Below are 72,089 nucleotides of genomic sequence, written 5' to 3' on the forward strand. Positions count from 1 at the left end.
CCTGTCATCCCACTGGCCGTATATCACCCATGATCTCACCAACCATCCTAGTGGTGTAAGTGTGGGGCCTATCACCCAGGCGGGTCATTAGTGTCCACCACCACCTCACTAGATGAGCTCGATATCTCAACACTCCCCCTCGAGCTCAACTCCATCTCATGTACACCAAGAGAAGCCTTGAATCTGCGGAGCTTCTCTATACCCAACGCTTTGGTGAAGATGTCAGCGACCTGATCCTGTGTGCTGACATAAACAAGGTCAACGTCTCTTGCCAAAACCTTCTCTCTGACAAAATGGTGGTGGACCTCTATATGCTTCGTGTGCGAGCATGAAAAACCGGGTTCCTGGCCAACTGTATACTGCTAATGTCGTCACAGAAAATGACAACTTGTCTATCCATTGATAGACCCAAATCTGCAAGTAGCTTTCTCAACCAAGCTACCTCACATGTTGCCATAGCAGCACCTCTGTACTCGGCCTCTGTATTGGATAGAGCAACCGTAGGCTGCTTCTTGTTGCTCCAAGTCACAGCAGCACTCCCCAAAGAAAACATGAAGCCACTAGTAGATCTTCTATCTGAGATACTACCAGCCCAATCAGCATATGTATACCCATGTACACATATCTCTGTCCCAATTTCATAAAATAGTCCACAATGCAAAGTAGACCTCACACACCTCAGTATGCATCTCAATGCATCCAAATGCGGCTTCCGAGGAACCTACATAAACTTACTCTCACAAACCCAACAGCATAGCTCGAATCTGGCCTGGTGATTGTCATGTAGATCAAGCTTCCTACTATGCCCCTATACATAGTAGGATCCTCCAAAATCTCTCCTGAATCTGCACTCAACTTGCCATTCTGATCCAATGGCACTGAGATAGGCTTATAGCCTGTCATACCATACTTGGACAACATGTCCAAGCCATACTGTCTCTGTAGTAATCCAATACCATGTGGTGACCTAATCACCTCAATGCCCAAAAAATATCTGAGCTCCCCCAGATCCTTCATCTCAAACTTCTGTCTAAGCAAGATCTTTACATCAAAGATCTCTGCATCATGGTCCCCCGTAATGATCAAGTCATCTACATAGATGACAACAAGCACAACCCCTCTATCACTGTGTTTCTCTCTTCTCCTGGGTCTGCCAAGTCTACTTCCTTGACCTCTATAGGCCCATCATAGACTTCTCCACTCTCACTTTTGGAGCTACATTTGGCATTATCAAAAACACTAACTTGCATTCCTCTATGGTGTATGACTTATAATGCTCACAGGTGCTGTGCACAAATCAAGCTCATTTTCCTTTCCTTCATTAGTTGCTTCAACTCTAGCCTTAGCCTCTCATTCCTTCTGTGCGAGTTCACAATTTTGTTTCCTTCTCGATGAGTGACTCAATTTTGGTTCATCAAATACTTCCACCTTAGCTATATCAATTGGGGGTGGCCTATGAAAAGACACAGGGGAGAAGAGAGCTTGAGCTCTTGCAAGCACACACACACTCACAAAACCCTAAAAGAGAACACACAAGGTGAGAGGCTGAAAATCTTCCTCTTCTTCACTCAACACTCAACACACCATATACAAAGATAAGAGTACACAATATGAAAAGGTACTCAACCAAATAAATACTAGGGTTCTCTATAGTGTGAACCCAACTAAATGAGTTGGCGCTATGACTATGCCAGTCTCTAGAATGGCTATCACACAGCCTGTCATCCCACTGGCCGTATATCACCCATGATCTCACCAACCATCCTAGTGGTGTAAGTGTGGGGCCTATCACCCAGGCGGGTCATTAGTGTCCACCACCACCTCACTAGATGAGCTCGATATCTCAACACTCCCCCTCGAGCTCAACTCCATCTCATGTACACCAAGAGAAGCCTTGAATCTGCGGAGCTTCTCTATACCCAACGCTTTGGTGAAGATGTCAGCGACCTGATCCTGTGTGCTGACATAAACAAGGTCAACGTCTCTTGCCAAAACCTTCTCTCTGACAAAATGGTGGTGGACCTCTATATGCTTCGTGTGCGAGCATGAAAAACCGGGTTCCTGGCCAACTGTATACTGCTAATGTCGTCACAGAAAATGACAACTTGTCTATCCATTGATAGACCCAAATCTGCAAGTAGCTTTCTCAACCAAGCTACCTCACATGTTGCCATAGCAGCACCTCTGTACTCGGCCTCTGTATTGGATAGAGCAACCGTAGGCTGCTTCTTGTTGCTCCAAGTCACAGCAGCACTCCCCAAAGAAAACATGAAGCCACTAGTAGATCTTCTATCTGAGATACTACCAGCCCAATCAGCATATGTATACCCATGTACACATATCTCTGTCCCAATTTCATAAAATAGTCCACAATGCAAAGTAGACCTCACACACCTCAGTATGCATCTCAATGCATCCAAATGCGGCTTCCGAGGAACCTACATAAACTTACTCTCACAAACCCAACAGCATAGCTCGAATCTGGCCTGGTGATTGTCATGTAGATCAAGCTTCCTACTATGCCCCTATACATAGTAGGATCCTCCAAAATCTCTCCTGAATCTGCACTCAACTTGCCATTCTGATCCAATGGCACTGAGATAGGCTTATAGCCTGTCATACCATACTTGGACAACATGTCCAAGCCATACTGTCTCTGTAGTAATCCAATACCATGTGGTGACCTAATCACCTCAATGCCCAAAAAATATCTGAGCTCCCCCAGATCCTTCATCTCAAACTTCTGTCTAAGCAAGATCTTTACATCAAAGATCTCTGCATCATGGTCCCCCGTAATGATCAAGTCATCTACATAGATGACAACAAGCACAACCCCTCTATCACTGTGTCTCACATACAGCGAGAAATCTGCATTGGCTACATGAAAGCCAATAGTGACAAGATATTCAGAAATCTTGTCAGACCATGCTCTTGGTGCTTGTTTTAAGCCATACAAGGCTTTCTTCAACCTGCACACATGCTCGGGGTGACTCACATCCTCATAACCACAGGTGGCTATATAACATATACACCTCTTCCTGCAAATCCCCATGCAAGAATGCATTCTTTACATCCATCTGATGTAAAGACCATTGCTTTGACGCAGCCACTGCTATCACAACTCTCACTGTTGCCATCTTGGCAACTGGGCTGAAAGTTTCCTCATAATCAATGCCATATGTCTGCGCATATCCTTTGGCTACCAATCTAGCCTTGTACCTGCTTATGCTTCCATCACTGTTATGTTTTACTTTGTATACCCACTTGCATCCAATGGCTTTCTTGCCTTAAGGCAATTGCACTAAATCCTAAGTCTCATTTCCATATAGTGCATCCATCTCCTCATCCATAGCTTTCTCCCAACACACATTTCCAAACAGCCTCATCAATGCATGTGGGCTCTACAACCTGTAGAACTTTTGCCATGTATGCATAGTGATGTGCCACATAACCATCATAGGTAAACCTCTACACGGTATTCTTCACTCTCCCAGATCTTTGTAGCTTTGCATTCATGGCTTCCATAGCCTTCTTTACACCAGGTGTTCTCATAGCTCGTATCCCAAGATCCTCATCAAGGCTTATCTCTAAGCCACTAGACTCTCCATCAACATGAGAATGCCTTGCAGAAATGTCAGGCATACTAAGGGGCTCAACCACTTTCTCTTTGCCTTTATGTGATGTACTAATCACATTTGCAAGACTGGTATTATGACGCAGCCTGCACTCCATGGTCTATCAACTGAACCACTAGATGAGGACTCTCTTGGTCCACTCAAAGACTGTGATTGCTGATTTGTATTCTGTGGTGCAACCACATTTCCACTCACATAAGCCCCAACAGCTTCTTTTTCAGCAGCATACCAGCTGCTCATCTCATAAAAAAACATCCCTGCTTACCCTCAACTCACGTGTAATAGGGTTATAACACCTGTATCCCTTTTGCTCAAGGGAATATCCAATAAACACACATTTTTCAGCTTTTAGATCTAGCTTAGTTCTCAGCTCATCTAGCACATGCACATATGCAATGCATCCAAAGACTTTCAGATGAGACAAATCAGGTTTTCTGTCCCATTAAACCTCTCCTCTGGAGTTACATCATGTATGGCTGCAGTTGGAGTCCTATTCATGATGTAAACTGTTGTAGAAACAGTCTCAGCCCAATAGCTATGCGGCATATTCTTCTCTCCCATCAATGCTCGCTCAATCTCAGCAATGTGCCTATTTTTCCGCTCAGCAACTCCATTTTGCTGCGGAGTGTATCTACATGTAAACTGTCTCCAAATACCATTCTTCTTCAAAAATTCAGAGAACTCATTGGAGAAGTACTCTCCCCCTCCATCTGACCTTAGGCACTTTACATATTTCCCTGTTTGCTTTCTAACCATAACTCTGAAATTCTGAAAATGAGTGAACACCTCACCCTTCTCCTTCATGAAGTATACACACACTTTCCTTGTGTGGTCATCAATAAATGTCACATAATACCTGCAGCCTCCCATAGACATGGTCTTCGTAGGACCCCATACATCTGAATGCACAACATCTAGTGCATTTCTACTCACATTTCTATCACCTAAAAATACATGCTGTGTTTGCTTTCCAAATTGGCATGCTTCACATATTTTCTGCATACTTTCAACTTTAAACTTTGGCAACCCTGTCACAATTCCCTTAGTCTGCATAGACTTTATTCTCTGCACATTCACATGTCCAATTCTTTTATGCCAAATTTTTGTGTCTGCAACAATTCCTAAACCATTTTTGCAAACATCGCAGCACTCACTTCAGGCATGTTTACATTCAATGTAAACATTCTGCCCACCCTGTTACCTTTTGCAACCAACCTGCACTTGTCTTTAAAGTCTTCAACATAACAACCATCAGGGTTAAACCGAACCTGCAAACCCTGCTCAATCATCTCGCCAACTGAAACCAGATTCTTTGTTATATTCGGAACATGAAGTATATCTGCAAGGTACTTCACTTTGCCATCCTGCTGCATAGACAATGGCACATCTCCAACATGGGCAATTGGATGAGCAGTGTCATCCCCTGTTTCCACAAAACCTGGTCTTTCAAGGTTTTTCATCTCCTTGAACCACTCCCCATGACTTGTCATGTGGTTCGAAGCACCTGAATCAACGTACCATACATCATCTTTATGTGCTGCTTCAACATTTTCAGACATGGCATTAACGACATGCTGCATAACAAACAACCTTTCATTATCCTCATTGTTTCTGCTTGTTGAGGATGCATAGTTGTTTTGCTGCAATTTCCCATTTTGCATGTCAGCCTGCTTCTTATAATAATTTGCCTGCACATGTCCAGGCTTACCGCAATAAAAGCATCCATGTGTATCATTATGCTGCCTTTGCCAATTTCCATGACCTCTTTGACTCCCCCTGCCTCTGAATTGGCCTCTTCCACCTGCGTGTTGTTGTTGTTGTGAATTTTGGGACTGTTGTTGTTGTTGCTGCTGGCTATAATTCTGATTACCTGTTCGGCCACCTCCTTGGCCGCGTCCACGGCCTCCTCTACCTCGTCCTCTTCCTGAACTTGTGTAGAAGGCCTGTTGCTCTGAACTGTTTTTGTTTTGTGAAGACTGTTGGTCTTCACCCAAGCTCTTCTCTTCTATAATCAGCATAGACACCAAATCTGTGAAATTGGGAATGTTTTCTTCCCGAGTCTGAATAGACATCTTGAACGCCTTGTATTGTGGCCCGAGACCACGTAGACAGACTTCCACCTTATCATCATCATCTACTGAAACGCCAATAGATGGAAGGGATTCCACAATACCCTTGATCTTCAATGCATAGTCAATCATAGACATACTCTTTTTCTCCACAGTATGAAGTTCATTCTTCAACTATATTTTTCGTACCTTGGTATTCGTTTCATAGAGTTTTACCAAGATGTCCCACACCTCCTTGGGGGACTTGGCATCCTATATGTGCCCAATCATGGTGTCCCACACCTCCTTGGGGGACTTGGCATCCTGTATGTGCCCAATCATGGTGTCCTGTATATTGATAGAGAGCCAATACATAACTTTTCTGGCTCCTTGGTTCTAATCCTTGAACTCTTTCACATCTACAGGCAGTCAGATTGATCTCCGATATCTCCGGTGCCTCTTCATGCTCACCTTCTATATAGTCCCAATAACCCTTTCCCATCAGGAAATTTGTCAGCCTGAACCTCCAAGCATGGAAGTTGTTCTTATCAAGCTTCTCAGCAACAATCTGGTTTATGCCATCATTTGACATCTTGTCAGACACACAAATTTACCAGAAACAACACTCTAGTTTGTCTTGCACAAACTGCTGTATTTTTTGCAGCGGTACTGTACTACACTCAAATGTCACAACCAGTGATCTCAATGTGCATACATACACCCAGTGGCAACTGTTGACCTCCTTGCAGCACACACAATGTCTACACAACTAATCTGTCTTCCTGCAGTTCTTAAAACAGAGTTCTGCAGAGAATCGATGACTTGCCCACAGTGCTTGAAATCGCATGCTTTCTGAAAAACGGAGGTCGTAACGTGCCCAAAACGCGTTTTCGGCTCGAAAAATGTTATCTAATAGGATAGTGTAGTTGCCCTACAGCTTTACTTCCGCGAAGAAAGCTCCATCAAAGATCGTTTGCTGGTGCCTCCCGTAGAGATCCCGACAAGGGTGTAGTTGCCAACACAAATAGGGAAGAGTAAATGAAGCTCTTACCCTCGTACCGCTTCCTGTGCTTCTCTTGCTTCTTACAGCTCAGCTCTTAGCATGAACCACGCTTTGATACCATGAAAAGATGCAAGGGAGAAGAGAGCTTGAGCTCTTGAAAGCACACACATACTCACAAAACCCTAAAAAAGCTTGAGCTCTTGAAAGCGCACACACTCACAAAACCCTAAAAGAAAACACACAAGGTGAGACGCTGAAAATCTTCTTCTTCTTCACTCAACACTCAACACACCATATACAAAGATAAGAGTACACAATATGAAAAGGTACTCAACCAAATAAATACTAGGGTTCTCTATAGTGTGAACCCAACTAAATGAGCTGGCGCTATAACTATGCCAGTCTCTAGAATGGCTATCACACAGCCTGTCATCCCACTGGCCACATATCACCCATGATCTCATCAACCATGCCAGTGGTGTAAGTGTGGGGCCTATCCCCCCCAGGTGGGTCATCAGTGTCCACCGCCTCACTAGATGAGCTCGATATCTCAACAGCCTACAATACTTGACCTTTTGTAACTCCTCTCCCTAATCGTCTATAAACTTTCCACTACACCCATGTACTGGAACCATTAGGCGGTATTTGTTCTTTCTTTCAGCCTTCTATGATGATTCGTTGCATAGTGTTTACGTCTCCACCATCTTTGGAGATGCTTCTTGGTGTTTTGAAGCACCTCATCCCTTTCTTTAGATTTGGAATCCGTATCAGATTCGAAGCTACTCCTTATAGTTTCTTTTGATATTGTGGGCTCTATTTTTCTTGTGGTGATTGAGGAGTTGGTGTTGCTTTCAATCTCTATTTCAGACTTCTCATCACTATTGGTGCTTGAGCTTGAGTCATCCCATGTGGACTCCAAGTTCACTATAACCAATCCCCTTGGTTTTAGAAGGTAGAGCACGAATCACTCGTAAGGGCATAGCCTTAGGGAGCTCCTCACCATCAGGTGTAACCCATGTAGATCCTCTAGCTCCCATGTAGATTCTCTAGTTTGCCAACTATCGATTGTGGCCATGTAGATCCTCTAGCTCCCATGTAGATTCTCTAGTTTGCCAACTATCGATTGTGGCCATGTAGATCCTCTAGCTCACCATCAGGTGTAACCCATGTAGATCCTCTAGCTCACCATAAGGTGTAACCCATGTAGATCCTCTAGCTCCCCAATTATCAATTGTGGCCATCATATGTATCTAGTTTAGATCATCTTCAAGCTTAATAGCTTGTTTTTTAGCATCTTTGTAGGGTGGGTCCTTCCCTACATCGGTCTCTTCTCTGTAAGTATAGCAATTTGCAAAGGGGTCAAATGGATGGTAGTATCAGATCTCTAGTCAAATAGTCCACCACACCACTACCCATTCGGTGTATGTGACCAGTCACGAGGTCGACTCTAAGGATTGGAGTCATCAAATTGTAGGTAAACATGGTTTTTGGACCAATCATGGACCATTTTAGCTTTCACGTATAAATGATCTTAGGAAGATCATTTCATAAGAATCAAGTTTCTTTGAAGAGTCCATCACAATGAACGTATACCTCACCCGATGTTTCAACACCTTTATCTTAAGATTACGTAACATTCTCATTGGTTTGATAACAGTACCATCAGCCATTTTAATGTCTCAGACTTCAAGCTTGGGTTTCGCCATTTTTCCCCAACATTTTTTGGTGATTATACTGACTCCTGCACCACCATCAAGGACTCCCATTACTGTGATGCCCTTAGTGGTGAGAATGGTAGTAATGCGTTGGATTCATCACCTTCAAAGTATTAACCCAATTTCTTCAATGGAATTTTGACCATTGATTTGGCGTACTCATCCTCTACTTGGGTTCTTGGATCTTCTATAACTTGAGTCGGCAAAATTCCATAGTAGGGTTGAGTCTTGTGGGTTCCTACAAATGGTGGTAGTTCTATATTGAGTTCTCCATTTAAAAAGAGGGTGTAGTCATTGCGATGTTTGTTTCAGAAGCCATGAACTCCAACAAATTAGGTATGTTCAAGCAAGTACCCGTCACCTCTCTACCATATGAAGCTGCTGGTGATATTGGAGTTTCCACCTCTTGAACGGGTTCAGGGTTCATATTCTTTTAAAAAGTTGAGAATCCATGTTTAGGATAGGTGAGTTCTCACTAAGCTCAAGGATGACACTAGGTATATCCAAGGCTTTGTGGGTTACGATCGACTTTAGGTTATTTGGATGCACAATGTCAGAGATGTTTATTTGTTTTGGTCTTGGTTCTAGCTCCTGAGTATGTGTGACCATATCCTTGAGCTCATGAAGTTGTTCCAATTCTTTTGCAGGGTCAAGGTATGAACCAGGTTTCTCTTTGTTTGGTTTCTTGAGGACCTGCATCCCTTTCTTTTTGGTCTCCTTAGTTTTTGTTTTAGTGTCTCTAGTTTTCTCAAAACCAGCGTGTGTGTCCATTAAATCGGAATCCTCATTAATATCATTCATGTAGACTGGTTTGTCAGGTGTTCCCAAGTTCACTCGTTCCGTTTTCTTTATTTTGCCTCCTTTTATGGATTTCTTTATTTTGCCTCCTTTTATGGATTTCTTTCTTCTATGGCCCCTCTTCTTTTTAGATCCTTCTACTAAAGTAGCTTGGTTTTCAACTTTCTTTTCCACAATAGGTGTGTTTTGAGCCATGAGTCTCGTTATTGCATTCATATATAGGTTAGGATTTCTCAGAATTGATCTCTGAGTTTGACCACCCACTCCAATCATGTTGAGAGGTATGATGGTAGAACCATTCTACTGATTTGCAACCACCACTTTCATTGGGCAATCTTTGATCTAATGATCTATGCCACAATGATTACATGTTGCAGGTGGCATGATGAAAGATGCAACTTGGGTGATTGGCTGGTTTCTGATGGAACACTCAGAGACTCAGTGTGGTCCTTAACAATGATAGCATTAAAGAGGCATTCTCTTGACATTAGAGTTGATGTCTCAACCTCTTCCTAATGCGGCTAGCTAGTATACTCGTTTGACTCCGCCTCTTGCATCAACTACATAGTAGTCAAGATAAAACTCTGTGGAATCCTTAGTGACATGTGAGGCACTGTCCAAGTCAACCTCATATTCTAGACACTCAAAAGGTTCCTTGAAATCTATTTGATTCAATGGCGTGATTCTCAGGGGTGGAGGTTGAGGTCCCAAAATTGGTGTAGATAACAACACTTTTTGTGCATTGCAAATCCCCCTTGCAATAGGTGGTTGTGCTTTTCTTAGCATTGGGTTAAGGTGTTGCAGTAGGAATGATGGCTTGTGATGACTATGATGGAGCTAGTAAAGGTAACTACTTAGATCTGGAAGCATTAGCAAGGGCTTGCAAATGTGTGTGGCATTGTGAAGCCTCATGACCATAACGTCCATAAATAGTACAATTTCCATTATAGTGTGCCCTTAGGACTGGACACTCACTGGTCAAATGTCCTTGTTGGCAGATTGAGCATCATTGAAGCTCTCTCCTTGGATATATATGCACGTTTTCTGGGGATCTATTGGCTTTCATTCTCTCTTGGAGTTCTTTCATGAAATCTGTGAAATTCATCAAGTGTTACCTTTAGCAAGGGGTTTAACTGTAGAAGTGCTATGTCCTATGACTTCGGAAGCAACATATTTAGAATCTGATGCTTTGGCTCCCTTGACCATCATATTATCTTTTAGTTGGATGGCATTTGTTGTGAATTCATCTCATGTAGTGATCCCTCTAATGACTAAGCCATTATAGATTGCTTCATGGGTTAAGCCCATATATGAATCTATCAAATCAAATAGCGTTTATGCGGAAGGCAACAAGAGTTCAAATGCTTGAGATGGCTAATGAAATCTCTAATCGAGTCCTCTTCTTCTCTCTTGGCTTTGTCCAGATATGAAGTTATACCTTGTAAGACTCCTTCACGCACAAATTTCTTCAAGAACAATTTCCTAAGAGGGGTGAAGTTCAAACATTCCTCAACCTTGAGAGTTCTATACCAATCACTAGCCTTACCATCTAATATTAGACTAAAGGCATAAATCTTGGAAATCTCATTTTGTTCTCCCAACGCCTCACACACTTGATTAAAAACTTCCAAATGTCTCCTAGGATCACCATCTCCAGTGAATTTATGAGTTAGCTTGGCTATTTGGGCCGCCTTTCCATGGCTATGTCGACCACCATCTCTCACAACAACATGCGCTATGCTCTCTGCTATACCGCTCTTGCCAGGGCCTATGCAAAAGCAACTGGGTTTGTGGGTAGAGCTGGTGCTAGCATAATAGGAGCAATGATAGGAGTAGGTGGAGGTACAACACATGGCACTACATGAGGATGTATTGGTCTAAACCCTAGTGGGGATAGACGTGCTGCATAAGGTATGTGTCATATATAGGTGCTTTAGTCATGTGGGCATTAAGTGCAGCCGGTCTTGTAAGAAGGAGTTGGTAGCACACTCACTCTAGGGAAGGGATGTTTCATGGGTGCACTAGAATGAGATGTGTCTCCTCTAGGAATGGCAATACTAGATATGCCAGGTGCAGGGGGGTCCATGTGTGAAGTGGTGGTGGCTACCATGGTAACCGTGGGCATGTGGCTCAAATGTAATAATACATCAGTCCACATAGGTGCCATACATGGTGGTGTGGTGCTTACCACCATTGGATGAAGCAGTGTACTAGCAGTGTCTTGGGTGGGGACAACTCTAGGATCTAAGAAGGTAAAGCTCATGCTAGTATGCTCTTGAGTCCCTGCATGGCCTTGTGGGTTAGAAGATGTGGATTGGTCCATGGTATAGTTGGGTGATACTACAAAAGTAGGATCCGCTAGGCTCACATGAGGTGTTACCATTTCGCTTATTGTGGACACCTTACTTTAGATGTCCCGACTTGCACCATAGGTCTTTGGATCCTTTCATGTTCAATGATCCTATATATGCAATTGCAGATACCTTACAATCATTCTTCCTCTGTTATGGCCCCAGATACTGATTGGACAATCCCTTCCCAACTAACACCATAAGCTTGGCATGTACCAAAATCTCTCTGTTCATGCGTCATACTCCCAATCATTTGTGAGAAGATGTTGATGCAAGATTTGCAAGCTTAGCTCTTTCCTCGAGGTAGACTCAATGCTATTGCTTGTATCGAGACTATTGGTGTGCAGTACTTGTGTAGTCCTGGCTTGGTTCTCGTTTTAGGCATAGTGGGCTGCTAATCGTTGTTGTGCCACTTGAAAAGTCTCTTCTTCCTTTGCTCTAGTAGCCTAGATTAGTGCCTCTACTGCCTACACTTCTTCTAATGTTCTACGATCAGGCATAAGCACTTGTTAGGGGGTGGTTCAATGGTCAGAGTTGCAGTAGGTGCAACAGAAGCTGTATGGACATGGGATATCAATGTGAATGCTCCGTGCTTGTAACGATGAGAGTACACCAAGTGTCTCTCTGGAGTTTACCTCAATGCCTTCATCATGTGTTATGTATGTAGTAAGATTTGGTTCAGAGGTAGCAGTTGAGGTCGAACCTCTGAGGTAGCTAGCTACGTGGTCAAAAAGACTGGTAGTTGGCTTGACTGGTGAGGCTTGGTTAGAGTTCTCACTTCTGGGGATCCTTCCATTGACTTGAAATCTGACGATGTATCACTGGCCCCTAGTGCAGGTCCTTGTACAATGCTAAACTAGGTTCTGATCGAAGGTCCTGAGCCTAGTGTAGGTGGGTATGCGCCTAGCTCGATAGATGCGCTATCATTTAAATAGGCCTCTAATACACGCTCAGATCGTAGGTGCATGTGAATATGGGGTGTTGGAAGGTCCTATAGATGCCATAGACAAGTTTGAGAAATTTTAAAAATTTTCATTTTATTTTTTAGGGAAAAAATTTGGGACTGTCCAAAGTTTTTCCGAAACACGTTTCTAGTGTTTCTTAACCCATCTGGCATAAAAAATAGTGTTTCTTAACCCATCTAGTGTTTCTTAACCCATCTGGCATAAAAAATAGTGTACCTTTTTTTGGGTCAGTTAAGCACTATAGGTCCTGGCTCCCATAGTTAAGCTGCTTAACTATGTAAAAATGTAAATTTTTGGGGTGTTACACAAGTTGCATTCAACACGATTGCAATAGCCTAAAACATATATTAGGCAAACTCGAAGTGGACACATTGGGGAGGGTCATTTGGGGGAGGTGATGGAGGGAAACATGGTTGGGCGCTTGACCTACTGTGAAAACTGGCTTTGCACCAGAAAGGGTCAACTAGCTAGCAAGGTTGTATTATCTCGACTCTATTATTTATTCACATTGTATCTCCTCTCTTGAACCATGTGGTAGAAGTGTAAGGGTGGGGCATACTATGCACAGGTGGGGGTAGTGCCGTAGCAGCACATGAGTGCAAAATTGGTCTAAATATAATTGCCAAATCGTCACATGACATAGCAAGGGCTTGGCCTTGTGGTAGCTCCCTGAGGTCGTACGCTCGAGTGTGAGGGGGAGCGGTTGATGAGACAAGACCGAGTTTTCAAAAATAAAGAAAAAGTGGGATACATAGTGCATATCCATGTGGGAACATCATATAGTACTATGTGGTGGTGAAACATGGCCCATAAGATGAGAGAGTTTTTTAGAATAAAGAAAAAGGGGGATACATGGCATATAGGCACTTGGAACATCATATAGTGTTAAGTGGTGGTGAAAAAAAAAAACAACTTATGACACAACCCGTCTTAAAAACGAGAAAAAAAACTTTTATTTTCTCATTTTTTCTACAATTGTGGGATTGCAATGTGTAAAATTGAATATCCTTTTAAATTTTCAAACTTTTATTTTGATAAAATTTTTCTATACTATGGGTTCGGCCACATGGATGCTCCCCAAGCTCTAGGGCGATACCATAGACAACTAAAATATACAACACACAAAGAGATTAAATATATGAATATTTTATGAATAATATATCTATCTATTAACCATGGACAACCAAGGAACAAGGAAAAGAGAAATCCTAGATTTTTAAAAAATAAGAGAAAAAATCCCTTCAATTAACCTGTATTCCGGCGCGTTTCACTTCTTAATGTCTTTTACATACCCACGCGTTGTTACATACCGCAGCAACGCGCGCGGGTTGAGTACTAGTATACGCTACTAATAAGGTAAACCTCTTAGTAAAGCATGTGGCAAGTTGTTTTTTTAAAATTAGTGTTTGAGTTAGTCTTTAAAAAAAATGTGGAAGTCCCAGGGTTTCTCACTTGTATACAGCGCTATAAAGTGAAGGATTCGTTTACACGAAAGCTTGGAACATTGCAGGGCGCTCGATCTCTTCGTGCGAGCAACCAAAGGGCCTTCGCAAGTTCACTGTGAGATTTTCCCGCAGCTATGGAGAGACTGCAGCGCATCTTCTCAGGCGTCGGAGGCGGGGCTGGAGGTGCTGGTGGTCCCCACCCCGACTCGCCTCTCGTGGACACCTCTGAGCAGGTCTACATCTCGTCGCTGGCGCTGCTCAAAATGCTCAAACATGGTATTCTCCTTTCCCTTTTCTCTTAGGGTTTTGGATTTTCTCTTAAATATTCTGGTAGGGTTTTGGATTTCTTCCCAAGTCTCCATCTATGAGTAGGATATGTATGAGTGTACTTTAAAATACACACATCTGTGAATTGATGAATGGCTGTGGATGTGGATGGATGGAGGGACATAGTCTTATCTGTTGCTGGGTTTATACACACATGTATGAATGGATAGATGGACGTGGATGCATGGAGGACTCTTATTTGCTGCTGGGTTTGAGTAACTTTGGTTGGCTTAAAAGCTTGCTTTGTCCAGTGCACCTTTCTCACTGGTGCTTGTGTCTGTTACCTCACAGGCAGAGCAGGAGTTCCCATGGAGGTGATGGGGCTAATGCTTGGAGAGTTTGTTGATGAATACACTGTAAGGGTTGTGGATGTGTTTGCCATGCCCCAGAGTGGGACAGGGGTTAGTGTTGAGGCTGTAGACGCTGTGTTCCAGGCCAAAATGCTTGATATGCTGAAGCAGACTGGCAGGTATGTTGTCCTCAGTTGTGTTGCAAGGTATGTCAAGTTCTTATCCAGTTAAAATAATGTTAGCTGGCAGTATGATTGAAATCCACACATCATCAAGGATTTAGGTCAGAATTAGCATATTGTATTTTTTTGCACAGAAAACCACATGATGTGCTTTTGTCAATCTTGTAGACCAGAGATGGTCGTGGGTTGGTATCATTCACATCCTGGTTTTGGCTGTTGGCTTTCTGGAGTGGACATAAACACACAGCAGGTTAGTTTTTTGGTTATCTGCAATTTTAAAAGTTCTTCATAATACATTTTGTTGGGTTGTCAGTGTTTTCTTTTGTATGGTTGTTGTACAACCCTGTACACTAGTCAAGGTGGGCTCGTGTGTATTTAGCTCACACTCAAAAGGCTGTGAGTCCGAACCCTTACAGGTGGTGGGCTTGTCCTTGTTAACACTTCTCAATCAAAAAAGAGGGGGGGGGGGGCGCAAAAAAAAAAGCCTTGTACATCGTCTCCTCTTTCTGGGGTTATGGACAGAAAATTAGAGAGTGGAGAAGGGGCCTGCCACCCTTGAGTGCATGATCAGTGTCCTTGGGGCATTTAAAGACTGCAAATTCATAAGCCTTGCCAAGCTAGGAAAGAACAGTAGTTTCTTCAATTGGAAGGATTTCGAGTCTCCCAAAAGAGTCTTGGTCTCATTTGCTGACAGAGAGAGGTGAACTGTAGGGGACCTATGCTTAATCTAGCCCCAGCGGGGGTGATGCCTTGCATTAGTATTTAGTTTAAGCCTGTACTAGCTTGTTCTGGGAAATAAATATGGAATTCGTAGAGTATCAATAAATTTGTGGTGGTGATATCTACTCTTTGGGATGTCTGCATTTTCTGTCGTGGATTAGATTAAACCTTGTCCCACATTGGTCGGTAAATGCTGTATAAGCTTTATAGACTTAATGATGCTAATAAAAGAGTTTCAGTATTCTGCATATTGCCGGTTTTTATGGTGGTTTCCCTTCACGGGTAGTCCAATGTATAGGGCTTCTTTTAGATGATAACGATTGCGAGTTAAAGAACAAAAAGAACAAAAAGAACAGAGACGTGTGGAGGAACAACGAGATAAGAAAGCCACACTCAAATATGAGGAAGAACAGTGCCGACGAGAAGCTGCTGACTGAGAGTTTTAGTAAAGACTTGACTGGGAGGTTGTGCAAATCCAGCATCAAGGTTGTGCAAATCTAGCATCAGCAGATGATGGCACAGATTTTGGTATCCCTCCCCAAGACGGCTTCGAATACCTTGTCCTCCATTGCCTCTACCACTACCGTCATATGAACCTCTCTAGATTTTAGTAAGTATGATGTTAAGTGTGATCATGCTGCAGTTACTCAATTTATTCATCAATTTGAAGCGCATTTTCCTTTAGCTAAAATTACAGATCCACAAGAAAAAGTCCATGTGGCAGCACCCCAACTCATTGGGGAAGCTGTTACTTGGTGGGGCTGCATTGGTCACTTCTTCACGGAGACCCCATCATAGGCCAATTCCAATTTGATTGGACTACCTTGGTGGCTGACCTCAAAGCCCGTTTTCTTCCACCACAGTATATGACTAATCTTAAGGACGAGTTTTACAAACTCACTTTGGGTGGTTCCCTTGTTTGACCTATTCCAACAAGGTCATTATAATGGCCCAACAGTTGTGCATATCGGAAGAAGATAAACTCAACTAGTTCATTCGAGGTTTAGACACTAACATTAGGTACCCAGTTAGGAATTTTCAGCCTCAGACTTATGTACAGGCACAGACCCTTGTTGAGAATTAGGAATTGATGCTGAATGGAGGTAAGCCCAAGCAGGTATAGTATACCCTTAAGTCCCAACAACAGTCATCTACCGAGGGTAAGGGGGCTCATAACAACAAAGACCAAAAGGACCAAAAGAAAACTTCTCAGGGTGAATCGAGCAATAGGAAGGGTACTACGCCTAAGAAGACTTTTGAGGAAAAATCTAAGGAGAGCATCATTGGAGGTTATCTCCAGTCGGATGAACAGACACAGTACAGGACGGAGAACCGTTGTTTCTTCTGTCACATTGTGGGACACGGGAAGAAAGATTGCACTAAGTTGCAAGTGGAAAAGTTTGCCAAGGCATCCACTTTCATAGTAGCAACCGTAGTAGTCCCATCCACACCTCTGCCATCAGCCTCTCAACAACAGTCATCTATCGAGGGTAAGGGGGCTCATAACAACAAAGACCAAAAGGACCAAAAGAAAACTTCTCAGGGTGAATCGGGCAATAGGAAGGGTACTACGTCCAAGAAGACTCCTGAGGAAAAAGCTAAGGAGAGCATCACTGGAGGTTATCTCCAGTCGGATGAACAGACACAGTACAGGACGGAAAATGGTTGTTTCTTCTGTCACATTGTGGGACACGGGAAGAAAGATTGCACTAAGTTGCAGGTGGAAAAGTCTGCCAAGGCATCCACTTCCATAATAGCAACCGTAGTAGTTCCATCCACACCTCTGCCATTAGCCTCTAATGCCGTTCGGCTTTTGCCCGCTTTGAATTTAGTCCCACTAGTGGTATTTGATGATAAGTAGGAGGGTGAGGCTGAGGGATAAGACGAAAGTTCTCATCCATGTCTATGGCATTGCAAGGGGACATTAGTTCATTGTCCTCTTTGACACATGTAGTTTTGAGGATGCCATCTCTGCGTAGTTGGCAAATAAGATGAGCTGTACATTGGTTCCTTATCATCTAGATGTGGATTGGTTTACTCCTAGTCTACGTACACACATTTCTCATAAAGCTCAGCAGTTTGAGTTTTAGGTTGAGGGGGCAACATTCCAATAGGATTTCATTGTCTCTCCTCTTTTAGGGTGTGACATGATTCTTGAGAAATAGTGGTTTAAATGGTATGCACTCCTTCCTGATGAGACAGGACACTTTCACTATCGTTAAAGGTTTTCCTGAGCCCATCATGATTTGCGGGGATCGGAGCATTCTTGGAATTCCACTCATTTTTCACATTCAAGTCCAATGAGCCATCAGAAAAGGATCAGAGTGTGCGTTACTATATGCTCACTCTCAGTTCAATGTAGTTTAGATAGCACCTACAGTGTAGCAAAGGATGGCTAGTCTTTTGTCTCAATACAGTAGCATCATGCTGCGAGACGACCTCCCACAATCTCCCATTCAGTAGATTGAGGACCATCGCATACAGTTGGTTCCTTGTTCAGAGCCTCTCAGCAAGTTTCCCTACCGCCTTTCTAAGGCATTGGAGAGTGAGCTAGAGCAACAGTTAGCCCAGCTACTCTGGTCTGGATTTATCTGACCGTGCTTCTCCCCATTTGCCGCTCCCATTCTGTTTGTCCAATAGAAGGATAAGTTTGCATGCTTATATGTGGATTACAGGGCGCTCAATAAGCTAACAGTTAAGAATAGATTTTCCATTTCGAGAATAGAGTTCATCCTAGAACGACTCTGATGCAAATTTTTCCTCTAAGAAAAGCTACCATTCGGTTCATATCTTTGTGGCTGACATTCCAAAAACTGCCTTTAGGATTGAGCGCGGCCATTATGAATTTGTGGTGATACCCTTTGGATTCACCAATACACCAACAACATTCAATAAAATGATGTCTAGGCGTCTTCATCTTCCTAATGACATCCTTATCTTCTCAGGGACCGCAGAGCAGCATGAGCGAGATGTGGCACAAGTTTTGCAACTCTTGCAGGACATGTTAGCAGTCATCTCCAGTTTGTACCATATTACACTTTAGGGGGTGAGGGCCAGTGATGTGGGTGTGCCTGCCCGTGAGGTTTTCTCCATTTTTTTCCATTGTTCATTTTCCCAGTTTTTCGAGTCGTGGGGGTGCTGATTTTCCCCTGTCGGTCTTTAGGTTTGGTTGCTCAGGTGGGGCCCATTATTTTTCTACTGGCCGACTTGCTATTTAGTGGCCGACCGGACTTTTTCCAGTTGTGGGCTGTCGGCCTGTTATGCACTGGCCGATTGGCTCCCAGTCCATATTTATTGTGGGCCTTGCCCCCCCCCCCCCCCACTCATTGTACTGGATATACTTGTGCATGTAGTAGAGTTCGACACCGTCTCTCCTCTCTTGCTGTTCTGCAGTTTTTTGCTCTCTTATTTTTACCTCTTTACCACTGCACATTTCGACATGGTATCAGAGTCCCAGGTGGCTTGAATCTTTGGAAACAGTGAGAGATCTAGTGGTTGCTGTTTTTGGTGCTGATTGGAGAATATTTGGGTGTACGGGACATGGAGAAGCGGCTTAAAGGTGGGCGTCATTGCTAGCCACCTTGCAGCAAAGTGTAGCCTCTTCTTCAAATTTTTTTCCCACCCACCCTTCCTTCACAAGACCATGTGAACCCTCGAGATGGCAGATTTGCTCGAGACGGCGGAGAAACATGTGAAGATTTCCCCTCTCTCGACGTTCCCGATGGACCGATAGTTAGACGGGAACAACCATGGCATTCGGAAGGTGATGATGGAGTCTGTTTTGGAATCTTTAGGCTGACTTCGTCACGGTTGGTGTTTTAGGGCCAGATCCGACAAAGGAGGACTCTTCACTATTAGTTAAAGAGCGGGAGGCTGAGGTACAGTTGTGGGATTGTGTTAATGCCTATGTGCGTTCTTTCATCTTTCTCAATTGCACACCCTAAGTGATGAATCATATCAAACACATGACATTGGTATCATGTGCACGCTAGGGACAGGCAAATTGGCGAGCTAGAGTATGATATGTGCAGTTCTTGCATTCGTGGGAAGCAACATAGGGACTTTTCCGAATCAGGCTACCAGGCGGGCTTCGAAACCTTTGGAGCTGGTTCACACTAACTTATGTGGGCCCATGCAGACCCTATCTTTGGGAGGAGCCTTGTATTTAATGCTGATTGTGGATAATTGTAGCAGGTTCACATGGGTTGTAATATGTGGAAGCTTCGGAGAAAGATCGGTAACTTCAAAACTCAGAAATCAGCACTCTTTTCGCGACGGAAATTAACGCACAAACTGAAAGGAGATGTGCAGAAAATAGAGAGAGAAGGGGGAGATGGAGAAGGACACAGTATTGGGTCCCAATTACCCTCTGTAGGGCCCCCACCACGGATGGTGTATTTGCTTTATTAGAATGATGTAAATCTGAAAACAAATACAAAATTCTTGACCTTTCTTGGCTGGGAAATCCCGGCCCTTGACCTTCAGAAGTCCACCCCTTTGCTTAGCAATCTCCTTGGCTTGTCTAGCCCTTGATTGGCTTGAGCTCTTGGTGAATACTGAGATGATTGATGGGATTGTGGACCTCTCCTATTTATACTACTCTTCAGCAGCAGCAATCGGCCAGTATAAGAGCAGGCGGCCAGCAGAAAAATCCCACGACTGAGTAAATTCAGCATTAAATGCTCCAAAAATCCTAATAAATGCTGCGTAAATTCCATAGCAAGCTGGGGAGGCAGGCACTTGCTTCTAGAAGGCTGGGCATAGCCTTTGCCCACAATCCATGGGCTGGGCAGCTTGTATGGGCTGCCCCATACTTGCCCTACAGCCCTATGAAGGCTGTAACCTCCTGAAAATAGCCTTATTCTTGCCTTAGGACTGTCCTACAGCCCTTCCATGGCTGGTGGGTCCAGCCTGGGCCTTATTGGCCCACATGGGGATGGTTTCACACCATTCCCATGCCCATACTAAGCTCCGGGGTAGCCCTATGGGTTGGCCCCTTGTCCTAAACATAATCTACTCAGTGATCTGGCATCCGGTGTCATACCAGATACACAGAACCACTGACATCATTCTAGAGGGAGACTCACAGCGCGGATTGGCACTGCTTCATGTGCAGGTCAGTGCACATCTGACCTTGGACTCATGTGCAGGACAATGCACACCTGACCTCGGACGATTGAGATGGATCCCTGGCTGACTCGTCCCGGACTGGGCTCACATGGGACCAGTTCACCATCCCAGGTCCTGCACCTTCTGTACAGAAATGTCTACGTGGCATCCAAGTGCGGGTTGCACGTGACATCCCCTTCCGCTTAACTCGACGGAAGCTGCATATCCTCCAAATAATCCGTCAATAACGCCGGATAGTCTTCGAAGAACTCTTTGTCGAGCCATACCGCTTCATGGGTTCCTCGGTCCTGAAACTTCGTGAGGAACTGTCGTAGTCTTCGGCCTGAGCCATGCTTGAAACGGTGCAGAAGGATTTGTTCTGGAACCATAACTTCTGCTTCATTCACAATGTCTGGTTCCGCTTCGTCTTTGACCTTTGAAGGAGGTGGACCTGCATATGGCTTTAACCAACTGACATGAAATACATCGTGCATAGTCCAACTCGGAGGTAGCTTTAACTGCATAGACACCTCATTAATCTTTTTCCGGATGGGAAAAGGTCTGAAGCTCCTGAAAGACAACTTTGGGCATCGCTTGCCCACTTGCTTCAATCTTTGCTTCATAATCCGAAGATACACCCAATCTCCTTCCGAAAACTTCATATCCCTTCGGTCTTTATTGGCCTGTCGAGTGTAGGCCTCTTGCGCTTTAGCCAATCTGTCCTTTACTGACTCTAAAATCTCCTGGTAAGACTCCGTCACTCTGTTCGCCTCTTGTACTGAAGACGAAGTCCTGGTTAACAACGATTGGAAAGGTCTTCCAAACGCTGCCTCATATGGAGTCCTGCCAATAGCTGAAGAAAAAGAGTCATTCAAAATAGCTTGAACTAATGGCAAAAACGATTTCCACTTACCTTGCTGATCGTGCAGCACATCAAAGGCCAACTGGTTGTATATCTTTGTCTGGCCATCTGTCTGTGGGTGGAATGCACTGGAAAAATTCAACTTAGTACCAAAATTATCAAACAATGTCCTCCAAAAATGACTGGTAAACTTGGCATCTCGGTCTGACACTATGGTCCTAGGAATCCCGCCAATCGGGTACCAATGCCGAATGAACAACTGGGCAACATCCTCGGCGGTCACATTGGCCCTGCAAGGAATAAGCATAACAAATTTGCTAAACCTATCAACAATAGTTAAGCACTGCGTATTACGCTTACTCGGACTGGGAGGCAGGTTTGTGACAAAGTCCATCGAAATGTCCTGGAAAGGATCCTCAGGAATTGGCAAGGGCTGTAACAATCCTATCTTCTTTCCACGAGGAGCTTTCACCTTTTGACAAATGTCACAGCGTTGTAAATATGTAAACACATCACGCCTCATCTTTGGCCAATAGTATTGCCGTTCTAATTTCTCCAGAGTCGAATTCATGCCCCTGTGACCACCTGTAATGGCGTCATGGGCATCATGGAGAAGAGCTACCCGGAATGACTTCATGACACATAGTCGGCCTTTGTAGAAAAGCCAACCATCGCGTATCAGAAAATGGCATGGTCCTGTGGCATCCAATGCCTGTTCCCACTGTGTACCGAATTCCTCGGAATCCGCGTACGTGTGCTTCATGTCTTCTAGTCCTGTACCAACAAGGTCAAGTCTAGTGGTCTGAATCGTAGACACTTGTCCATGTTGGGTTTTATGCTGTGTATGCACCCAGAGGAGTGCTAGTGATCATCAGTAGATTACTGGGGCACTTTTTACTTCAGTTAGTGGAGGTATTTTCCCCTAGTTTAGCTTAGTATCACTTATAAGCAGTTTATAAGTGTTTTGGTCCACCCGGCACATTTTATGGCCGGACATGTGAACACATCTTTTTAGGTCACTTTATTATGTGGCTATTGTACTTCACATCATTATCTGAATACACACAAAGAGTCGTGTTCTCTCTCTGCTTCTCCACGCCTGTGTTTGCAGCACCTCCAAACCCTAACCCTAACAGTCCAAGGCCTTCATTTGGTATCAGAGCATCGTTGGCCTGCCCTTGCCTTGCCCGTACACTGCAGCCTTCCGTACTGCACTGACCGTACAGCCTCGCCAGCAACAGCCCGTACACTGCAGTCTTCCGTACCAGTTAGCGCCGACAGCAGCTACTGTATTGTTTCCGTACACCTGTGCTTCCGTACAAGTCAGCGCCGCCTTCAGTACCGTATTGTACCTGCATACAGTCGACTGCAGACATGTACCTGTTGTGTATTTGGTCGCCCTGCTCCGTACAGTCTTCTGTACACACCTACGTAGACAGCCGTACAACTGTCAGTATAGGCGACCAGCAGCATTTGGTGTTCCGTACCTGTTTTGTACCAGTCAACAGTACCTGCAGTGCATTCGACTGCATTTTCTTCTCCTGTTCCGTAGTGTACTTGCTCGCCCAGCTTCAGTACTGCTTCCGTACAGTACCAGTCGACTGTACCTGCACAGTACAACTACCACAACCTACTCAGTACATTACAACTGTGGTAAGCATTACAAGTTTTGAATATTGGGCATTTTTATTTTCTCTGTGAAAATCTACACGCAGACTTTCTTGCAAAGAAATCTACAGGTTTTTTGCAAGGTTTTGGGTGCAGTAACTTTGGGCAATTTTTGGGCATTTTGGCATTGTGTAAGCCATTTTTGCTGCTCTACTCAGTCACTGGTGCATTGAGCTCCACATTTAGAGGATTGAGAGTGCAGGCATATTTGGGTGAACTGTATTCAGTGGAGTACAGTTGCTTTCAGGGTTCTTGCTATTGGGTTTTTTGATACACAGGTACAACATTGTGCATAGGCATAATGGCAAATCAACAGCAGAGTGATGTATTCACGTATTTGTCTAAGGAAGACAAATTGGACGGCACGAACTACTACTTGTGGAGTTTTATGCTGAAAAATGTGCTTGTGGCAAAAGGTCTTTGGGATTTTGTTAGTGGTGATGAACCACGTCTAGGTCCATTGGCTCCAGAGACTCCTCCCCAAGGGGGTGCTCGTGGGGACGAGGACAACAGGTACAGGCTCCAGGGCAGCCATTGCCTGTTCAAAGAACAAATGCTCAGAAGACATGGGATGCCAGGGATGCACAAGCCTTGTCACTCATTGCATTGTCAGTACAGAGGTCTATTATACCTCATATTCGTTCAGCTGGCTCTTCACAGAATGCATGGGTGACTTTGGAGCAGATGTATGCTGCTCGTAATGAGGCTCGGATCTCATTTTTGAAAAGAGAGCTGGAAAATCAGAAAATGCATGAAGGAGATGATATGTCTAGCCACTTAAACAAGCTGCAGGATTTGAGAGAGCAACTCATCAATGTGGATGAGATTATTCCTGAGACACAGCTTGTGTCCACCATCTTGCACTCTTTGCCAAGATCTTACTTGGCTTTTCATACCTCTTTGAACCTCAGCATGAGGAATGCTGCTGAACCCCTTAAGTATCAGGAACTTGTTGCTCTCTTGCTACAAGAAGAGCAAATGAGGAAGAATATGAATATGAACACAAGTGATGAACAAGCATTTACTACAGGTCAAAAGGGGAAAGGAAAAACTCAGCCAAAGAGTTCAAATCAGAATTCAGGTGATGGTGGTTCATCTCAGGATACCAAGAAAGGTGATGGACAGCCCAAGAAGAAGGGCAAATGTCATTACTGTGAGAAGCCAGGTCACTACATCACAGAGTGTAGAAAGAGGATTGCCAAAGAGAAGGCAAAAGAATCTGGGATGTCTGTAAATGATGCCTCTAAAGCTCCTCCAGAGACTGCTTCTTTTGTTGATGACAAGGATTACTGTTTCTATACATGCAGCTATGATGCCTCTTGGTCTTCAAAGGCACTCAGTATGACAGAGCATGCATGTACTTGGTATTTTGATAGTGGTGCCTCAAAGCATATCACATCTCGCAGGGATTTGTTTTGTCATGTTGGCCCTGCCCCTGTTGGCAAAACTGTTCAGTGTGCCAACAATGCTTCATATCCAGTTCGTGGCATTGGGGAGATTCAGCTCACAGCCATTGATGGCTCCATTCTCCGCCTTACAGATGCCTTATATGTACCAGGGATAAAGAAGAATTTGTTGTCCATTTCTTCTTTAGCACATTGTGGTATGCAAGTCCACTTTGATGATGATAAATGCATGGTCAGAGACAAAGCTAATGCTTTGACCTTGATGCTTACTGGTACATTATGTCATGGACTTTATCAGTTGGATGCATTTCAGCCAGTGGATCAGTCTGCTTATAATGCATTCACTCTTACTCCAGCTATGGTTGATGCGGAGTTATGGCATGCTCGCATGGGGCATGTAAATTTTGGTAGTCTTATGCTTATGCAGCGATATAACATGTTTACAGATCTACCTCTCATGGAGAAGCCTCCAGATCACATTTGTGAAGGATGTATTTTGGGAAAAATGCATAGGTTTTCCTTCCCACGTGAGCAGGCTCTACGAGCAACTGCAAAGTTGCAGCTTATACAGAGTGATCTTTGTGGTCCCATGCAGACGAACTCATTAGGTGGTTGCTTCTATTTTGCAACATTTATTGATGACTTCTCTCGTATATGCTGGGTCTATCCTTTGACACAAAAATCACAGGTATATGATGCATTTTTGGCCTTTGTAGCACTTGCTGAAACAGAGTCAGGATGCAAGGTTAAGACTCTCCGTTCTGACCGAGGGGGGGAATATATGTCACACATGTTGAATTCCTTTCTTGAGAGTAGAGGTATAAAACATTAGTATACTACTCCTTATACTCCACAGCAGAATGGGGTTGCAGAAAGGAAGAATCGGTCACTCATGGAGATGGCCAGATGTATGCTAAAGGCAAAGAGGCTACCACATATCTTTTGGGTGGAAGCTGTCATGTGTGCTTGTCATATTTTGAATTGATGTCCCACAAAGGCATTGGTTTCCATTACTCCTTTTGAGGCTTGGCATGGCCGCAAGCCTTCTGGATCACATTTTCGTATCTTTGGGTGTCTTGCATATGCACACATATCCAAAGAGTTGAGGAGGAAGTTGGATGATAAAGCCACAAAATGCATTTTTGTTGGGTATAGCCGTGAGAGCAAGGGCTGTCGGTTATATGACCCACTATCCAGGAAGATATTCACTAGTTGGGATGTGATTTTTGATGAAAAATCAGAAATATCCATGGCTGGTTATGATGCAAATCAGGCTGAAAATGATGTGTTTGAAGGTCTACTACCTATGGAGTTTCATTCCACAGTTGGTGATCCAACTCATGAGGGTACAGGACAGCCAGCAAATGATGAAGGTGGTGCAGAAATTCAGCAGCAAATTGAGCCAGAAGCTGAACCAAATATGGGGCAGCAGGCACCACAGGTCAGACACATACCTAGATGGTATTTGAGGACATTACAGGACAGCCATTTAGAGGGTCCTCTTGCTGGTCGTACTCGTAGGGAGACACGGACCAATGAGCATGCACACATCATGGATTTGAATCTGGTTATGGCAGCCAGTTTACAGGATGATGATGAGCCTGATTCATTTGTGGATGCACGAGACAATGTGCATTGGAACAAAGCCATGAGGATGAGCTTGATTCTATTAAAAGGAATCAAACATGGGATTTGGTTGATCTGCCCAAAGGCAAGAAAGCAATTGGTACTAAGTGGGTCTATAAGTTGAAAAGACATGCAGATGGATCCATTGACAGGTACAAAGCCTGTCTAGTTGCAAAGGGCTATGCACAGAAGAAGGGCATTGATTATGAGGAGACATTTGCTCCTACATCCCGTATGTCGACACTTAGGTGTGTCATTGCATTGGCTGCACATCGTGGTTGGGTTGTTCACCAGTTGGACATTAAGACTGCATTCCTACATGGGGACCTCGAGGAGGAAGTTTATGTATATCAGCCCATGGGTTTTGCGGAACATGGTCATGAAGGGAAAGTATGCAGGCTGAAAAAGGCCTTGTATGGTTTGAAACAAGCTCCACGAGCTTGGTATGCAAAGATAGATGCTTTCCTACTCACTCAAGGATTTGTGAACAGTCCATGAGAAGCCACCTTGTATGTAAAGAAAGAAGAGACAGATCTGCTGGTCATCAGTCTTTATGTAGATGATCTCTTGCTCATGGGATCTAATGATGACAAAATTGCAGCTTTTAAGGAGATACTGCAACAGACATTTGACATGTCTGACTTGGGGCTTGTACATTACTATTTGGGCATACAGTTTGTGCAGGATAACAGAGGCATTGGGTTGTTGCAATCACGTTATGTTGCTAAACTTCTGGAGAAGTTTAAATTTCAGGATTGCAAGCCTATTAGTACTCCTATGGAGCCTGGGATGAAACTGTCACTACAAGATGACACTATTTCCTTTGATGCCACTACATATGCTCAAGCTGTTGGGTGCCTCATTTACTTGTGTAATACAAGGCCAGATATTCAGTATGCAGTCTCTCAGTTGAGCAGATTTATGCACAGCCCGCGGTTGTCACATTGGTAAGCTGTGAAGCGTGTATTCCGTTATTTGCAGGGTACCTTGTCTCTTGGATTGCTTTATCCTGAGGGGGGTGACATGCAGTTTTACGCTTACAGTGATTCAGATTGGGCTGGTGATTTTGATACCAGACATTCCACTAGTGGAAATTGTTTCTTTCTTGGCTCTTCATGCATTTCTTGGCTAAGCAAGAAACAGACCACAGTGGCCACTTCGTCTTGTGAGGCAGAGTACAGAGTAGCCTACACTACTACTGTTGAGTGTGTTTGGTTGCGTCGTCTCATGACTGATATGGATATTTCAGTGGAGGAGCCTACACCTATCTATACTGATAGTCAGAGTGCCATTGCTGTGGCCAGGAATCCTGTGTTTCATGCTCGCACGAAACACATTGAGATTCACTATCATTTTGTTCGGGAGAGACTCCAGGCAGGTGATATCAGTCTGATCTACTGTCCTATAGATCAGAATGTGGCAGACATCTTCACCAAGGCATTACCACGTCCGAAATTCGAAGCATTCTGTCAGAATATGCAGCGGAAATGATATCCAAACTTGGGTAGACAAGAGCAAGTAGACTGCAGAAAATAATCAGCACAAGAAACACTGAGAGATGTGTGTAAACTCTTCTCTATACACAAGATCCCGAAGAAAACTGAATGAGAAAGTGGAGGAGGATAGGGGGGAATATATACAAGCCCATGAGGGCAGTCGGCCAGCCCTGGAAGAGGCCCACGACTCATGAAATGTCCACGACTGCTGAAAAACAGCAGTCGGCCAGCATCTGGTCCCCACATCTGCTCAGATCAGGTCGGCCAGCACAGAAATAGCCCACGACTGCTCCAGATGCAGTCGGCCAGCCTCAGTGTGGTCCTGGCATCACCTGGCAGCCCTCCAGCCACTAGGAAAAAAATGGGAAAAATAGGAAAAAATACGGGGAGTGTGGAAAAATGATATACGGGCGGGCACACCCACAACAGAGGCCCTGGTGTATACAAATAGACAGGAGATGACTTCTAACACCCCCTCTCAGCTCCTGGCTGTGTAACCAACCCCAGGGAGCTGGAGTGCCGCCTGAGCGTAGCCTGAGGTAGAGACTTCGTGAAGAGGTCCGCCGCATTGTCCTCCGTCGAACAATAAAGTAGCAAGATGTCACCAGCCAAGATCTTCTCACGAACAAAGTGATACTGTATCTCTATATGCTTGGTCCGGGCATGGAAAACCGGGTTCCGAGCAATAGCTATACAACTCTGGTTATCACACTGGATGACTGTGGGCTCCCTCTGTGGAAACCCCATCTCGCCAAGCAGCCTCCGCAGCCATACAACCTCACAAGCAGCACCACAAGCAGCCCGATACTCTGCCTCTGTCGAAGAAAGGGCAATAGTCGGCTGCTTCTTGCTGCTCCAAGAAACCGCTCCTGAGCCGAGGGTAAAAGTGTATCCTGAAGTAGATCTCCTCGTGTCTGGATCTCCTCCCCAATCTGAGTCACTCCAACCTTGGAGCTTGACTCCATTCCCTCCTGTGTAAAAGAGTCCCAGATCCTTCGTACTCTGCAGATACCGCAAGATCCGCAATCCTGCGTCCCAATGAGTCTTCAATGGCGTCTGCATAAAAGAGCTCAACAGCCCCACGGAGAAGCTCAAGTCCAATCTGGTGTTCAGCAACCAGATCAATGAACCAACCAGCTTCCGGTACTGCGAGGCATCAACTGGCTCACTAGGATCTGTAACGGTTAACTTTGTGTTCGGGTCCATTGGCGAAGTAATAGGCTTGCAGTTCTCCATCCCAAAGGCCTCAAGCAACTCATGAACATACCGCTGCTGAGAGACGAAAAACCCCCTCTGGGTCTGCCAGATCTCCAATCCCAAGAAGAAGTGGAGTAAGCCTAAGTCGGTCATCTCAAACTCCTTTGACAAGGCAGCCTTCGTCACTCCAATGTGCTCCACATGACCGCCGGTGAGAATGAGATCATCCACATAAAGGATGATGAGTGTGACCATGCCGCGTTCCCGAAAGAGATACAGGTTCGGATCTGCAACCGATCTCTGGAATCCAGTCCGAATAAAGAAGGAATCAATCTTCTGATTCCAAGCCCGCGGAGCCTGCTTAAGACCATACAAGGCCTTACGTAACCTGTAGACCATCCCTTCCGATCCTGGAACAATGAAGCCTGGAGGCTGCTCAACGTACACCTCCTCCTGCAGGTCACCATTAAGGAACGCCGATTTTACATCCATCTGGTACACGGGCCACCTCTGAGAAGAAGCAAGGGCAAGAACGGTCCGAATCGTGGTCATCCGCGCTGTCGGTGCAAAGGTATCCTCGTAGTCGATGCCTGGCCGCTGAGCATAACCCTTAGCCACGAGCCTGGCTTTGTGTTTGTCCACCGACCCATCAGCCGCGTACTTGGTCTTAAAGACCCATTTGACACCAATGACTGACCGCCTCGACGGCCTCGGTACCAACTCCCAAGTGTTGTTCTTCTCGATGGCGTCAAGTTCCACCTGCATGGCTTCCCTCCAAGTATCCTGTGAAAGGGCTTCCTTTACGGAAGTGGGCTCTTTATCCCGCATGATACGAGACATAAGAGCATAGTTCACCTGAAGAAGCTCCGCCGTGTTGCTTTTATCTCGAACTCGATGTGATCTTCGAGGGCCGTCCTCTGTGGTCCACTCGGAGGGAAGCTCCGTGACACCTGACTCCCGAAGGGTGTCCATCAACCACCTAGGTACTCGAACAGATCGTGGAGCCTCCTGTGATCGCGGGGGCTCAACTCCAGCTGCGGGCTCAACCTCCTGTGATGACTGAGGTGGATCAACTGGAGTGATAGACTGGGAATCATCATCAGACTCTGGATCTCCAAGAAGTGGCGGCTCCTCGACAGTGGATGCTGGAACATGCTCGTCAAAGACCACATCCCGGCTGACAACAATCTCGTTCATCTCTGGATCATACAACCTGTATCCCTTGGAAAGAGAGTTATACCCCACAAATACCAGCTTGCGGGACTTGGAGTCAAGCTTCCCCCTCTGCTTCTTCGGAATATGTACATACGCGTCACTCCCAAAGACACGGAAGTGCGAGACATCGGGTTTCCTGCCAAAATATGCCTCAAATGGAGTCATATGGGGTACAGAAGTCGTCGGAGAGCGGTTAATGGTATGGACAGCTGTCGCCACAGCCTCACCCCACAGTGGACGAGGAAGATCTCGATGCTCCAGCATGGTCCTCGCCATCTCCACCACTGTCCTGTTCTTACGTTCAACAACTCCATTCTCCGAAGGCGATCCGGTATTGGCCAATTCCCTCTTGATGCCATGATCTGCACAAAACCGAAAGAATACAGTCGAGGAGAATTCCCCTCCTTTGTCAGCCCTGAGAGTCTTGACCTGAAATCCAGACTCTTTCTCCACCATCACGTGCCAATCCTTGAACCGAGCAAAAGCCTGGTCCTTCTGTGAAAGAAAGTAGACCCACGTGAATCTGGTACAATCATCAACAAGCAGCATGAAGTAGAGAGATCCTCCCAAGGATGGTATCTGCTGTGGTCCACACAGGTCAGTGTGAATCAACTCCAAAGGTTTCGAAGCCCGCCTGGAAGCCTGCTTCGGAAAGGATTCCCTGTGCTGCTTACCACGTATGCAAGAACTGCAGCGTCCTTGCCTACTACCAACATCTGGCAAGCCAACCACCATCTGGTCCCGGAAGGCGCGCCGTAAAGCATCCACATTTAAGTGGCCAAAACGAAAGTGCCACAAGTCTCCGACCTGAGAGCCTGTCAGTGAGGAGAGTGCAGAGAGTTTGTAGATACCGTTCTCCACACCGCCTTCCCAAACAACTTTGCCTGTCTCACGGTCCCTTAGAGCAACTGAATGCTCCTCAAATTCCACCCGAAAGCCAGTCTTGCATACCTCATGCACTGACAAAAGATGAAAGCCCAGAGCAGGGACATAAAGAACACGGGAAGCATGCTTGCCCCCCTTGCCGTCGGGAATGATCTCCATCCGGCCCTCACTATGAATCGGAATAGTGGAGTTATCACCAATAAAGATACGACCTGACTGCCGCTTCAGATCCAGGAAGAAGTCACGGGATGGAGTCATGTGCCTGGAAGCACCACTGTCGAGAATCCATTCCCGAGTATCCTTTGCGGTGAAGCCAACTGCCTCCTCGCTCGAAGACGATGAATCATCGGAGTCCACCATCTCCAAGTGCACAAATGCCGGAGTCTTCGCAGCTGAGGCTGAGGACTCAGCACTCTTCCCTGTCCGCTTAGGGCACTTCCTCCAATAGTGGCCTTTCTCGCCACAATCATTGCAAGATCTTTCGGCCTTCAGCTTCTCTCGTTCTGGATCAGGCTTCTTCTCGGAAGACTTATCTGGTGAAGCCTTCCTTTTGCCCTTGTTGGTATTACGGCCTTTCGACCGTTGGCCAGTTAAGGCCTCCGAACCTCCGCCGTGAGGAGGGTTCGTGAAACGTTCCTCCTGGTCCAAGACCATTGGCACAAGCTCCTCCCAAGTAATGGTGCTGAGCCTGCCACTCGTGATCAACGAGGAATAGAAAGCGGAATACTGACCAGGCAAGTGGGAAAGTAACGTGATGGCCATATCTTCGGACGATATCTCTTTCCCAGCTTGAAGGACTTCCTGCTGAAGGGCCTGCAGCTTGTTAATGTGTTCCCGCATCGTCGAAGACTTTGCAGGGTTCATAACCCGCATCTGCACTTCCAAGGATATCCGCTTCATGGGTGATACCCTGTTGTACAAAGAAGCCAAGTGCTCCCATATGCCTCTCGCCAGCGTCATGTGCTTCACATGGTTGATCACCTGTGGTGTGCAATTGAGGAATATAAATGACCGGACCCTGGCGTTGACACGGTCCCACATTTGTGCCTGTGCCTCTCGGTCCTTCCTCGCGGATAAAACCTCCCCTTCCTCAGCTTCCGGCCTTGGCACCCCTTTGATAATAAAATCAGCAAGATCATATGACTCCAGAACTGACTCCATCATGACCTTCCAGATGCCATAATTGGACCCGTCCAACTGACGATCCACTGGGAACGTGGGGAGGGTCGGAATCTTCACGTGCTTCTCTGCCATCTCGAGTAAATCCGCCATCTCGGAGAGTAACCTGAAAGGGTGGGTGGGTGGGTAAAAATCTGAAAATCAGAGAATATGCAAGTGGCTGTCCAGCCCTTCTGCCCGCCTTCCTCTTGCACCTTCACTTCCCGTTCAGCCCGAAACAGTCCACCGATCAGCAACTTGTTGCTCCCCCTCTTGCTCAGAAAAACGCCCAAGATCTGCTAGAGCCTAGGGCTCTGATACCATGTCAGAATATGCAGCGGAAATGATATCCAAACTTGGGTAGACAAGAGCAAGTAGACTGCAGAAAATAATCAGCACAAGAAACACTGAGAGATGTGTGTAAACTCTTCTCTATACACAAGATCCCGAAGAAAACTGAATGAGAAAGTGGAGGAGGATAGGGGGGAATATATACAAGCCCATGAGGGCAGTCGGCCAGCCCTGGAAGAGGCCCACGACTCATGAAATGTCCACGACTGCTGAAAAACAGCAGTCGGCCAGCATCTGGTCCCCACATCTGCTCAGATCAGGTCGGCCAGCACAGAAATAGCCCACGACTGCTCCAGATGCAGTCGGCCAGCCTCAGTGTGGTCCTGGCATCACCTGGCAGCCCTCCAGCCACTAGGAAAAAAATGGGAAAAATAGGAAAAAATACGGGGAGTGTGGAAAAATGATATACGGGCGGGCACACCCACAACAGAGGCCCTGGTGTATACAAATAGACAGGAGATGACTTCTAACACATTCCGCAATGCTTTGAATTTGTTTCCTTTTGGTGGATGATGTACAGTGATCACATATCACTCCAGGGGGGTTTGTTGGGTTTTATGCTGTGTATGCACCCAGAGGAGTGCTAGTGATCATCAGTAGATCACTGGGGCACTTTTTACTTCAGTTAGTGGAGGTTTTTCCCCCCAGTTTAGCTTAGTATCACTTATAAGCAGTTTATAAGTGTTTTGGTCCACCCGGCACATTTTATGGCCGGACATGTGAACACATCTTTTTAGGTCACTTTATTATGTGGCTATTGTACTTCACATCATTATCTGAATACACACAAAGAGTCGTGTTCTCTCTCTGCTTCTCCACGCTTGTGTTTGCAGCACCTCCAAACCCTAACCCTAACAGTCCAAGGCCTTCAGTCCCTTCCTGCTCAAAGCATCGGCCACTGGATTGGACTTTTCTGGAAGGTACTCAATCATACCACCAAACTGCTGGAATATCTGACTCCAGCGGTGTTGTCGATCACTCCACTGTGCACTTGGCATCGTCTGAATCCAACGCAATGCCTGATGGTCAGTGCGAACCTTGAAGTCACGGCCATACAGGAAATGTTTCCAATGTTTCAAGGCCTATATAACTGCTAGGAGTTCACGATCATAGATTGAGTAGTTCTTTTCGGCGGGCAGTAACTTACGAGACATGTAAGCTACTGGATAACCATTCTGTTGCAATACACCTCCAATTGCGATGTTACTCGCATCGGTGATCACTTGAAATGGTTCATCCCACGAGGCAAGGGCTAAACAAGGCGCTTCTGACAAAGCCACCTTGAGGTTCTGGAATGCCTCCAACGCTCGTGGAGTCATTCGAATCTTTTGTCTTCTTGTTTTCACTCCCTTTCGCAGATCGGTGAGATCTGGCGAGAGATCAGAAAACTTGTCGATGTGGATAGAGTATGCCTGGTATATACCCACAGATGATCTAATGTCATAAGCTGTCTGAGGTACTTCCCGGTTAGCAATCTCGGCCACTTTAGCCGGATCAAGTCGAATGCCTTCAGCACTAATTATATATCCCAAGTAATGTACCTGGAACAGATAAAATTTTGACTTCTTTTCATTGACGTAGAGCTCTTTACTTTCCAGCAACTTAAGGACTTTCTCCACATCAATGTCATGCTGCTCAACTGTAGCTGAAAATATGAGTATGTCGTCCAGAAATATGAACACACACTCTCCAATCAACTCTCGGAAAACACGCATCATCATGCGGTTAAATGTAGCTGGGGCGTTCGTCAAACCAAATGACATGACCACAAATTCATAGTGGGCCCGTTTTGTACGGAAGGCTGTCTTGGGGATGTCCCCCTCTACAATCCGTACATGGTGTGGTACCCACTCTTTAAATCCAGTTTTGAGAACACCTTTGCTCCATTCAGCCTCTCGAGAATATAGTCAATTCGAGGCATCGAGAATCTGCTCTTGATAGTCAGCTTGTTGAGTGCACGATAATCGATACACCACCGGGAAGACCCATCTTTCTTCTTGACAAACAAGATCGGTGCTGCAAATGGCGACACGCTGGGGCGGATGAAGCCAGCTTGCAACAATTCTTGGAGTTGGCGGTCCAACTCCGATTCCATTGCCTTAGAAAGGCGATACGGAAACTTGCTCGGGGGTTCCGAGCTTGGGAGGAGGTCAATCCTGTGATCCTCCGGTCTGGACGGGGGAGCTGGGGAGGGAGGCTGTCCCGAAGAAAAATCTTCTGGAACTTTTCGTGGAGAACCGAGTACTTTTCGGAAGCACTGGCCACCGTCTGGGCTGTCTTGATGTAAATCATCGCACACTGTGCGCCTTTCTTGATTGCTCGCTTAGCCTGCAAGTGGCTTATGAGCGGAAAGTTCGGAATACCTGGCTCACACTTAATGGTCACCGGGGTGTTTGACACATTCCGATTGATCTGGAACGTGTGCTTGTCCCACTTGACATCAGGAAGAAACTTGTGAAACCACTGGATTGCTCCTACAAGAGGGGCAACCATAAAGTCACGCACAAACTCTATGCCCTAAATCACTAACTTAGCACCTAGAGCTTCATACTTGACGCTCGTTGTCATACCTGTGCTAAAACCCTCAACTTGTTTGTCCATCGGAGTCAGCTCGAAACGGGCACGCCTAGCGGCCTGTTCTGTGACCACATCCTCCGTGCTGTCGCTGTCAAACAAGACAACGACTCTCTGGCCACCTATGTAGCCAAAGGACTTGAACAATTCGTTGCGCTCATACTCCTGGTCATGGGCGCCCTTCTGCTTATCTTCGAGCTCCCGGCTAATAATTGCTCCAACTGAAGCACCGGGGTTTGAAGAACTAGGGTTAGCCGCTGGGGTCTGTGTGGGAGCTGAGCTCACCACGGAAGCTGTGGAGGCGGCGGCGGCGTTTGGAGGCTTCTTCGGACAATCCCGAGAAGTATGTCCTTTTGTATGACAAAAGAAACATCTACCCCCCTCCTTGTATTGAGAAAGCTCCTCAGCACTCAACTTGCCACCTGTCTTGCCTGCCTCGGCTTTCTGGTCTGGAGTAAGCTTAGACGCATTGTTCGAGTTCTTGGAGCCAGAGGCTCCCGGGCTCTGTTCTGGGGAAGACCCCATCTGGTTCTGGCTTTTGCCCCCCAGGCGTTAGCCCTGGGAGAAGCCGACTGGGAAGTCTTGGGCTTGCCACCATTGTGTTTCATTTCTGCACTCTGCGCAAGCGAGAGTGCATCCACAAAGGTGGCTGGCTTAAACATACGCACCTCCCATTGGATTTGCGTTTAGGCCATACAAAAACTGCCCTTTCTTGTCCGTATCAGATAAGCCTAATTGTAGTCACAAGGTCGAAATTTTATTGACAAACTGAAGGATCGGTTGCGCGTTCTGACGCACTCCCCTGAACTCGTCTTCGAGTCGCTCAAGGTAGTGGGGCGGTAGAAACTGCTGCTTAAGGTCGCGGACGAACTTGTCCCACACATAAGCTGCCATACCTGCTCTGGTGTGGGCATGAGCCCACTGAGTCCACCAAGGAATGGCCTCACCTTCCAAGTACCAATTGGCTAAGATCACTTTGTCAGTATCTGTTTTCCTCACTGCGGCAAAGTAAGCTTCAAATTGATGTAACCATGAATAAAGAGTTGTGGGATCGAGTTTACCATTATACTTACTGAAATTCATTTTCTCAGGGAAATGATTCGAGAGCGCCGCCGGTGTCAATTTGGCGTCCAAAGCTCTGAGGTAACGCTCGTGCTCCACGTGTCGCATGGCGTCGTCTTCTCGTTGTCGGATCTCCAATGCACGCAACTCAAGCAACTCAAGCAAGGAGCTTGTTGTGACCCCGCGAGAGGGTCCCTGTGATGAGGATCTGGTATCTGGGATAAGGAAGGAGAGGGAGGAGGAGATGGAAAACGCGACGCTGGAGAGCGGGTACGCTCCTCCAGAGCCAAGATCCGCGCCTTCTGCTCATCCAACTTGGCTGTCTGTTCTGCGAGTGCTCGCATCATCTGCTGGAACATGTCTGTGACACTCAAGCTGGGTGCCCTAGCTGGGCTGCCTGGTGCACTCTGGTCCCATGGTTCTGGGTCTCTCTCGTTGCCGAAGCTCGCCATAGCAGGGAAATGCAATTCCTTTCCGGAACGCAATCTGACCATCCACTATCTGTGTGGGAGACTTATGGAGGCTTCCGGAGGCTAAAAACCACCTAGAGGAGTTTAATCAAATTTAAGAAGCCATGGGAGGATTGACAATCCACCCAAGATCTGCTCATTAGAAAATAGAGAGAGAAGGGGGAGATGGAGAAGGACACAGTATTGGCGTCCCAATTACCCTCTGTAGGGCCCCCACCACGGATGGTGTATTTGCTTTATTAGAATGATGTAAATCTGAAAACAAATACAGAATTCTTGACCTTTCTTGGCTGGGAAATCCCGGCCCTTGACCTTCAGAAGTCCACTCCTTTGCTTAGCAATCTCCTTGGCTTGTCTAGCCCTTGATTGGCTTGAGCTCTTGGTGAATACTGAGATGATTGATGGGATTGTGGACCTCTCCTATTTATACTACTCTTTAGCAGCAGTCGGCCAGTATAAGAGCAGGCGGCCAGCAGAAAAATCCCACGACTGAGTAAATTCAGCATTAAATGCTCCAAAAATCCTAATAAATGCTGCGTAAATTCCCCAGCAAGCTGGGGAGGCAGGCGCTTGCTTCTAGAAGGTTGGGCATAGCCTTTGTCCACAATCCATGGGCTGGGCAGTCTGTGTTTATGAATGCCAAGAAGAGTGAGTTTGGAGTACTGGAAATCCATTACCTACGATATATCATCACTTCATCAAGTCTTAGTCTCGATCCTGAAAAGGTAGAGGCCATTCTTAGTTGGGATGTTCCTACTACAGCCTAGGAAATCCGCTCATTTGTGGGTCTTTGTTAGGCCTACAGGACACACATGGACAAGGTTTTTGACCTTGCACCTCATTGATTTGCTCAAGGGCATGAAGACTCATCGGCAAAAAGTGTCCATCACGGGCAAGGCTTTAGAGGCATTCCAAGCCATAGTAACAAAAAAACCCGTTTCTAGCTTTCGAAACCTCAAAACCTTGAAACGGTTTTTAAAAACCTCGAAACCTCTCCAGTACGACAGTTTCGCTCAAATTTCAGCCCCTTCTCCCTCGATTTTTTTGTATAAATATTAAGGTGAAGGCAATGAAGTGTTAGGGTTAGGGTTTACAGGAGCTTCAAGCAGGCGTAGAAACCAACAGGGAGAGAGAATACGACTTCAGTCTATTGCTTGATGAAAAAAGTGAAGTACAATAGCCACATTATAGTGACCCTAAAGATAAGTGTTCACATGTCCGGCCATAAAATGTGCCGGGTGGACCAAAACACTTATAAACTGCATATAAGTGAAACTGAGCTAAACTGGGGGAAAAAACCTCCACTAACTGAAGTAAAAAGTGTCCCAGTAATCTACTGATGATCACTAGCACTCCTTTGGGTGCATACACAGCATAAAACCCAACAAACCCCCCTGGAGTGATATGTGATCACTGTACATCATCCACCAAAAGGAAACAAATTCAAAGCATTGCGGAATGCTTCAAATTTCGGACGTGGTAATGCCTTGGTGAAGATGTCTGCCACATTCTGATCTGTAGGACAGTAGATCAGACTGATATCTCCTGCCTGGAGTCTCTCCCGAACAAAATGATAGTGAATCTCAATGTGTTTCGTGCGAGCATGAAACACAGGATTCCTGGCCACAGCAATGGCACTCTGACTATCAGTATAGATAGGTGTAGGCTCCTCCACTGAAATATCCATATCAGTCATGAGACGACGCAGCCAAACACACTCAACAGTAGTAGTGTAGGCTGCTTTGTACTCTGCCTCACAAGACGAAGTGGCCACTGTGGTCTGTTTCTTGCTTAGCCAAGAAATGCATGAAGAGCCAAGAAAGAAACAATTTCCACTAGTGGAATGTCTGGTATCAAAATCACCAGCCCAATCTGAATCACTGTAAGCGTATAACTGCATGTCACCCCCCTCAGGATAAAGCAATCCAAGAGACAAGGTACCCTGCAAATAACGGAATACACGCTTCACAGCTTACCAATGTGACAACCGCGGGCTGTGCATAAATCTGCTCAACTGAGAGACTGCATACTGAATATCTGGCCTTGTATTACACAAGTAAATGAGGCACCCAACAGCCTGAGCATATGTAGTGGCATCAAAGGAAATACTGTCATCTTGTAGTGACAGTTTCATCCCAGGCTCCATAGGAGTACTAATAGGCTTGCAATCCTGAAATTTAAACTTCCCAGAAGTTTAGCAACATAACGTGATTGCAACAACCCAATGCCTCTGTTATCCTGCACAAACTGTATGCCCAAATAGTAATGTACAAGCCCCAAGTCAGACATGTCAAATGTCTGTTGCAGTATCTCCTTAAAAGCTGCAATTTTGTCATCATTTGATCCCATGAGCAAGAGATCATCCACATAAAGACTGATGACCAGCAGATCTGTCTCTTCTTTCTTTACATACAGAGTGGCTTCTGATGGACTGTTCACAAATCCCTGAGTGAGTAGAAAAGCATCTATTTTTGCATACCAAGCTCGTGGAGCTTGTTTCAAACCATACAAGGCCTTTTTCAGCCTGCATACTTTCCCCTCATGACCATGTTCTGCAAAACCCATGGGCTGAAATACATAAACTTCCTCCTCGAGGTCCCCATGTAGGAATGCAGTCTTTATGTCCAACTGGTGAACAACCCAACCACGATGTGCAGCCAATGCAATGACACACCTAAGTGTCGACATACGGGATGTAGGAGCAAATGTCTCCTCATAATCAATGCCCTTCTTCTGTGCATAGCCCTTTGCAACTAGACGGGCTTTGTACCTGTCAATGGATCCATCTGCATGTCTTTTCAACTTATAGACCCATTTAGTACCAATTGCTTTCTTGCCTTTGGGCAGATCAACCAAATCCCATGTTTGATTCTTTTTAATAGAATCAAGCTCATCCTGCATGGCTTTGTTCCAATGCACATTATCTCGTGCATCCACAAATGAATCAGGCTCACCATCATCCTGTAAACTGGCTGCCATAACCAGATTCAAATCCATGATGTGTGCATGCTCATTGGTCCTTGTTTCCCTACGAGTACGACCAGCAAGAGGACCCTCTAAATGGCTGTCCTGTAATGTCGTCAAATACCATCTAGGTATGTGTCTGACCTGTGGTGCCTGCTGCCCCATATTTGGTTCAGCTTCTGGCTCATTTTGCTGCTGAATTTCTGCACCACCTACATCATTTGCTGGCTGTCCTGTACCCTCATGAGTTGGATCACCAACTGTGGAATGAAACTCCATGGGTAGTAGACCTTCAAACACATCATTTTCAGCCTGATTTGCCTCATAACCAGCCATGGATATTTCTGATTTTTCATCAAAAATCACATCCCGACTAGTGAATATCTTCCTGGATAGTGGGTCATATAACCTGTAGCCCTTGCTCTCACGGCTATACCCAACAAAAATGCATTTTGTGGCTTTATCATCCAGCTTCCTCCTCAACTCTTTGGGTATGTGTGCATATGCAAGACACCCAAAGATACGAAAATGCGATACAGAAGGCTTGCGGCCATGCCAAGCCTCAAAAGGAGTAATAGAAACCAATGCCTTTGTGGGACATCGATTCAAAATATGACAATCACACATGACTGCTTCCACCCAAAAGATATGTGGTAGCCTTTTTGCCTTTAGCATACATCTGGCCATCTCCATGAGTGACTGATTTTTCCTTTCTGCAACCCCATTCTGCTGTGGAGTGTAAGGAGTAGTATACTGATGTTTTATACCTCTACTCCCAAGAAAGGAATTCAGCATATGTGACATATATTCCCCCCCTCGGTCAGAACGGAGAGTCTTGACCTTGCATCCTGACTCTGTCTCAGCAAGTGCTACAAAGGCCAAAAATGCATCATATACCTGTGATTTCTGTGTCAAAGGATAGACCCAGCATATACGAGAGAAGTCATCAATAAATGTTGCAAAATAGAAGCAACCACCTAATGACTTCGTCTGCATGGGACCACAAAGATCACTGTGTATAAGTTGCAACTTTGCAGTTGCTCTTAGAGCCTGATCACGTGGGAAGGAAAACCTGTGCATTTTTCCCAAAATACATCCTTCACAAATGTGATCTGGAGGCTTCTCCATGAGAGGTAGATCTGTAAACATGTTATGTCGCTGCATAAGCATAAGACTACCAAAATTTACATGCCCCATGCGAGCATGCCATAACTCCGCATCAACCATAGCTGGAGTAAGAGTGAATGCATGATAAGCAGACTGATCCTCTGGCTGAAATGCATCCAACTGATAAAGTCCATGACATAATGTACCAGTAAGCATCAAGGTCAAGGCATTAGCTTTGTCTCTGACCATGCATTTATCATCATCAAAGTGGACTTGCATACCACAATGTGCTAAAGAAGAAATGGACAACAAATTCTTCTTTATCCCTGGTACATATAAGGCATCTGTAAGGCGGAGAATGGTGCCATCAATGGCTGTGAGCTGAATCTCCCCAATGCCACGAACTGGATATGAAGCATTGTTGGCACACTGAACAGTTTTGCCAACAGGGGCAGGGCCAACATGACTAAACAAATCCCTGCGAGATGTAATGTGCTTTGAGGCACCACTATCAAAATACCAAGTACATGCATGCTCTGTCAAACTGAGTGCCTGTGAAGACCAAGAGACATCATAGCTGCATGTATAAAAACAGTTATCCCTGTCCTCAACAAAAGAAGCAGTCTCTGGAGGAGCTTTAGAAGCATCATTAACAGACATCCCAGCTTCCTTTGCCTTCTCTTTGGCAATCCTCTTCCTACATTCCGTGATGTAGTGACCTGGCTTCTTACAGTAATGACATTTGCCCTTCTTCTTGGGCTGTCCATCACCTTTCTTGGTATCCTGTGAAGAACCACCATCACCTGAATTTTGATTTGAACTCTTTGGCTGAGTTTTTCCTTTCCCCTTTTGACCTGTAGTAAATGCTTGTTCAGCATTTGTGTTCATATGCATATTCTTCCTCATTTGCTCCTCTTGTAGTAAGAGAGCAACAAGTTCCTGATACTTGAGGGGTTCAACGGCATTCCTCATGCCGAGGTTCAAAGAGGTATGAAAAGCCAAGTAAGATCTTGGCAAAGAGTGCAAGATGGTGGACACAAGCTGCGTCTCAGGAATGATCTCATCCACATTGATGAGTTGCTCTCTCAAATCCTGCAGCTTGTTTAAGTGGCTAGACATATCATCTCCTTCATTCATTTTCTGATTTTCCAGCTTTCTTTTCAAAAATGAGATCCTAGCCTCATTACGAGCAGCATAATACTTGGGATCTTGTGGATTTGCTGAAAGGCAAGCATGTCATTGGAACAAAGTGGGTGTACAAAGTCAAAAGGAAGTCTGATGGTACTATTGACAGGTACAAAGCAAGACTTGTGGCTAAAGGCTACTCTTAGAAAAAGGGAATAGATTATGGGGAGACTTTTGCTCCTAGCTCGAGAATGACTACAATAAGATCAGTGATTGCATTGGCTGCACATAAAGGATGGAAAGTGCATCAATTGGACATCAAAACTGCATTCTTAAATGGGGATTTATAGGAGGAAGTATATGTAAATCAGCCCATTGGTTTTGTAGTTCTTGGTGAGGAACATAAAGTATGCAGGTGTAACACGCGGAAGCTCTAGGGGTCTTCTTTCAGCCCTAAACACCACTGGAAACCATCTGATGCAAAACGCAGACATGAAGAGAGTAGAGAGAGAGAGAGAGATATGCTGGAAATTCAGTGTATTAATATGGTACAAAAAGGTACTCAGTCCACAGCCCTAGGCTGTCTTGTAGAAAAGGTGATAAACACCCAAAAGTCTAGTCCCTACTTGGGCCCTAATGATCCACCCCATAAAGGAACGAATGATTACAATGAGGAGCCTTCATCCCTATTTATAGGCCTTTGTAAAGACTTGGCCAACTGGCCGACTGCTGGTCGGCCAGTCCACAATTCATGAATTCCGTTTCATGCTTGTCCGACTGGTCTAGCTCATAATACATGTAGCGCTTGCAGCCGACAGCCTCCTGTAGTGCAGCCGCCGCCCCTGATCAAGTACAGCCGACAGCCCATTTGCAGCCGATTGTCCTCCTTTGTATCTAACGCAGCTGACAGGACTTCCTTCCATCTATCTCCAAGTCCATACTGCCAATAGTGCTCTGTGCTCTATCATCCTGGTTCTATCTAGTTCTCATACTCTTTATCTGGCTGCCTCTTCTGGACCAGCATCTGAGAATGTCCATGGCATCTTTCATGCACATGACAGCAGGTTACACAAAGCATTGTATGGGTTAGAGCAAGCTCCAAGAGCTTGGTATGATAAAATACCTGCTCATCTAACCAGCCAAGGTTATGTGAATAGTCCAGCTAAAAGCACATTGTATGTGAAGAAAATTGGTGCCGATATTCTCATAGTCATCTTGTATGTAGATGACATGCTCATTACAGGGACTAGCAAAGCACAAATTTCAGATTTGAAAGCCGAATTTGATGTCAGATTTGGGGCCTTTACACTACGATCTCGGCATATAGGTTATGCATACAGATGATGGCATTGTTATGCAGCAAACTAAGTACATAAAAAGTTTGCTAAAAAGGTTTCACATGGATGAATGTAAGCCCATTTCTACTCCAGTAGAACCAGGTGTACGGCTTACTATGCGTGATATTGGAGAGCCTTTTGAGATCGGCATTTACAGCCAGGCAGTGGGATGCCTTATTTACTTGTGTAACACGAGGCCTGGCATATCTTTTGGGGTGTCTTTGTTGAGCAAATTCATGCACAGCCCAGGCACAAAGCATTGGCAAGCAGTCAAATGCATTTTTTGTTATCTTCAGGGTACCTTGGATCTTGGTTTGTTCTATCCCAGGGGGGGCAGCCTGCAGCTTTATGCATACAGTGATTCAGATTGGGCTGGTGATTATGATACCAAGCAATCCACCAGTGGGAATTGTTTTTTTCTTGGCAGTTCATGCATATCTTGGTTGAGCAAAAAGCAACCCACTGTTGCCACATCTACTTGCGAGGCTGAGTACAGGGCAGTGTTCACAGCTACAGTAGATTGTGTATGGTTGAGGAGATTATTTGGCTGATCTTCGTGAGTGTCAGCAGACACCCACCACCATTCTCACTGATAGCCAGAGTGCTATGGTCGAGGCACGAAATCCCGTATTTCATGCACGTACCAAGCACATTGAGATACATTATCACTATGTTAGAGAGAGGTTACATGCAAGGGAGATCAGTTTATCTTACGGCCCTACACAGGATAATGTTGCAGATCTATTCACAAAGGCTTTACCTCGAGAGAACTCACCTCTTGACACTCTTACTACACAGCTTACAGATTTATTACATACATCCGCCCTATTGAGCTTCCCACATTCATGTAGGAGTACTGCCAAGAGTAACACTGGAAAGATGCCCCAAAATAGTTGGTACGATGACGAGTGTCGGGCTACTCGTTCACGTCTCAAACGGGAGGTAGAGAGGTGAAATCTCGGGCCGCAAGACTCAGAGACTTAACCAATCTTTAACTCGCCGTAAGAAACGCACGTTCGAGGAAACCAAACACTGGGACATGTACCACTTATTTTTGAGCAACAATTCAGCTGAGGCTTGGCGGAGGCTACGGGAACACCGTTCACCCACCCCTATCTCTGACCCCGAGATCTGGCATATGTATGCTCAGGCACTATATGATGTGCCAGATCAGCCGCCCATACCCTATCCTTTAGAGCTTGGGGCCACTCACTCTACTTTCTTTACAACAGATATGGAGAGTGCTATACACAGACTCCAGCATAGACACGCGGAGGACCACACAGGCCTTAGAGGTGAGCATTTTTCATATGTAGCCGACACGGTGGCGCCATTTATAGCACCTCTCTTTAACAGGGCTATCGTAGAGGGGTTCCCGCCCGCATGGACTTTACACACTATTGCCCCCATCCATAAGGCTGGGCGACCCTATGGATCCGGGTAACTACAGGATTGTCATGGTAGGCCACCCACTGGCCAAACTTTATGGGTCAGTCATGAGCTCAGTAAATTGGCAGAGATGTCTAGATTCAGAGCTACTGGGCAGGTTGGTTTCCGCCGAAACCACTCCACTCTTGATCATATCTTCACACTCAAGAGCCTGATAGAGGAGGCGAAGGCACATAGACATAGATTATATTGCTGTTTTGTGGATTTCCGCATGGCATTTGACATTGTGCCTTGCGACATACTTATGCAGAGATTGTAGACACTTGGGATACCATCAGAGATGATATGGGGGATTATTTCTTTGTATGAGAGAGTTGTGGGTCCTGTGCGATGCTTGGGCGGATTATTAGAGGAGCTTGCTGGCACTATTGGTGTTAAGTAAGAATGTCCATTATCTCCCACCCTGTTTGGATTATACATTGATGAGCTAGCAGATTTTGTGGGCAGAGGGAGGGGTAGTGGATCATCTTTGGCAGATCTATATGTAGCTTTGATGCTTTACGCAGACGATGTAATACTTGTCTCGGATACATAGCAGGGGTTACAATGGCACATGGATGCCTTGGGAGAGTTTTGTAATCAGAGGGGCCTAACGATCAATCTTGGTAAAACCAAGTTTATGATTTTCAATACCATGAAGCAGGGGCGAGAGACCACCCACATCATATACTAGGACAGACGTGTGGATGTAGTGACTTCATATGTATATTTGGGTGTCACCTTTACTAGCCTGGCGGGGAGGTTCTCCATGAGACAGGCAGCTCAGGATAGGGTAGCCAGAGGGTATGCAGCTTTAGCTTTACTTGAGAGGCAATGTCACTAGGTGCATTTTCAGGAACCCCGTACAAAGGTGATACTGACTGCTCCCTATAAGAGGCCTACAAATCGGAAGACAATATACACATATTTAGAACACTTAACTAAAGTTAACAATGAAAACAACATTAGCAACATAAATACTGGAAATACCAAAATACACATGACACCAACGCTGGGGCTGGAAAGGGCCGGCCCTTCCCTCAATACATTTGTATTTCTTGGAGTATTTATATGTATAAGTGTCATGGGCCTAAAAGGCCAGATTTCTCCACACAGGGAGTGAATACAACCCAAACAAATTGGTTCAAGTTGATGAAGTTATGTTGGTTGGAGAAGTCTCAAATCACAGGCACATTTTCACCTTCACTGGGTGCACACCTGTCTTTCACTGGTCCGCCGATTGCCTGGCCGTTGTCTGTATGCTGCACAGAATTCTGTAGCGCTGTCTGTACACCTGTATGGCAGAGCCGTACAATAGACATCATCTTCAAGATGTGTTGCGATTGAATTGAGGGAATTGCCTGCCGGGTTTTTGTTTGAAGGCTTCCTGTCTCATCGCACCCTTTGCTGCGGTACAGTTGTGACAGTCCATAAGCTGTGTAGTGGCTGGTTTGCTTGTGTAACGGCTGCTGGAGTATTCCGTGTGGATGCATGGCATATTTGCTTTTGAAGGCTCTTCTACATCGTTTACGAGTACGTGTCATCATTGTACTTGTGGGCATGGAAACCGAGAGTTCTCGAGAGGAGAATTTTGAAGGCTGCCATCATACATGGCCTTCATCTGATTATTGATCCGGAGCGTTGGAGCACGTTGGAGATTGGAGACCGACACCAGCCTGTTGGTTCGAGGTATTTATGATATGTCCCAAGGACTCTCTTTGCTTTGAAAAGTTGGCAAGTACACGTAGTGCAACTGTAAGGCCTCAGAGGCTGCAAATGGCACACAGGGTGGTGAAACCCACAATGCTAGACACTAGGAGCCTTGGCATGAGCACTGTGTCGTCTACCCCATGGGGAGACAAGGGTTGTGACTAGGAAAACATTCTCATTCTGGGGCCACTGTTCATGTTTGCCTTTTCTTTTCATGTGGAATCGTGATCTTTTAGGATGCCCCAGTGCTAATACTTCATCGCCACAGGGGCTGCTGGCTGTTCCAGTTCAATGTGGTGTTCAATATCTCATTACGTTAGTTTCTTGTGTTGCAATGTGATTGAATGAATGGTTTATAATTTGTCATAATGTCTTAAATCTCTTATTTAATAGTTGAGTAAAGTCCCTACCCGGGTTACACCCAACCATAGATCCTCTCAATAGGGCTAAGGTTCTGGAGCCTTGCGACACATCTCCTCCTCTAGGAGCATAGCACTAAACTCCTCAAAAAAGAAGTTTTAGAAGGAATCCTCACTTGGGTGTTCAGAGAAGTGATCAAACCATCATATTTTTGGGGCAAGATCTTGATGCATCTGCGTGTGAGAGCTTCACTTGACTTGTTGATCCCAATTTTGACCCTCTGACCTCATAGAGGCAAAGAACTTAATGCGAGGGAGAGAGAGAACAATACTGAAGTTCTGTTGCAAACCAAATTGATGGCATCTTCCCATTCGTGTGCTCTGGCAAGGAAATCTGATAGCGATCTAGGTGGACTCTTAGGTAGAGGATGTTATGCATTAGAAAGGGTGCACAACGCAGTGAAGATATATCTTAAGTGATCTTAATATGAGAGAGGAGGTTGCTGAACCTGTCTATATATAATACCAAGAGTTGGTTGTATGGTAGGTCTGGCAATGTCGGTTACCCTACGACTGGTTCAGATGGACTGAACTGACCACATCATAATATTAGACTAAACAAAAGACCATAGGTTTTGGTGCAGCTTTCAGGCCCATCCGAGGTCGTTTGTTGGGTGCTCGTGTCTAATTTGGGTGATGTTGGGTGTCGGGGCATACTCAAGACACAATGGCTACTCCTTATAAAGGGGGCCTTACATAATAGAGCTACCTGATCGTTACCCAGACAATAACAATGAGGGTGGAGTACTAATTTCCAACGATCTCATGTGCGCATGCTATCACATCTGTGTGTTTTTGTTTGATGTTAGTGGTTGTAGATTGCTTTTTGTCCAACATCGTCATGCATAGAGAGGTTCTGTAATTTACGGCTGTTTGGCTCTCTGTTTCTATCTTGGACTTCCAAGTGTCACTTTCATTACATAACTAATTACTGGAAGAACTTGTCTAAAGTTTTAGAACTTTTGTACAGAGTTTTGAAGCTTTGAATCAGAGGGCAGTTGCAGTTGTTGTGGATCCAATTCAGAGTGTGAAAGGCAAGGTTGTGATTGATGCTTTTCGACTGATCAATCCACAAACAATGATGCTGGGACAAGAACCTCGGCAGACAACCTCTAACCTTGGGCATCTTAATAAGCCCTCCATTCAGGTTTGGTTCTTTTAATGGCCGACTTTTTACTAGGTATGCCAAATGCTCACAGAGCATCAAAGAACATTAAAAGAACTTGTCACTTAATTGCGCATTTGTGGGGGGTGGGGGGGAGGGGGTGAGAGAGAGAGAGTGCTCAATACATGGATGCTCATTTCAATGTGGTGTATAGCAAACTATTTGACGTGTATATAGGCCTTGATTCATGGACTGAATCGACACTACTACTCAATTGCCATCAATTATCGGAAGAATGAGCTGGAAGAGAAAATGCTACTTAATTTGCATAAAAGGAAATGGACAGATGGTCTCACCCTTGAGCGGTTTGATAATCATGCAAAAACAAATGAGACTACTGTACAAGTAAGTCATCGTTTATGAAGCATCTGTTTCTTGTATTGGCGGTGTGTTTTGGCATGTATGCTGTGGTGATGGTTAGCTTTTTTGAAACTTTACAGAGAGGGATAAAGGCTTTTACCCTGCTCACTTGTTTATGTGCTTGGGCTCCTAGGATATACATGCCCTATCATATCTTTGAGCCATGGTGAAAGCAGATGAAAATTTGTTAGAATGACATGACCATATAACTCCATTTTCGGTGCATGTGCCATCAAGCTTGCCATGAGCATCAGTGATGGCACAACTTCTTTTTGTAAGATGCATGTCTATGTTGTGCTGGAGTCTTGGCTGTTGTGCATTGCCGAAATATTGAGCATGTGCATGCTGACAGTAGAGTGAGGTACTCAATTGTCCTCATCGAGCGGCCAAATATGCGAGGCAATGCTCTTGCTGATTTGTAAAACGTGGGGACTGCCAAAATGCCAAGCAGTTTTTGGGACCCATTTCATTCCGTTGTTCAAAGGTGCATACTAAGTAACACTGTATGCAGCCATTATTCTGCGTAGTCCAATCAGTGGATCCCAAGAAATGAAAGTTGACCCCTGTGCTGAGATAAGTTGGGCCATCTTCCTTCAAACTGCTGAGCTATAGGCAATTACAATACCGTCAAGCATGGCCACAATCCATGCCCCTAAGCCTACATGAAGAAGTAACCAGAGAACGTTCATGATTCATCCTTTTTAACCGAGGCCTAAGCCACATTGTAATAAAGACTTTCTGTGCAGTATGGATGATGGCTGTCAGAGCCCAACAAGCAGTTTAGAAGGGGGTGTGTCCTTTGCCTTGGAGCTGAAGCTTTTTTCCAAGTTGAGCTGTGTATCCGTTGTAGCCTGTGGCGCGCATGGGTGGAACAGCCACTGTCATGGGTCCCAATGAGCATTGACTAAGAGTCTGCTCTTGCAGATCCCAAGACTCCAATCTCCCACGGAGGATGTCAGTACATGCTTCTCTTGTGGGGATGTGGCATCCCACGATCCTGACCAGTTCAAAAATTAAAGCAAGCACCAGTAATCCTCTGAACTGAGTAGGTTTATTAAAACTCCAAATAAGATGCCAAAAGGGGTAAAGATGTCTCTTGTAGTGCCCTCAAGGGTAGATAGATGCCAACTTTGCAGGATCTCCACCTCAATAGTAGCGCTTGTTGGGCCAGCTGTAGTATAATCTTAAGTGAAGGGTATTGCTTTGTGTCCAGATAAACATGATTATTGTTCGCAGTTACATGTATGTAGGCGTCCATATGAGCTAATATCAAATCTGTTTGGATATTGCTTTACAGTGCACTGTTTTGGCAATGTTTGTTTTGTTATTGCAATCTCAATCAAGGCTTACTTGCTTCTTTGCAGGAGATGCTTGATCTTGCCATCAAGTACAATAAAGCTGTTCAGGAAGAAGATCAACTACCTCCTGAGAAGCTGGCTATTGCAAATGTTGGACGACAAGATGCCAAGAAACATTTGGAGGAGCATGTCTCAAATCTGATGTCTTCTAATATTGTCCAGACCCTTGGGACCATGCTCGATACGGTCGTGTTTTAGAGGCAGTTAGCTCTTACTTTCTACTTTCATTTTCCTCACATGGTGGTTTGTGCAATCAAGTGCTCAGATTAGTAAGGAACACCAATGCAGGCAGAGGCAGTATCCAGGGCTGTCAGAGTACTTAGTCCTTGGGTGGTGCATGCAGCATGATGATTTATAAATTTTTTTGTTGTTTCAAGATTATATCAATAACAATCTGTTGTGGCAGCTGTTTGATTATAGAAGTTCTTTCCTAACGACTTAATCTAGTCATTGGACGGAATTTTCTGTTAATGTGAAGCTCCTGCTGAGTCAAGATAGGCCTTTAACATTTCTTCAGTTTTCCATCCAAATGTGTAGGGCTTTGGCAGTTGGGGCTTTTAGTTGGTTCCTACCCCGCTAGGTCGAACCTACTTTTTGTTTGTGGCCTTATATTGCATCACATACGTAGTGTATTTAGCCCAAGTTGATCTTTTCATCCACCAATGTGAGGTCAATGATATTTTTGCGTGTCACATGATAGGTTTCCCACATTGCCTTTTAGTCACTCCTTTGCTATGATCGTGTTTGATGAATGAGCTTAGTGTACTGACTTGTGTTGTAATTTATCTGATTGACTTCTCCTTGGGCTGGTCTCATAATGTGAGGGCTTAACAACAAAGTGTGGCACAGAATAAGCTAGAGCTAAAATAGAAGACCCTATTTCTGTTTCTCGTTCACAAGTTCACATCATGCTTGATTGTCTTGGGTATTTGTCTTCGGCACGGGGGCCATTAAGCATGAAGCAATGTAAGTATTTTTGCCTTACTCAGCGTTGTAACCCTGATGATTAGGTTTCTCCCAATCGGCAATGTGTGTATCTTCTATTGCCTCTTATCGAACACAGATGTATAAACGATGGTAGTGATTTCCTTGGCGACGCTGTCTGAAAGGAGCAAAAGCTTGCATGGAGGAGGATTCTCGACCTTGAGAATAAGTTTAGCCTTGGAGAAGCTGTTTGAGGGTTGATTCACTATGTGTTTGAGGGTTGAAGCCACCACTCAAACAAGGATCCTCAACCTTGAGAACTAGTCAGCCTTGGAAAAGTTAATTCAAGAGAGTAGTTAATAACTCTTGTAATCGAATGGAACGGTTAAAATTAGGGACTAATGAACATTTTGCATGTTGCCATCCTCAAAAAGTATAACAGCCTTGTCACCTCCATAAAAACCAATTTGATGGGTTTTTGTTCAATGCTTTTACTTCTGTGCAAAGAGAGTAGCGATTGTTTGAGCCACAGTCTTTATTATAACTATGTCACAAGGTTTTGCTAGTTTCACATGTCGTGTATTCTAGGACTAGCTTTTCTTCTTCCACTAATGAATACTAGTATTTCATTCATAAAGAATATTTAGGATACCTCTTTTTAGGAGAAGGTGATTACCTTTGTCCTCCCAACTTTTATGCATTGTCGTTGCTCTATATTCTTGTCAATTCTCTCTCTCTCTCTCTCTCTCTCTCTCTCTCTCTCTCTCTCTCAAAACCAATAGCTTTGTCTCTTTATTGTTTTCAACTCTCAATGTCCTTGAGTTTATCAAAGTCCTTGCTCATGCCCAATGGCATGAGCTTGTTTGCACCCTTGCTTGCGTCGTTGCATTTGCACCTCGCTACTCGCACACTGCCGCACCTCCCTGCTTTGTGCCCACTTGCACGCTCCACTGACCGTCTTTCTCCTTGCCTGCCCGCTTCGCATCCACCTGTGCACTTGCGTTGCTTGCCCGTCTCCCTGTCTGCCCGCTTGTGTGCTGCTCCCTTCGCCTCCCTTGCCTGCCCGCATTGCATGCACCTGCGCTGCTTGTCCTCCTCCCTGTCCGCTCGCATGTGTGTTGCTCCCTTCGCCTCCCTTATCCCGCCCACCCTGCCCGTCTCCCTGTCCGCTCGCCTTCGCCTCCCTTATCCCACCCACCTTGCTCGTCTCCCTGTCTGTTCGCCTGTGTGCTGCTCCTTTCGGTCGCCTCCCTTATCCCACCCACCCTTCCTCAAGCTCCCAAGGCATCAACATAACTCTCTCTCTCTCTCTCTCTCTCTCTCTCTCTCTCTCTCTCCCTTGCTACTCCTTGCTTGTGGGAAGCGTTGCAGAGTAATCTCGAGGAATGGCTCCGAGTCTCCAAGAGAAGCACGAGGCTCTCGAGACGGCAATGAAGGCACTAATGAAGGAGAACAAGAAGACATTTGATTCCAACCTCAATGAGGTGAACAAATTACATCGGCACATCATGGCCCTCGAGGCACGGGTCACGGACCTTGAACAAGAGAACACGGCACTCAAGGAGGAGGTGAGTGCATTGAAAGTGGAACTGGTAGCCGTCAAGAACATCGAGAAGGAAAAAGGGGAGATCAATGACAACACTCTCACGGCCATCAAAGAAGAGATCTCCAAGGAGATCACAAAGGACATGGAGGGAAAACTCGAAGCTAAGCAGTCAGGATGGGTTGAAGTGGTGAAGAAGAACATCCGTAAAGAAGTGAGGGAGGAGACTCAAAGGGAAGAACACCAAATCATTCACACCACCATTGAGGAGGAGAAGATGAGGCATGCCCACCGCCTCAACATTCGAGTCACAGGTATAGCCGAGACACTCCAGTCCACTCTCGAGAAAGATGGAAAGCTTTTATGCACGAAGCTCGGCTACAAGGAAGAGGACCCTCTCCCCTTCACCAAAGCATGGAGAGCTGAGAAAGACTCAACACGCAAGCGAGCCCTCGTCCTACAGTAGTTTGTAGGAGAGACGGAGAGGGTCACCTTCATGAGGAAGAGGGTGATTCTACGAGGATTACAGGGAGATCCCATCTATTTGGATGACGACCTTACAAGGATGCAAATAGAACACATGAAAACATGCATGCCGAGAGTCCTACAGGCCCGGAAAGAGGACAAGAGAGCATTCTATCACGATGGCCGTGTCATCATTGATGGCAAGGCCACTGATTTTAGCGCCAGGCGGCCTATGGGACATTGGCTATGGAGGATCTAGATTCACAGATACACAACAGCAGTTTGGAACTGCAATGGAGCACTTCAGACATCCTGGGAGGATAGAGGAGGTCATGGAGGGACATGACATCATACTACCTATAGAGACACACCAAAGCCCAGAGAGGGGGCTACCCAAAGTAGAGGGCTATCAATGGGAGTTTACATATAGGGGGACCACACGACAGAGCACATCGAGAGCAGCTGGAGGTATAGCGGTACTCTCCAAGCGAGAGCTACAAGAGCGCCTACAGGTGGTAGCACGTGACCAAGAGGCTAGATACATGTGGATCAGACTACTGCAGCTCTTGGCACACAGGGTGTTATACTTTGCTCTATGCTACTTCTCTACTAGAGGATCGAGATATGCCATGACAGCAGAGGAGGAGAGTAGAGGGGAGGAGGAGGACACAAGGCCATTGGGAGAGTCACCATATGCAGGCCTTTCAGATGAGATCATACACTACTCCAACTTGGGGAAAGTCCTCCTTATGGGGGACTTCAATGCACAGACACAGAGCCGACAGTGCGACATTTATGATTTAGAGCACCCTAAGGTGATGCACACACTAGAGGTGGAGGACACGAGAGCTTGTAGGGTGTCAGAGGACATGGGGCGAGATAACACCAGATATGGTCATCAGTTACTTGAGCTGGGAGCTCGACACCATCTCATTATTTATAACGGGATGAGACAGTGGTAGGATTCAGGAGCACTGACATGCTTTCCACGATCAGGGGAGGGTAGCACAGTGGACTACATCATGGGGTCCATGGAGACCACACAGGCAGTGACATCTTTCACCATCCCCTCTGTCCTATTGGTGCAAATCACATGTTCCTCTTACTGTCACTGATGAGCTCCACACCAGCACCCACACATGCATCGCATACAACTTTCTACTTCACCCGTGACTTGGCAGACATATATGAGCATCATGTATATGATGGGCTACTCTAGATGCATCCCCTGTCACCTCTAGACACACTCACCACCCAGCTGTCATCTCTACTACATACGGTCGCCACTCGCAGCATCCCCCATCATACACATTGCACACATAGATAGATCTGGGAGCATGCCCTTGAATCGGTGGTATGATGATGAGTGCAGAGAGCTATATAGACACCTCCGTGCCTAGAGAGCACTGGGGACCATTACACAGAGACATGCAATCCAACAGATGAGGACCCTCACACGCCGTAAGAGGCGTGCATATGAGGAGGCGCACAGTACTGGGATATATACCACCTACTCATGAGCAGAGATGCAGCCACTGCATGGCACAGGATGAGAGAGCCTTGCCCTCGTACCCCGATTGAGGATCCACACACATGGCACACATATGCAAAGAGCCTCTACCATATCCCTCAACAGTCGCCCATACCACAGCCGCAGGAGTCCCGCCCTACCACCTCTACTTTCTTTACCGCCTCGATGGTAGAGAGAGCTATCCGTCGGTTATAGCATGGGAGATCGGCTGACCACACAGGTATACAGAGTGAGCATCTTATTTATGCAGCTGACACACTGGGACCCTGTGTTGCTCACCTCTTTAATAGGGCACTAGTGGAGGGCCTACCAAAACTGAGTGGACTATGCACACCATCGTGCCTCTCCACAAAGTGGGAGACATGCTAGACCCCCCAGCAACTACATGACTATCATGATTGGTCATACATTGGCCAAACTTTATGGTGCAGTGCTCGAGGCAAAGTTGAGCTCATATGCAGAGGAGGAGGGACAGTGAGCACTAGGGCAGGCTCGATTCGGACGAGCTTTCTCCACTATTGACCATATATTCACTCTGAGATGTCTGATTGAGCAGGCTAGGGCGCGGCAAAAGAGATTATACTGTTGCTTTGTGGATTTCTGCAAAGCATTTGACACGGTGCCACGAGAGAGACTCTTCCAGCGCCTACAGTCATTAGGGATCCCATAAGAGATGGTTTGGGGCACCTATGCTTTATATGAGCAGGTCCTCAGGGGCGCATACGATGCCTCTATCTGATGTTATTGCTAGCACCATAGGTGTGAAGCAAGGATGCCCACTCTTTCCTACACTATTTGGGCTATACATCGATGAGGTGGCTGACTATGCTTTATATGAGCAGGTCCTCGGGGGCGCATACGAAGCCTCGGCGGGGGGCTATCTGATGTTACTGCTAGCACCATAGGTGTGAAGCAAGGATGCCCACTCTTTCCTAAACTATTTGGGCTATACATCGATGAGGTGGCTGACTTCATTGGTCACAGTGGTGGGGACGGGGGTAGACATCTCAGGTACCACAGTCCACATTATGCTATATGCAGATGATATTATTCTGGTCTCTGAGTCGCAGATGGGACTACAGCACCATCTTCATGCACTCGACGACTTCTGCACACAGAGGGGGCTTACAGTGAAACTTGGGAAAACCAAGGCCATGATTTTCCACACTTCAGGGTCGGTTCGACGACAGGCCATCTTCACACTAGCAGGAGGACAGGTAGAGGTGGTAGACTCATGTGTACCTGGGGATTACATTTACGACTCTACCAGGAAGGTTTACTATGGTGACACAAATAGCCAGGGATAGACTCACACAAGGGTATGCAGCTCTGGCCATGCTAGAGAGACAGTGCCACTAGGCACACTTCCAGGAGCCCCGCACGAAGGGTTGGTTGCTTGACACACTAGTCACCCTTGCTTTGATGTATGCTGCAACAGTATGGGCACTTGGGCTCGCCACCTCCACATGATCTCAGATAGAGAGGCCTCAGATTCTCATGCTCTCACGGATGATCCGCAACAAACCCTCCGTCCCACATGACATTGTCCGGATGGAGTTTGCTGCACCTCCTATGCTAGTAGAGGCCCTCTTCTAGACAATCTGCTTCATATAGAGGATCAGAGATATGCCATCAGATCGACTCTCACATAGAGCTTTTGAGGCGTCCAGGTAGCTCGCCAGAGAGAGTGGAGATAGGAGATCATGGTATTCACAAATGATACAGTGGCTCACTCAGCATGGTCTCGATATAGATCACCTGCCACCTTTCCAGTATTATACATGCACCACACATCGAGCTCTCTCACAGTGAACGGAACAGACTCCTTCGGCATGATTTATGGCAGCGATATACTCAAGAGACTTGTACACTCAGTCAGCCTCCCGTCAAAGATGCTATACTACAGAGATCAGTTTATGTGTATCTCAGTGGATGGATTCATAGAGACCTGGATACATACAGAGACCTGGATACATGGATGTGTACATGCCTCATAGTGCCCGAGTGGCGATTGGCCAGCTCAGAGTGTCATCACACTAGCTTGAGATTGAGCGAGGTAGGGTAGCATGGATCCCCAGAGCAGAGAGGATATGCAGACTATGCCAGGAGGAGGTTGAGAGTGAGGAGCATTATGTATGTAGATGCAGAGCATATAGTGTCATTAGAGAGAGATATACCACCATCTTCAGTGGACATCCCTCACTCTGCCAGATCATGGAGTCCGAAGACCAGCGCAGATTTGGCCAGTTCTTGCTAGAGACACAGCGCCACAGAGAGACTGCTATGGACTCATACCACAGGGAGAGGTGGGTGACAGCTCCAACTCACTGATTTCTTCCAGAGATCTATTCCAGTGCCTACCCTGACACAGGAGGGGGTTACACAGCGCGTTGCGGACCTCCGAGCCAGACAGAGACCGAGAGCACCAGGCTAGCAGACTCCCATACTACATCAGAGGGAGATCACAGAGATACGGGCTCGACATCAGCACCATATCTAGGAGTGGCTAGCTCACTTACGCTCACACTCGGAGATCATGCTCCGAGGTATTTTTACGCCTCGCCATCGCCTATGTATCACATATTACACCCCCATTATGGTACTGGTTAGAGCTAGACAGATATGCATTGCATTCTTGTATACCCTACGCATATAGGTTGCATACTGAGCCTCTAGCAATAGTGCTCCATCCATCACACCCCAATACTAGCTCAGTACTTTCATAGTTTATTTCATGTTCATTTTGTCCTTTTTTTTGGACATCCAAAAGACATTGACAATCGTACATTGTTTTGTCTCATAGGTCGAGTTCGGCCTCTAGTAGACGTTAATACAACTTTCTCTTTCTCTCTCTCTCTCTCTCTCTCTCTCTCTCTCTCTCTCTCTCTCACACACACACACACACACACACACACACACACACACACACACACACACACGTCAACCAACACTTTGTGACTTAGTTTTTTTTTTTGGTTCCCTCATTACATTCTCTCTCTCTCTCTCTCTCTCTCTCTCTCTCTCTCTCTCAACTTTACCTCAACCAATGTGTCACATAGTTTTTTACTTTTCCCTCATTACATTTTCTACTAGTATTCAACCCGCGCGTTGCTGCGGTATGTAAAAGACAGTACGAAGCAAAACGCAGGAATGGAAGCCGGAATACAAAGGGTCGATCGGAATACAAAGAGTCAATCGAAGGGATTTTTCCTCTTATTTTTTAGAAATCCAGGACTTCTTTTTTATCTTCTCTCCTTGTGCCTTGGTTATCCATGGTTAATATGTAATAGATATTCTCAATGCACTTCTTTTTTTCTTTCTTTCTTTTTAACATTCATTCATATTTTCCCTTATACAAGGAAAAGCCTCTTGTATTACCTTTTATATTCAATGTCTTTTTCATGTGGAAATGGGAGCATGACGAGTTATATCTAGAATCTAATCATCCCTTTTGTGTAGAGGTGGAGCAATTCTCCTACACACATAATGTTTAAGTTTTTGGATTGTAATACGTTTGCTATGATAATGAATGACATGACAAAATTGTGCTTTCAATCATGGAACTTTCATGGATTAGGAATGTGGAAGTTATTACTACTATCTATCATCAAGTTAATCTCTCTCTCTCTCTCTCTCTCTCTCTCTCTCTCTCTCTCTCTCTCACACACACACACACACACACACACACACACACACACACACACACACACACACAGAGTTTTGAGTTTTAGTTTAGTGCCGCTTTTTCTATTTTTATCCATGATGAGATTTCATGCACACTACGTATACATCTTTTTGGTCTCGTGGACCCTTTGAAGACGTTAATATAGCTTTCTTTCTTTCTTCTCCTTCTTTCCTTATTCCTTCTTCATCCTTTCTTCTTCTTCTTCTTCCTTCTCCTTCTTTCTCTTCTTCTTCCTTCCTTCCTTCTCCTTCCTTCTTTCTTTCTCCTTCTCCTTCTCCTTCTTTCTCTTCTTCTTCTTCCTTCCTTCCTTCTCCTTCTTTCTCTTCTTCTTCTTCCTTCCTTCTTTCTTCTTCTTCCTTCTCCTTCTCCTTCTTCTTCCTTCCTTCTTTCTCCTGGGTTGTTGCAAGATCAGGGTGTCCAGTTTTATCCAGTTTATGCTGGACTGGGACAATGTTTGGAGAGCAAATTTTGGAGGGCAAGGTACTTAAAATGAGATCAAGCAAATAATAGAAAATAGGCTTGCCCTTAAATTAACCCAATATAACTTAAAATAATATAAATTAGTCTAATTAATCAAAATTAATCAAAAGTATGATGAAATGATAAACAAATGATCTTTCCATACTTAGAGTGATCCAATTTATTTTTTCATAGATGCACCATTACAAGTACACTAGTCCCTATAGGTTTTAGATGATTCACATCAAAAATGTAATTTCACTAATTAGATTATTAATATTTGCAGGCCTTCTGATAGTTTGGAAGAATTTTGAAAAAGAGATCATTAAAAACCCAACCATTGGATTTGTAATTTTTATTAACCACCACATTCTACTAATGTCTTAGTATCTAACCACTCTTTTGATCTACAAGATTGAGGATTTTAAGTGGTAGCTATTGTGGGTACAAAAAGTGACGTATATTATAACACTTTAAAGACCTTGAAATATTTAAAGAAAATAGACAAATATCCTAAAATTTTCTCAAAAAATCAAGTTAAGCTCCATATTATGTGAAGATCTAAGGTACAAAGTGGGAATCTCATATGAGTTTATCTATAAAAGATATTAGCATTTTATGGAATCAGTTTGAATTTGGGACAGGGTGTATAAACTGACTTTGTACCTAAGAAAATGAGGACTTTTGACTATCTAATGCTTAATCAAATTATGCAACTATATTTCCAACTTTGAATATGATGTTCCAACAAAAGAACTTGAAACGAAATTCCTTCATTTACTAAGAGAGATTAGCCACTAAAGGTAAACAAATGCCTGTTTTTTTACTATTTACAGGGTGCCTGAGTGGACAAAACTGGGCACCCTGATCTTGCAACCACCCTCCTTCTCCTTCTCCTTCTCCTTCTCCTCCTCCTCCTTCTTTTGCTCCTCCTCCTCCTCGGCTTTAACATCATGCACATTTATTTACACCATGCTAATATCTTTTACATGGGCTTTAACATCATCAAGAAGGCCCTATGGTCTATCGAATTGCTCAAACAAATTAAGAAATTTTTGGAATAGAATACCACACTAAAGGAACAGCTTAAGGAATTGGAATATTGTCTCAAGTGCCTAGAAAATAAACTAAGCTCATAAGGCTCCAGACGAAGAAGAAATTGTTACAAAGGTTAAGCAAGACTTGCATGAGATAGTTAGCAGTATAAAGGCATAGAAAAACATTCTGTTTTTTAAAGGTAATTTGATTTGCCATATCTTTTCCAAATTACCTCTCCACTAGAGATTTGTTTTTTCCAGTAGAGACATTTACACTTTTCATTAACACTTTATGAACCCCAAGACACCTCCATATCATCTGCTTTTTTACATTTATTTTTGCATGTTGTGCTGACAACTTGGAGTAGCACACACACAACTCTGTATTTTGACTCGATCTACGTATTACATTACCAACTTTTACTATTTTTGAAACTACATTTTGCAGGTCTCCGGAGTATACAACTTGATATTAAGATGATATCTTAATTGTCTGGCTTAACTTTTTGCTTAACCTAAATGGTGGCTATCCTCTGTAGCATGCACGACTCATATATTGTTTTAAGGATATGCAACTTTGCAAACCGACTCTGGCTATGCCAGGCTATCAGTAGTATCACGATTTCTCCATAATACTGTAGCCGTTTCTTGAGCTTTTCTTGCAGGACGTTGTTTTCTTTAAAACTTTCTTTATCTAAGTGGGTTATTCACCTTTGCAATACTATTGTTCTTGCGTTCACTAAGTAGTCAACAATCCCTGCACCTACCATCTTAATTGGTTGATTTAACAATAGTGCTAAGGGTCTATTGATTTTGCATGCACTGAGTGGTTAACAATCTCACTCACTTGGTTGATTTAATGGTAGTCACTACAAGAGGTCTAACACCGTTTTTAAGAAGTTTTTTTTTTTCATTGGTAGAAGTTATTGGGTAATTACGTCTGTATTTGCATCGATAATTGACTCATTGGATTTTATAAAAAATATTGGTGAATACATTGATTTGAGGATATGAAATACATTTAAATGTTTATCTTCTACAAGGTATATGGCTCCAAACAGGTCAATTTTCTAATGTGTCGTATCTCCTATATCTTCAAATATGAGATTAAAAGAGAATTCATTACCATCTATAGAAGGATATGATGATGTACTACTACTATCCATAGATTCATTAGATGATGACGATGAGCCCTTCTCATGTTCTATCAATTGATTCTCAATGATATCATTATCCACAACATTTACATTATAAGCACCTCTTTGATTACATTCCAAAGTATTGGGGACATTATCACCTTCTTCTAATTCTTCCTTAACATCTTTATCTTTAAATACGTGTGCTTCAAGGTGCAACTTGTATTACATACTATCATTTCAATTCTCCGACAAAGTTGGTCGAAAAATTACTTGCTCTGTATCATAAGATATGTTGTGTTTTTTTCTATTCTATTGTAGCATTTATATGATGTGATGTGTGGATGTAGGATAAAATGGACCGGGACACTTTTTTCTTCTTTAGAATTACCCCCCCGCGCGAGCATATGTACACACTCTTATGAGTGTGTAAGTGACTTTATCATGTCACTTCACTTATACTTTACTCATTCTCATCAATTTACTTTGAGTGTTGTGCTTCCATCTCTGTCTTCTTGCTTGCTGCATCTATGTGTGTGTTGCTACATTGATCTCAAATCCAATAATTGGTATCAGAGTAAGTTCTCTTGCCTTTCACCTTCTAGTCATCTTCTCCTTAAGTTGCTCTTTTGTCTCACATTGAGCTATCCTCTTAGGTGGAGAAGGTATACCATATAGTGTGTTGTTAACAAAATTTCTACGCGTTTCGGGTATATTTCGGGGGCTCCTTTGCATGCTATATGTGGTCTTCACAATAGGCATCCCAGGAGTGTTAGTTCAAAATGTTTTTGTTCGATTTTGGGATTTTTGCACAACAGTAGCAGCATTTGCTCTGTAGATATTATCATCATCATCTTCGACAATGCATCTTTGAGTTTATCTTTGATAGTTTCAAGAGTATCGTCAATATTATCATTGATTTCTGCATTCCTGCTCAGTATCATTTCCACACTCTATACTGTAATTTTTCGCTTCATAGGTTTCCATCGTTACCAATGATCTACTGGAGCCATTTCAGTTGTATTCTGACAGTATCTGTACATAGTTAGGATATTTGCATTCTATGTCAAAGCTTAGTTATTTGCAGGTAGAATGGGAGGTAGTGATATATTTGGAATGCTTTTTGCTGTGCTGAGGATAAGCTTGATGGGACAAACTACCCGTTGTGGTCCTATATTATGCGCCATATGTTGGTCACCAAAAAGCTTTGGAATGTTTTTATTGGCATTGAGACTTGCCCTATCTCGCTAGCTCAGCAACATATATGTACTTTGGATGGTGATATAAGTTCTGATATAATTGTGGGATGGTTGGGATGTATAGACACATGCATTAGTGGCACTTTTAGTGAAAAAGGAGTATAATTTCTCATATTTGCTCACGTAAAAGCTTTGGAATGTTTTTATTGGCATTGAGACTTGCCCTATACACATGCATTAGTGGCACTTTTAGTGAAAAAGGAGTATAATTTCTCATATTTGCTCACGTAAAATTACGAAACATACTTGGGATGTGCTTGCTGCACTTTACCATGTACGTGTAACAAGACACGAGTAGCCTACTTGCACAAGGAGTTAGAGTCCGAGCATCTGATTGATAGACATTTAATGGATGAGTTTCTCACAAGGATTAAAGATTTTAGTACGAGTAGTTGGCATGCATTGATGAGGCCTCTTTGGATTCATGCCAGGGTTTTGCATCTAAACTTTGGCTCATGATGAAGGGTAACCCCAATGCCCTTACTTTTGATGAGTTTGATTACAGTGCTTTTGCAATCTCAGCAAAACCAAACTAATATGCTTATATGAGATTAGGCATTTTCTGGCAGTCAAAAAGATAAAGGCAAAGCCTTTTCTCTCACGATGACTACATGACAAAGGCAGAATCAGCCCAGCCTTTTGGAAAGGATTTGTGCCAAGCATAAAAAAAAACTTGCTGGCAGTCTCTCCGATTGCTAGGACAGGCCTAGTGGTTGGATTTGACATGTGTACAGTTCATGACCAGAGTGATAGACACATCATTGTGGTATCTAGTACTCTAAGCCATGGGCTTTACAGGTTAGACAGGGAGTGATGGTGGACACATCATTCTGGTATCTAGTACTCTAAGCCATGGGCTTTTACAAGTTAGGCAGGTAGTATGAGAGATTGATACATCATTGTGGTATCTAACACTTTAAGCCATGGGCTTTACAGGTTAGACATGTATGAGGGATTGACATGCTTGTTTAGTTACTACCACCACACGGGCTATGAATGACGTGGAGCTATAGCACACCTGCTTTGGTCACTTGAATTTTGGCAGTTTGTTGCACCTTAGGCAAGAAATGATGTTAGAGTTGCTAAATCTTGAGGCCCTCGCAAACATGTATATGAGGGGTACGTTTTGGGCAAGATACAACGGGAATCATTCTAAAAAATGGATCAGTTTGGGCTATCTAGGAATTATAACTTATATATAGTGATGTATATGGTCCAATCCAATGAGGACACCATCGATAGGAGAATATTTCTACTTTGTGACTTTTATTGATGACTACTCCAGGCACACATGGGTGTATTTGTTGATGGAAAAGTTAGAGGTTTTCACATGCTTTAGACACTTTGTTTCTATGGCTAAAAATATGCATGTATGTTAAGCTAGCACACTTTGTACAGATCAAAGGGGGGAGTATATGTCAAAGGAGTTTCATGTATATATGGCTAAAAGAGGCATTACATGAATGCACAATGCCTTACACACCTCAACAAAATGTGGTTGAGCGAAAAAAAATATCTCACATGGAGATGGCATGTTGCATGGTTAAAGACCAAGATTTACCTCATGTTTTTTGGTTAAAGGCAGTTATGTATGCCACTTAATGTGCTATACAGATGCCCCACCAAGGCTTTGCAGACAATTGCCCCTTATGAAGCTTAGAATGGTAAGAAGCCCTATGTGGCTCATTTGTATGTTTTTATTATCTTACTTATGCTCTCGTGCTTGAGCAACAACATAATAAGCTAGATAATAAGGTAGTAAAATGTATTTTTGTGGGATACAACTCAGAAAACAAAGGGTAAATAAATGGTTTTGTTGAGAAGGTAAAGCAAACTAAAGAATGCAAGTTAAGAAAAGCTTTATATAGCCTTAAGCAGGCTTATAGAGCATGGTAGGAGAAGATAAACACATACTACGTTGCAAATGGTTTTTGCAACAATCTAACTGAGAATACCTATGTAAAGAAGAGTAAAGATTTTTTTTTGGTCATCATTTTAAACATTGATGACATGTTGCACATGCCCTAATGAGGATAATATTTGAGCCTTTGATGCTGAATTACATGTGTCATTTGATATTTGCATCAATTCATAACCATTTGAAGAGCTGAGAAGCATTGGAATGTGTGTTACAAAAGAACATAGTGGACTGTTCGTACGGATAATGGATCTATGTGAACAAATGGATGTAAACATCAAGATTGAGCTTGAGTGAGTACATTGGAGTGTTTCAAAAGTGGACTATTTTGGATGCGTTTCTCAGATTTTGAGCGGCGCTAAATTATTTTCAGCATATGCAAACAGGGGTTTTGAGTCCTGGATTCTGTTGCCATAAAAATTGTGGAATGTGCAGACAACATTGGTGACAAAGTATGTGTGTTTGAATACTCAATGAACATTGTGCATAGCAAAATGAGTGACAATTCAGACAAGATTGTTGGGGAAAAGCTTGATAGACACAACTTCCGGATTTGGAAGTATCGCATGACAAACTTTCCTAAAGACAAAGGGCTTTGGAATTTGGTGACAGGTGAGGCGACGGAGCCAAGGGTTCCCCCAATGAATGCAACACCTGCCCAACTTATAGCACATAAGATATGGACATAGAGGGTTTTCAAAGTGCTACATTATTTCTCAATTTGTGTGACAAATACAATGTTATGCCATATTTAGGACACATATAATACCAATGATGCACGGGATACATTGGCGAACCTCTATGATACAACTACATAACCAAAGAAGATACAATTGAAGCAAAAGATAATGTAGTGTGACTTGAAACAACATGAGCATAAATCATAATGTGCAGGAGATAAGAGGATGTGCTGATACACTTGCATCGCCCCCATGAAAGATGATTTGGTTTCCATTACATTGAATGGCTTGGGCAAGGATTACAAAGCATTTGAAACCTCTATCAGGGTTAGAGGTGGAGACTTCCTAGATTTTGATGAGTTGATCTCTTTGCTTATTGTGGAGGAGATGGAACTTGGTTTTGGTACTTCATCTAGTACTAGTGAGCATACAAAAGAGACCAAGCATTCTACACTCATAGAGGTGCTAGAGGCAAGGGGAGATCTAATTCGAGATGATGTGCAGGTGGACGTGGTTGGCATGGTAGGCCACCACAACAACAACAGGATTCATAGCCATCATTTGGTGCATGTGGTGGTAGAGGTTTTTACCCTCATGCTAGAGGGAGGTTTGGATCTCGTGGTAGAGGTTGTTGGCAACCACAACAGCAAAATATGCATGGCATTAAGTGCCATTACTATGGCAAACTTGGACATATGGCAAGAGATTGCTACAAAAAGCAAAATGATATTTGTGGTGGTAGAGTATAACATGGAAATTATGCATCATCTAGCAATGAAGGACATACATATCATTTGTTTGCCATGAAGCATGTGATTGGTACTATGACATCTCGCAAAGAGATTGATGACACATGGTATATGGATTTAGGTGCATCAAACCACATGACATGTCGTCATGGAGAGTGGTTTGATAACATGATGCCAACAAAAAATCAGGGTTATGTTGCTAAAGGTGATGATACTCTAGCAGATTATCCTATTACACATATTGGTAGTGCGCGATTGAGGGTGAAAACTATGTTTGAGGTGTTGTATGTGCCATTTATTATTACAAAGAGTTTGGTATGGATAAATGGTTGAACAAGGATTGCAAGTGAGACTTAATGAACATGGTTGTTTTGTTGAGGACTTTAAGCATGGCTGAATATTGATTGCTAAAGGTTAAAAGGAAGGAAGATTGTTCAAGTAGATGCAAGTATTCTTGAATTGAAGTTAGCCATGTTTTCTCATAGTCATGGGATAATACAAAACATTGATATTTGGCACAAAAGGATTGGTCATGTAAACATTCAAAAGCTTTATCTAAGCAAACAAAAGGCATTGTTGGTGATCTACCTACCTAGATTCAAATATGATGAGAGTACACATTTTTGTGATGCATGAAACAAGCAAGGTTGCCATTTCCTAGGGATAGTCAAATAAGTAGAAGACCAGTTGAGGTTGTGCATAGTGATATATGAGGTCCCACGCAAACCCAATCAATAAATGGGAGTAGGTATTATATCACATTTATTGATAATGATTTCAACATGATGACATGGATTTATTTTCTAAAAGAGAAGAGTGAAGCCTTGCCTTGGGAAAATTCAAAGAATTCAAAGCACTTGTGGAAAAGCAATATGGTCATTGGATTAAATGTTTGAGGACAGATGGTGGTGGTGAGTACATCTCACATGCATTTGATGCATTCTTGAGAGACCATGGTGTATTAGAAGACAACATGGAGCCTTATGATTGATTGCATTAAGGGAAACTATGTGAACGAGTCCTTCTTATATGCTTAATAGGTTAAGACTCGTTAAAGTGGAGGCAGATGCTTCTACCACAAGGAGGCGATTATCACTATGTTGGGAAAATCTTTATAAGCTAAAGTGTTGCATTAAGGGAAACTGTGTGAACGAGTCCTTCTTATATGCTTAACAGGTTAAGACTCATTAAAGTGGAGGCAGATGCTTCTACCACAAGGAGGCGATTATCACTATGTTGGAAAAATCTTTATAAGCATTATCACTGTGCTAAATCGGCTGTGTGTACTAACCAATTCATTAAGTTAGCTTCTAGATTTTATGGGCTTTTCAAATATATTATTACCAAGACAAATGATAATGCTACCCTCCAATTGGCATATACATAATTCTTTTCACATTAGTCTTTTGAGACCTTTTAATGGACCTCTACCTTCTCATCCTATATTAAGAAGAACCTCTTTAATTAGTAGATGAAGACAAACATCTTGTGCCTAAGTCTATCATTGACCATGATACCATCACTACGCACATGCAACACTTATCTAAGTATCTTGTAACTTTCAAGAATCATCCTATTGACGACGCTAAATGGATGCCATAAAAGTTGTTCTATTCTTACCAAAATTCATCATCTACACAATTGAGGTAAATGGCCCATTATTTTATTAAGAATATTTCGAGGATATTTTATTTTGGATGTTTTATTTATCATTTTTTAAGGATTAATGTGTTTAATCAGCTATGTGCGCTGCAGCATATGATATAGTCAGGATTAATGTGTTTAAGACTATGTGTTCACTTCACTGACTAATATTATTTTGGATATAGGCAAAAGATTATGTGTTATGGATATTTTAGAAGACATGTGAATACCTATTATGGTTTCATATTTTAGAAAACATGTGAATACCTATTATGGTTTCATATTTTAGAAAACATGTGAATACCTATTATGGTTTCATATTTTAGCATTAATATTTTTGTAAGGCCCTGGGCCTCAAACCTTGTACCAACATATAAATTAGTATTTTATACCAAGACTTTATATTTATAGCTAGCTCAAAAACTCAAAAACACTTGTACTTTTGAGTGTGGTATGACGGGCCACACTCATTGAAGGGAAATTCAACCAAATCTTCTGTCACACCGATGATCTCTTTCTGTTTTTAAGTTCTCTAATTTGTTCCTAGTCTATGGTTTGCTCTAATTTCTATGTTGAGAAATAGAATTCTTCATACAGATCCTAACACTGCACTTATAGCATGGCTTTTCTATCAATGGCCTATGTATCATATTATTGAGGTCTCTGCTCTTTTTTGCACCATGGCCTTGAACCAAGAGGGATCATATTATTGATTCTCATAAGACTCATAGCACTCTTATTCTTGAGTTTATGTTTCTGCAAGTAGGGTCACTAAAGTAGTATTGGTGCGGTTCTTGGAGAAACCGATTACTAGGGTGGTAGTACCGAAGGTGGATATGGTAATTGGGGTGGTCTATACATACTTCACGGTAAAGGGTTTTAATATGTAGGCTGCCATGCCAAGGTAAGGCTAATGTTTAGTTACCTTGGCATGGTATAGCGAGGGGGAGCATCTATCGTGGTGCTGGAGTCCACCACCCTCTTAGGTTTCCTTGGTACCAAAAATGAGCTCTGTCATGGTTCCTATGGCGCTAGCAATGAGCATAGTATTGTTGCTGTCTTGTTCTTCGCATTGGATAATCTGCGCTTGTATGATTTTGGCAACAAAATTATTGTGCTCTAGACCATATCTCTCTGTGGAAATAGATGTGGGTATCCATCCTACTTGAGTTGTTGGCCTTGAGGTTGTTGTCCTTGGGATTGGTCCCATTGCTAGTCTAAATGATTGAGCAGATTCTCTACCAACTCATACAAGCTCAAGTCCTTAACTAGGATTCTAGCCAGTGTTGGTGGGCACAACTTTAGCCAGTGTTGGTGGGCACATCGGCTAGAATCTAGGCTACTTGAACTCTAGCATGGCATGTACTGGTTGGGACCCTCGACTACATGTCCTCCCTTGACTAGGACTCTAGGAGATATTGGTTGGGCACCCTCGGCTAGAGTCCAGACTCATGTCCTTGACTAGGATTGTAGCAAGTACCGGTTGGGTACCCTCGACTAGAGCCTAGGCGCAAGTCGAGGGTAGAATCTAGGCTACTTGAACTCTAGCATGGCATGTACTGGTTGGGACCCTCGACTACATGTCCTTCCTTGACTAGGACTCTAGGAGATATTGGTTGGGCACCCTCGGCTAGAGTCCAGACTCATGTCCTTGACTAGGACTGTAGCAAGTACCGGTTGGGTACCCTCGACTAGAGCCCAGGCGCAAGTCCTTGACTACGACTCTAGCCGGTGTAGGTTGGGCATCAACTAGAGTCTAGGCTCATGTCCTTAATTAGGTAGGCCTCTAGAAGTGCTGGTTGGGCACCCTTGGCTAATGATGAGCCCAGGCGCATGTCCTTGACTCTAGCCGGTGTAGGTTGGGCACCCTTGGCTTGGTGAGGCTTTAGATGGCGTTTTAGTTCGGGTGGACGACTTCTATCTTCTAGGTCTATTACCTAGTGTCAATACTTATAAAAAATGTAGTGTCTAGACCTATAGAGATGGTTATGAAGTCTTGCTAGAGATGGTTATGAAGCCTTGCTGCTCTTAAGACCGAAATCAATCAATAAGCAATAGATAAAGGCTGCTGAGCACAAGTAGAACCAAGGAGAGAGAGAGAGAGAGAGAGAGAGAGAATTGTAATGAGCATCGTTGTATGTTTTCTATGTTCAAGAACCTGAAGTTATCACTACCATCATATTCGGGCGAACTGCGAATTTGATTAATCAATGCCCTTAAGAGCGCACTATTAATCAAATTTAGCTAAGTCACTAACTATTTTTTTTTTCGTACACACCCAGGGTCAAGTGGGTGGAGCTGATTTCCCCTTCCAACAATTAGCCAATTATCATGGTCGGGCAAGGGCCACGCACCATCGGGCAAGAGCCACAAATTAGGCATCCCCCATGACCACCGCGATGAGTCGAGCACTGGAACAGCGGAGGGGTCTCTCGTATGGATCCTCCTATCTCGGGTGATCCACCACCTGAGGTGAGGAGGAGTCACTCGAGTGTTCAAGGGGCAAGAGCCCGAGCAACCAAACACATCAAGCGAGCATAGGTGTCCCTTTATAACATGAGAGAGCCTAGTGGGACTATTAATGCCCTTAAGAGCGCACTATTAATCAAATTTAGCTAAGTCACTAACTATTTTTTTTTTCGTACACACCCAGGGTCAAGTGGGTGGAGCTGATTTCCCCTTCCAACAATTAGCCAATTATCATGGTCGGGCAAGGGCCACGCACCATCGGGCAAGAGCCACAAATTAGGCATCCCCCATGACCACCGCGATGAGTCGAGCACTGGAACAGCGGAGGGGTCTCTCGTATGGATCCTCCTATCTCGGGTGATCCACCACCTGAGGTGAGGAGGAGTCACTCGAGTGTCCCTTTATAACATGAGAGAGCCTAGTGGGACTTGAACTCATAACCTAGAGGTTACAAGTCCACTACACTAACTCAGTTGGGACAGCTAAGTCACTAACTAGTTTGGTCTTGTTGTATGTTCAAGAATCTGAAGTTATCACTACCATCATATTGGGGCCAACTGCGAATTTGATTAATGCCCTTAAGAGCTCGCTATTAATCAAATTTAGCTAAGCTAATTAATTTTACGCGTAAAGTGAAAAAAAAAATTGATCGTTCAGTGCGCTCTCTCCATCAACGTTCGTTCAGCCGTTCACTCTTTTCATCATCGTCCACTCTTTCTCTCTCTCGGCTTCTGCCCTATTGAAAAATGTGATGTAACCTCCTTTTTAAACTATCTAGAGGAACAAAATAATTAAAAAAAAACAAAAAAAGCACTTAGTATTTTGGAGCTCACTATTTTCTTTTACCGAATGCACGCACACTCCTTACTTCGATCTAATATAAGGTAATAAATGTATTTCAAATTTTAATAAGGATGAAAAACCAACACACGGCCATTTATCGTTTGTCCAGAAAAACCCCGAGTGAAAAAGAAATTCTCAATTTTTTTTTCTAGACTAACCATTCATTATTACATAGCACACACATAGTGCCAACCTCTCCTGGCATACAAATGGTGTTTTCTGCACAAAAAATCTTGTGACCCAAACCCAAAGAGTAAAAAATATAATCAAACAAACTGCAAAAGATAAAGCTAACTGTCATTTGCCCTCTGTGGTAGTTGCTGCTGCAATGGTGGGAGGGCTGAGCAAGGCCACTGAGCTGAACTTTGACTGGGAATACTTCCTGTGAACCACATTGCCCTCTCCGGCCTTCTGATGCAAGGTAACTATCAAGCTTGCACACTCACTGCACCACAGCACACATTCACATATTACCATCAGTTTTGCTACCAACGCAAAAAACAGCAGAGCTTTCCTTCATCGGTATTTGTAAATACATGCAGTAATAGCCATGTTCAGACACATCATCCCAGCATCAATCTCGGCAGTTGTATTTTTGAGACAGTATAATAGAGAAGGTTTACATGAGCTGTGAGTCTTTGTATCCTGAATGCATCCTCAGCGTTGCATTCCAACAGGCCTCTTCGTTGGATTTCAATGTGTTTCTGGCCAGGTAGACTGCTGATGCAGCAAGCATAGAGGGTGAAAACTTCACCATTTTGTAGTCCACCATGCATAGCTCGACGAAGTAGAAAGCCAGCATGTTCATCTGCTCATGACAACTTGGATTAACATGAGTCTTTGCTTTACCCACAAATTTCATGATTAGAAAAACATCTTCTAAAGGAGCTTTGATGAGGGTAGGTAAAATGGTAGTTTCTATACCTGCTGATCTGAGGAAGCAGCCTTAAGAAACCTAACCAGAAACATGTAGGGTGTTGGAATGCAGAGATTGAATTTCAGAGCATTCAACATCACTTTCTCCTGTAAATGCAATTAAGGAGATCAGGATGGCAGCTCCAAATGAAGGAAAAATAGGAGGAAAGTGCAGAAACATGGAGCGGGGAACCTCCATCAAATTATATTTTGCTCTACCATATCTAAAATCTGCTTCCGAGTGTATGCATTGTCGGAGATGAAGATGAAATCTTGTATCTGAAGAAATCCACACGAGGTGGTCAGCGGTCAACCAACTGGATAGGCTTCATAAGCTATGAATAACCCATCAACAATTTACCTCAGGTGCCCATATCTCTTCATACTTGGAGGCTACAAGCATTGCAGTCATCCCCACCAGCTGCAAATTCTTCCTCTCCACAGGTTGGATGGCAAGGTAGCGATCAATCAGATTGATGGTGAGAAAGAGGGTCTCAGGCATGAGTTTAAACTTGAAATGTACCTGAAGAAACCCCAAAGATTAGAGAATGCTCAACATGACGATGCTTTTCTTGCACTACAATGTTAGCACCACATCAGCAGGCAAGCCTACCCTTCATAAACAAATACAGTTGTGATGATGAGGAGCACCTCAATGAGCCAGTCAATCAGGACGGCTCGCATCTTCTCATTGATCTGGACCTGCTGGGACATGTAGTCGGGTGGCACACAGCTCTGCTCCTAATGTAGTAAAGATGAAATCAAAATCACTTTCTGTTTAAATCCATCTTCCTTTGCATTAATCTCATGGTTTCCCATTAACCTCATTTCTATACCTCAGTTTTGCGATAAAAACTGTATATGTCTTCCACATAATCAACCACTGCTAGCTGATCGCCGATGTCATCAGCATCAATGTTGGTAACTGGCTCTTCGACAACCTCTGACTTGAAGCCTCCACAAGCAGCCTGCCCATAAAACAAAGTTCAGCTCAATGTGAAGCATTCAATAACCACCATCTGGGACTTATATGTGATGGTCATCAACATGAAACCTGACGATCACCCATGTCATTTCCACATATAACAAGATGATGGGCATATCCACTGTGTCATCCTCATGAACCCCCGAATCAATATCAATACAGAAGAGTTCAGCAATGACAGTTTTATGTGTGATGGGTCCTCAACATAAAACATGATGATCAGCCCATTGTGGCTGATTTTTCATTAACTAATAGAAGTATTTATTTCTCGAAAATAAAAAAACATGACAATCACCCATGTCATTTCCACATAAAA

The 72,089-nt window shown here is 44.2% G+C and overlaps 2 protein-coding genes across 4 annotated transcripts in view; one reads left to right on the plus strand and one right to left on the minus strand.

Annotated features, from left to right (window-relative positions):
- The first annotated feature begins 13,970 nt into the window (after nucleotides 1–13,970).
- Nucleotides 13,971–49,973, plus strand: LOC147606167 (26S proteasome non-ATPase regulatory subunit 14 homolog). Its single transcript, XM_086792356.1, has 6 exons — nucleotides 13,971–14,236; nucleotides 14,579–14,756; nucleotides 14,928–15,009; nucleotides 47,619–47,795; nucleotides 47,991–48,158; nucleotides 49,538–49,973. The coding sequence occupies exons 1-6, from the start codon at nucleotides 14,095–14,097 to the stop codon at nucleotides 49,727–49,729; spliced, it is 939 nt and encodes a 312-aa protein (XP_086648482.1). The 5' UTR covers nucleotides 13,971–14,094; the 3' UTR covers nucleotides 49,730–49,973.
- A 20,021-nt stretch (nucleotides 49,974–69,994) lies between these two features.
- The window catches only part of LOC147606168 (G2/mitotic-specific cyclin S13-7-like), a 3,791-nt gene continuing 1,696 nt past the window's right edge, over nucleotides 69,995–72,089 (minus strand). For all 3 annotated transcript variants that reach the window (XM_086792782.1, XM_086792780.1, XM_086792781.1), the window contains exons 7-13: nucleotides 71,625–71,756; nucleotides 71,440–71,529; nucleotides 71,150–71,311; nucleotides 71,008–71,067; nucleotides 70,798–70,896; nucleotides 70,497–70,681; nucleotides 69,995–70,318 (exon numbers count right to left, since the gene is read on the minus strand). In XM_086792782.1, coding sequence (XP_086648908.1) covers nucleotides 70,171–70,318; nucleotides 70,497–70,681; nucleotides 70,798–70,896; nucleotides 71,008–71,067; nucleotides 71,150–71,311; nucleotides 71,440–71,529; nucleotides 71,625–71,756 — 876 coding nt within the window. In that variant the 3' untranslated portion in view covers nucleotides 69,995–70,170. The remainder of the gene's footprint in view (nucleotides 70,319–70,496; nucleotides 70,682–70,797; nucleotides 70,897–71,007; nucleotides 71,068–71,149; nucleotides 71,312–71,439; nucleotides 71,530–71,624; nucleotides 71,757–72,089) is intronic.

Source organism: Cibotium barometz, chromosome 58 (genome assembly GCF_041138505.1).
Source record: "Cibotium barometz isolate CiBa-2024 chromosome 58, ASM4113850v1, whole genome shotgun sequence".
NCBI lineage: Eukaryota > Viridiplantae > Streptophyta > Polypodiopsida > Cyatheales > Cibotiaceae > Cibotium > Cibotium barometz.

Bases quoted from the DNA above. Each gene is read 5' to 3' on its own strand.
- LOC147606167 (XM_086792356.1), top strand. From the start codon at position 14,095: ATGGAGAGACTGCAGCGCATCTTCTCAGGCGTCGGAGGCGGGGCTGGA. The intron at 14,757-14,927 runs GTATGTTGTCCT...TCAATCTTGTAG, and splicing joins ATGCTGAAGCAGACTGGCAG to ACCAGAGATGGTCGTGGGTT. The intron at 48,159-49,537 runs GTAAGTCATCGT...GCTTCTTTGCAG, and splicing joins CAAATGAGACTACTGTACAA to GAGATGCTTGATCTTGCCAT.